The following is a 72,089-nucleotide window of genomic DNA, read 5'->3' as shown; positions in this document are numbered from 1 at the left end:
CTTCTCTTTCCTTAGTAGCTAGGATTTTCATTGCAAAAAGAAAGTAAACAACTGTTTATCATCTTAGATTGCATATTTAGGATTTGTATATCTACATCACGCGGTGAACCTTAAAGGAAAAATTCGTAAGAAAGATCAACTGTAAAATAAATTCAATGAACATAAAAACGATTTGGAACCTAACGCACAACATTTAGAAGTCTAGGCTAGAGACGTATTCCGGCGTCATAAAGCCCGGTAACTATCACTTTCATCATAGGTTGGGTGATTCCTCCTCTTTGAGATGACAAGTGCCAGTATGGACTTGTGCTCCCACATACCGTCGAGTATATATTGGGAGACCACAATAGGCTATATACTTTATCCTTAGGAAGCCATGTTTGCCGCCCTATCAATCGCAATGCACTGAACACAACATTCGGGAAGATTGACTGCCGTACCATAAAACATATTCTACAATTTTGCGATTGGTTTGGTAATCCCCCTGTCTAGATTTCTAGAGTAGTCACTTTTCATTCCTTTTCAGACTCCTTAAAAGACAAGGTCCATCTGAGCACTTGTCACTTCAGGCTCATTAAAAATTGAAGGCGACTACAGTCATCTTTAGCTTTTTATCGACTCTTAAAAATTGAAAAAGCAAGTTGTGTCAAAGCGTCGTAAAATTAATTTAATTCGGAATAACATTTTCCCTCCTTATTTTGAATTGATCAAGTAATCCACAATTGTGGAAGAAAGTCAATCAAAACCTCGTCGTTCGCGGAGACTAACGAGTCAACTATCTTTGACTCCAGAAACTAAGCCATTCTGGGCCAAATGAACTCATTTAACTGGGTCAAAGTCTCCTGGTTTGCTTGAAACTTGTGTTTCAACATCCTCGGAGACTCCAGTTACTCCAACTATTTCTGGTATCCCTGCCTCTATAGAAGAAGTTTTGTAGCGACAAGAGGACATTAGAATTGATCCTAGTGTAACGGTAAACACTCCTATTCCTGAACCAGCTCCATCTAGGACTGATTTGGAAGGTGTCACCCCTAAAACATCTGTCGCTGCAGAGTCTATACCTTCTTCGGCACCAGAAATATTTTACGGAATTGACGGTCTACCTCTTCCACCTGGATTGATTGCTATAGAAGAGATTGTGGAGGATCTTCCATCTGGTACTCCATTGCATTTTGGAACTGGGATCCACCTATATCCTTCTACTTCAGAAGTTAGTCTCCCTTCATCGCAAGTTCTTGTAGAATCGCTAGGAAATCTTTTGGATAGACTCGATATGTCTGAACAATTGTCAACATCTAGGACTATGTCATCTGACACAGCAGCAACAAAACCTCCTGCTGCTACTCCAACAATGTTTGCTGGTGTACCATCTATCCCAACTAGTTCTCAACTACTAGATGGAGTCCACCCAGGGACTATTTCGACAGTATGGTCTGTTCCTATTTGTTCATCCAGAACTTTATCTTGAATCTCTTATGTTGAGTCTCAGCAAATTGATCCTTCGCAATAGTATCAATTTGGGCAGTCTAGTCTCCAAAGATCAATTTTTCCTTTGAACACTGGATTACAACCATATGGGGGGCAGTATGCCTTTTCATTGTTCTCTCTGGGAGAACAACCATATGAGAGTTCACAACAGAATTTGGGTCAGGCTGGAATCACATCCAGTGGTTGGGTACCAATATTGCCTCAACAACCAAGGGTTGTATATTCTATACAACCGAATCAACCTGTGTCGAATATTCCCACTACACTGGCTATTGTGATGGTGTCGCAAGTACAAGCGCTACTTGTTGTATGTCAACCTCCAGTCTCTCAGGTCGTAATACAACAACCTCTTGTCTCCACGACCCAATCACAACCGTCGATTAGTGGATCCTTAACTGAAGCGACCCAGGCTCAAACGGGTACTATAACCCCTCATCTTGGTCAAACATCTAGTATTGGGCAACAACAAATGGTTTCATAGCCATGGCTGGTGCAATATCAACAACCACAATTCCAGCAAGCTTACCAAGGACCTGAGCAATAAAGCTTTGCAGGTAATGGGCAGTGGTATATTCAAAATGGTCACCATCTAACCTATCATAATGGTTATGCCCATCAACCTTATCAAATTTATCAGCATCAAATACATTATGCTAATACGCAAAGACCCACTGCTCAAGCGATCCTGTCCTATCCTGGGTATGCTTCGCCAAACCTGAATCAACAGTTGCCTTTCATTACAACTTTAGAATTACTAGATTTGAATCAGCTAACAAATGATCCAATTGCTTACACCCCTTGGGGACCAACGATTCCTCATAAAATTCCGTCAGATATCCCTAAATTCAATGGAATTCCGGGTGAAGATCCGTCAAATCATGTGATGACCTTTCATCTGTGGTGTTCGTCCAACACTCTAAATGATGATTCGATTAGGCTTCACCTTTTCCAGTGAATGTTAACTAGTTCAGCAACAAAATGGTAAATCAAATTGCCTAGAGCTTCTTTCGATAAATTCAGCGCCCTTGCCACAACCTTTTTAACCCATTTTCAGCTACCCATAAGGTACAAAACAGGAACAGAGCTTCTTACCAATTTCAAACAGACGACAACCACTCACATATCTGATCATATTCATCAGTGGCGACGTCGTCGTAGAATGGTAAAAACATATGTTCCTGATTAGCTGCTAGCTGAATAGTTTATTAAGTCATTGTTACCTTCTCTTACAGAAGATGTGGCTAAAGGGGGGGTTGTCACTGAAGAGCAAGTTATTGCTAGTGTGTAGTATCTAGACCTGATCTATACTCAGTTTGGAATGCTCTATGACAAAATCCCTAATGCTCCTAGACCAAAGTTTTCCATTCCTCCTCCTGCTAAATCAAACAAATATTCTCATGCTGGCGATGGCATGATAGGTATGACCATCATGAAATCCGCAAAGGCTACATCTAAGAAAGCCCATAAGGTTTCTGGTCAAAATTCAAATGAATAACTTCTTGCCTCAGAGGTTAATGTCGTGTTGACTGACAAGGGCAAAGAACCAAAGCAACTAGGGGGCAAGAAGAAAGGGAAAAGCAAAAAGAAGAAAAAAGAGGATTCGTCTCCTGAACAATCTTCCGCAAACCCTTCTGGGCAAAGGAAACCTCCTTCGAGGTGTCATATATGCGATGAGGATCATTGGATGAGAGATTGTCCGCATAAAGCCGAGATTAAGAAATTCTTCAAGAACTCAAAAACCTCAGCGGTATTGACTAATCCATTTTCAAACCCAAAAACCAATCTGGTTGCTAGCGACACTGCTTCCCCATCCTAAGTGCTTATGTTGTCCATTTTGAAACAACAAAATGATGCTTTGATATCGGCAAGGAATAAAGATTACGGGAATCCACAACTGTCAAACAACAAGGCTACTGATCAACCTAGTAGTTCGACAACAACTTCGACTGAAATTGTGTCACCCATCATTCTTGAGCTAACAATAAAGCCGCCAAAGGGAGTAGTACAAAAATCGACATTTAATCCTCATGCCAGAGTAGCACAGAATTATAATATAGTAGAGGACCTAGCCCAATCGCCGTCCGCTATGTCGACACTTGAAGTACTGCAAAATTTCCCCTCCCAAAAGCAGGCTCTATTATCAGCGATAGGTGGGATTGACCCAACAGATTCCAATCTTGTGGCCTTTAACCATAAAGGATATGAACCTCAGTTACCAGCTTAACTCGCTTTCCTCATTCAAGTGAAGGCCCTCAACAAAACTGTTCGTCGAATAATTATTGATGAGGGGGAATCTACATGTATTTTGTCAATGAGTTGCTAGAAAAATTTAGCCTCACCACCCTTGTCAAGATCGTCAACGACGTTAAAAGCATTTGATGGATGTACATACACTCCATACGGGATTTTAAGTAACTTGCAAGTTGAACTGGGGGGCAAAGCAGTAGAAATTGATTTTGAAGTTATCGATGGAAACCTTGATTACAACATCCTACTGGGCAGGCCCTGGATTTATGCTATGGCAGCTGTTGTGTCAACATATTTTAGAAAGATTGCATTTCCTTTTCAAGGAGGAATTACAATCATCAACCAACAAACCTTTCTCCCCAACAGTTCACAAGTTATGGGAAGCATCCCGATGATCCACGGAAGCTCTCAATCGCTTCAAAATATCGGAGTAGGCCTGCTAAAAGACCCTATATTGATGGGTACTTTTGCCCTACCGCCTCCAAACAATCTAGCGGAAGTGGCCACAGTGGGAACCTGCAATATGGTATCCTCTATTCAGAGGATTCCTGAACATGACGTTAACATGGATCATCACCAGGTATTGCCTCCAAGCCCCATTGAAATATTGTAGCAATCAATGTTCTTGGCCTGGGTGGCAAACCCAAATCAACGCTCATCGAGCACTTGGGTAGATAGGTCTAAGGAATATGGCACCTCCTCAGATCCTTGGTCACATGTACATTCTATAGACGAAGGAATTGTTCAGTCGATGATGATAGGAGAGGCACCATGGGAAGATTACCACCATCGTTCCCATCTTCCGAATTACAACGAAGATTGTTCCAGCGACTTTAATCATCCCTCAGTTTTTGATTTTCTATCAAATACTGTAAATACGGTGGATTCCAAGTGAAATCTGTCCAATATTGAAGAAACTATCACCATAAATATCTCGATCAAACCAGATGTTGTAGAGAATATTCATGTTGGAAAATCTTGTTCTTCTTTAGAAATGGAAGTATATTACGCTCTCTTTTGTGAGTTCAGAGATGTCTTTGCATGGTCAAATGAAGAAATGTCAGGCATTGACTCGAGCATAGTTGAACACGAAATTAAGATGTATCAAGATGTCAAACTGGTACACAACGGCTTCGGCAGGTGCACCCAAAGAAAGTCACTACCATCAAGGCAGAAGTTGAAAAACTTCTCCATGCTGGTTTCATTTACCCGGTTCCTCTAACTGATTGGGTATCGAGCATTGTTCCTGTGATGAAAAAGAAAGGAACAATTAGAGTGTGCATCGATTACAGGGACGTAAATCAAGCTTGTCCAAAGGACAACTACCCTACACCCTTCATCGACCAGATAATTGATGAATGCACCTGATGTGAAATCTTTTCGTTTATGGATGGATTTTTCGGGTATAATCAAATAAATATCCACCCACAGGACTAGTCAAAGACTGCATTTATTTGTCCGTGGGGCACATTCGGGTATTGAAAACTACCTTTTGGTTTAAAGAACACAGGGGCGACTTTTCAAAGGGCTATGAATTACACCTTCCATGACATCAAGAACATCGTTCAACCATATCTCGACGATCTTCTGGCTCATTCGTGAAAGCAGACTGATCATCCGCAGCACTTGAGAGCTATATTTCTATGTTGTCGACACTACAAAATACGACTCAATCTCCACAAATGTGTGTTTTGTGTCAGTTCTGGTCGTTTATTTGGCTTTGTGGTTTCAAAGGACGGGATTCGTCTCAACCCATGTAAGGTTCAGACGATCATCGATATGCCTCCACCTTCAAAGTTGCTTCAGATTCAGAAACTCCAAGGGAAAGAAAACTTTCTGAGGAGGTTCATTCCAAATTACACTAAACTTGCTAAAGGTTATACACGTCTGTTGAAAAAAGAAGTACCCTTCAACTGGGATCAAGTTGCACAAGCTTCCTTTGATTCTCTAAAGGAATCCTTAATAAAAGCATCATTAATGTATGCTCTTGATTATCAAAAATACTTTAACCTATATCTGGCCGTGGCAAATACGACCATCGCAATGGTTTTAGTCCAAGAAGACAATGGAATTGAACATCCTGTCTATTATTTAAGTTGAAACTTAAATGATACAGAAAACAAGTACTCCTATGTTGAGAAGCTGGCTCTTGTAGCTATTCAAGCAGTACAGAGATTTTGACGCTATATCCTCTTTCGTAAAGCTAACATTTTGTCAGATTGCAACCCCATGACTTACATCTTGTTGTGACAGTTTCTTGGGGGAAAATATTCGAAATGGATAGCAATTTTGCAAGAGTTTGATCTGGAATTCGTAAAATCCAAATCAAAGAAATCTCTAATTTTTGCGGAGTTACTATGTGACTTCCCATCGTCGTCCAACGATTCAACATCCAAAGCAACAATCGTGGATGAATCTTTGTTTTTGATATCTTCAAGCGATTCGTGGTATCAAGATATAATCATCTATCTCCAAACCCAAACATATAGGCCTAATACCTCTCGCTTAGAACAACAATGTACTCAATACCAAGAAAAAGACTACATGATCGTCGGTGATACACTTTACCGTCGTGGTATCGATACAGTTTTGCGAAGGTGCCTCACCCATGAGGAGGCCGAAAAAGTCCTGAACGATTGTCATTCAAGCGCATGTGGGGGGCATCAATTTGGTTATGCCACGGCACAAAATATCTTACGAGCAGACTACTTCTGGCCAACAATGTTCAAATATTGCATAACCGTAGTCAAAAGTTGCCATGCTTGTCAAATCTTCGATCACAAAACCAGAATACCACCCACACCCTTGCATCCAGTACTTATTGTTGGGCCATTCACAAAATGGGGCATAGATTTCATGACATGTAACCCCACCTCGCCCAGGGGGCATGGGTATATCATAGTCGCAGTTGATTATTTTACAAAATGGGCCGAGGCAATGCCTACATTAAACAACAACGTCAAAATGGCTGCTCTTTTCTTTTTCAATCATGTAGTCTCCAAATTCGGTGTTCTACAAGCTATAGTCACAGATCATGGATCGAATTTCCATAATCACATGATGGTTGAATTGGCTGCCAAATTAGGACTATCCCACGACAGCTCTACTCCGTATTATCCACAAGCTAACAGGCAAGTTGAAGCAATCAACAAAGTCCTGAAGCGCATGTTGCAAAGGATGATTGGAGTCCATAAACGGAGTTGGCACCTAATCCTATACTTGGCCCTATGGGCATACCAGACATTAGTAAGAAATGCAACCGGATTTACACCCTTTCATTTGGTGTATGGCCTGGAAGCAGTATTACCAGTTCAATGCGAAATTTCATCTCTCAAGCTCGCAATCAACCTTCTCCCTGGAACTTCAGAGGAAGAGGCTCGTTTCTTGGAATTAATCCAACTGGATGAAACCTGTTGTGACACCGCCTTGGCTAACGAAGCGCATAAGAAAAAAGTCAAGGCGCAATTTGACAAGAATGTCAAACCCCGTGTCTTCTCAAAAGGTGACTTGGTCTTTCTTTACGATCAGGAATCTGATAAATTGGGAGTAGGTAAGTTCCAGTCTTTGTGGATGGGTCCCTATATTGTTAAACTTGTATTATCAAAACAAGCCTACGAGCTAGTAGATTACGATGGGATTCCACTGTCGCAACCCTGAAATGGGTTGTACCTTAAGCGTTACTATGCTTGACTAAGCGTAGTAACCTCTTGTTAAAATTGGCAACCAGGGAAAAACTTCATGTGTGTCATCTTATTCATGGCTAATAATATTTTTATTAGATTCCTCTCGTCGAGAGGTGTAGGATTGATATAAATATCATCCAATTCCGATAAGTATTCATGGAGATATGAATTTATTTTGATTATGGAATTATTATCAAGCCGACCTACAACTCATGTAGGCTCAGAAGCCCAACAGTCGCATCTATTCACCCACCAACGTTGTGTATAAATATAAGAGGACTTTTCCTCATTTTGACTCACTCATCTCATCACATCTCTCTCTCTCTACTGCGCAGATATGAGTCTCTTCTCTACTGCGCTGAAATGGGTCTCTCTCTCTCACACACATGTGAAGCCGGAAGCTGTTGAATTTGAAGCTGCAACTGCAGAAGTAAAGATTGACTTGCGTGGCCTAGAATATCTCCTCTTTGGAACTGCGTTGTAGGTTCATCTGAACCTCGTTTGAAAGCCAAAACTTTTGGTGGTGGAATGAATTCAATCCGACTGTCGGTTTGTGAGATATGGTTTGCCCTAGTTTGATAATGAAGCCGCTAATGCTGATGCTACTGATCTAGGGTTTGCTACTGCTGATATGAATCAGATTTATTGTACTATTTCTCTCTGCTGAATTATTCAAGATAAAAGAAGATTTGATCAAAGGGTTTCCCCACACATTGTGGGGTTTGTCCCTGGCTAGCGCCCACATCTTGTGTCTCTTGTCTTGGCTTGTTTTCTGTCGATCGTTTAATGTTCCATCTGCACTTTACTTTATGTACATGTGATTGCTAATCGGTGGAATATAATAAGAAAAAGAAGTAAACTGTTATAAGCATAGAACATACCATAACTTAACATGGTATCAGAGCTGAGGTGAAGACAAAACCCGAGCAAGAGCAAGAGCAATCATTGAAGAGAAGATTGGCAAGGCTATCCTAAAAGAACTATGGGTCCTCAACACTCTTTCCTGCCGAAGACAAGCTCCGTGAGAAAGCTGACTATCATGGATGAAAGATGTCTATCGATCTAACCCTTGAAGATCAAGGAGTGCTGGACCATGTAAGAGGCAATATTGTTGAGCCTTCATCAAATGCATCTGCTGCTGCCTGGAACAAATGGAAAAATGGAGAAGTAAAAACAAAGAAGATCATCCGGGACTCTATCGACAAGCGCTTGGTGGCCTACATCTTTGATCTAGACACCTCCAAGGAAATCTACGACAGACTGGTGAGTTTATTTAAAGTTAATTATGCAAATCAAGTTTTGTTTCTTAGAAATAAGCTGAGGGAAATCAAGAAGGGTAAAGATGAAAGTATGCAAGCATACTTCTTAAGAATCACCGAGATCAAGAACGATATCCTATCTATTGGGGAAACTCTTACTGACAGAGAAATGGCACTCACAACTCTCGGAGGATTACCATCTGAATGGTATGTGTTCAGGACTACTCTTTTGAACAATAATGTAATTCCTAGTTTCGAGGAATTAATGGCTAGATGCATTCAAGAAGAAACAAGAGAAGAAGTGCAAGAAATGCCCATGCCTAAAGGTCCTCCTGCTGCCTTTTATTCTCATGCAAAGAAAAGAAATAATTCCGAGATTAAATCAAAAGGAAAGGCTGGACCTAAGGCTAGAAGAAAATGACGATGTTACATTTGCGATAAAGCAAGTCACTATGTATGAGATCATGAGCATCATGATGAATGAGATCATGGACATAAAGGGCAACATGAGATCATGGACATATAGGATAGCATGATGATGATGCACACTAGTTTGAGTAGCATTATGATGGATAAAATCATGGACATGGGTAGCATGATGATAATCATGATTAGAGAAGCATGGTACAGTATGCAGTGGTGCAACTCGAAATCCCTATGATGGAAATCAAAGGAATGACAAATTCAACAGCAAAGGTAAGAGGAGAGCTGGGAATCAAGGAAGAGGACAAGCATTCAAGAAGGCTAGAAATTCTAGGATGTATTAAATGCACCTAACCTCAAAAGGAACCTAGTGTCCATCTCGGGAACGGAAGACAAAGGCTACAAGGTAACCTTCAGCGATGACAAGGTATGTATATGGAAAAATAATGTTAAAGATGCCTTTACTCTTGGGTTTAGTGTTGATTCATTATATCAGGTCGATGGAAGTCTGCTAGGTGTCATGTCTTATGACACATCTCTTCAGTCTGAACTTTGGCATTAGAGGTTTTCCCCCTTTCATTATAAAGCTATACTCGGTGTAAGACAATTGTGATAGGGACGCCCGAATTCTGAATAGAGAATGAAGGTGTATGTCCAGGATGTGCTGAAGGAAAGCTCAAAAGGGGACCATTCCCCTCAAGCCAAAGCAAGACCTCTGATATATTACAATTGGTTCACTCAGGCATACCTGAGGTTGGCATTAAGAGGGAGACTACTACACCACATACTCCTGAGCAGAATGGTGTGGTGGTAAGGAAGAACTACACGATGATGTAAGCTGTCTGGGCCATGCTACATGATCAAAGACTTCTGATGTTTCTATGGGCTGAAACTAAAATCACCGTCGTATATGTACAAAATTGATGCCCTCATCAAGCATTGGGTTCCAAGACTCCTAAAGAAAAGTTCATCGCAAGGTGAACAATCTTTTGACTTTGAGGAGCTCTCAAGAAGCCAACACCAGGGAACCGAAAGAAAAGGATGTTGAATCAATGCCTGATGTAGAAGAACCCATGGATTTGATAGATTCTCATCCACATGAGCCTTCCTCTTCTAGGAAGAGGCCTTCATGGCTTAGGGGGATACTTGATGATGCTAAAGGACATGCTGCACCCTGAGGTACCTTCCGTCAAAGTAAGAAACTTAATATGTATCAAGGATACCTGACCATCATGAGCACGATCATACAAAATGAGCCTTCATCATTCTCAGATGCCGTCAAGAATCAAGTATGGAAGGATGCTATGACCGTAGAATATGAGTCTATTATGGAGAATGATGTCTGGGAAGTAGTTCCCAGACCTTGGACAAGACAATTGTTACTTCAAAATGGCTTTACAAGATAAAGCATGCAGGAGATGGAAGCACAGAAAAGTATAAGGCTCGTTTTGTTGCTCGAGGTTTCTCCCAAAAGGAAGGTATAGACTATGATGAGATATTTGCACCTGTTGCCAGATATACAACCATCTGCTCGATCATAGCCCTTGCCGCTTCACAAGGATGGAACCTACATCAGATGGATGTCAAGACTGCGTTCTTGCATGGCTCGATCAAAGAATAGGTCTACGTGGAGCATCCCAAAGGATTTGAGATTTATGATTGAAAATCTCATGTATGCACGTTGAAGAAAGCTCTCTATGGGCTGAAGCAAGCACCCCGAGCATGGTATGAGAGGATCGATAGCTACTTGATGAAGCTGGGATTCACTAGGAGTGAAGCCGATCCTAACCTTTACTTTAAGGTTGAAGATGACAAGCCTCTCATACTGGGATTGTATGTGGATGACCTCTTTCTAATAGGTGCAGACCCTCTCATTCACAAATGTAAGAGGGAGCTGGCCTCTGAATTTGAAATGAAAGACCTAGGACTGATGCACAACTTCCTAGGACTTGAAGTATGGCAGAAGCCAAGGGAAATTTTCCTATCTCAAGGGAAATATGTGGTAAAGATATTGGAAAGATTTGGTATGATGGACTGCAAGCCTGTGACTACCTCGAGGATCTTAACTTTTAGAAGTTATATGGTAGTGATGTCGGACCAGATTTGGGAAATGCCTTTGAGTTTCATAAACTCATTCGCATTGATGTTCTTGGTGAACCTCCGTTCGAACATATTTTTTGCAGTTAGCATTGTGAGCTCATATTTGGTTGAGCCTCACTGGATTGATGCCAGGAATCTTCTGAGATGTCTTCAGGACACAATCTCTCATGGATTAAGATACACTGTTGGAGATGTGAGACTACTTGCATATACTTATGTTGATTGGGCAGGCAGTGTGGTGGACCGTAAGAGCACTTCTGGGTGTTGTTTCACCTTGGAATCTGCTTCGATATCCTAGATGAGCAGGAAGCAGAAGTCGGTGGCTTTGAGCACCGCCGAAGTAGGATATATTGTTGCTAGCATAACCTCATGTGAGGTAGTCTGGTTGCGAAAGCTCTTCAGTGAGCTGTTTGGATTTACATTGGATACCGCTGTGATTCTCTATAACAACCAGAGGTGGGATTCGATTATTGAGGAATCCGGTATTCGTCGATTGCTCCAGCAGATAGACATCATCTTGGATATGGTAAGTTGATGAGCAAGGAGGCTCCATCGCATTAAGATGATGTACAAGTTGATACACCTTGTCAAAGCCCCGAGGAAAGATCTAATATGTGATTTTCCCAAACAACTTGGAGGCGGTAAGAAACCCTTGTACAAGGGTCCTGTATGTTGCATACATTGAGCTCTGGGAGCTCTGACGGCTTGCGGTTATTACTGGAGCAACATACGACCACAGGGTGACTCTCCCTCCCTTGGTGGTGCACACTGGAACAAGATGATTCGCTCTCTTGTGGGACAGGATGATTCGCTCTCCTGTGTAGCAGGATGATTAGTTCTCCTGTGAGGCCTGGATTGATGTGTTCTCCATGGCGATTGTAGCAGGATTGATGTGTTATCCTGTGAGGCCTGGATTGATGTGTTCTCCATGGTGGCCTGGATTGATGTTTTCTCCATGGCAATTGTAGCAGGATTGATGTGTTCTCCTAAGAGGATAGGACTGATTAGTTCTCCTGTCGAGGCATCCTACCCATGTAGTCTGGGACTCATGGGAAGTACCTCTCATCTGATCAATGAGCAGGGAAATGAAGTTAGGGATCATAGTAGTACCGATGGACGCATCGTTGTAACTACCGTACTCCCTATGCTAGGATGACCTCCATTGATCTGGGATCAATGATACTGGTCTGGGACCAGTGGTAGGAGTTGTACCATACTATGACGCTAACTTCGGGTCGGTTGAGACTGGTCTGGGATCAGTGGTGCATACTCTGAGACTGACTTTGAGTCAGTGGAGGATGATATTGGTCTGGGACCATTGGAGTTGTACTCACTATGACGCTGACTTTGGATTGGTTGAGACTGGTCTGGGACTAGTGGTACATACTCTGAGACTGACTTTGAGTCAGTATGATACATCCTCGATCATTTCTTCTTCTTCATAATTCAGACAAAAGCAGAGTAGAACATAACAATGCAAGAGCAGAGCAGAACAGAACAAAACAGTACAGATCAGTGCAGGGCAGAACAAGACAAAGCAGTACAGGAAAAATAGAGCAGAGCAGGGCAAGGGTCAAGTTGTACAAGGCAGTGCATTTGATGGATGAATAGTAATGACCGATAGACAGATAGCGGATGAAGTTCTCCATGGTTGAGAGGGAGTGTTAAAATTGGCAACCAGCGAAAAAATTCATGTGGGTCATCTTATTCATGGCTAATAATATTTTTATTAGATTCCTCTCGTCGAGAGGTGTAGGATTGATATAAATATCATCCAATTCCGATAAGTATTCATGGAGATATGAATTTATTTTGATTATGGAATTATTATCAAGCCAACCTACAACTCATGTAGGCTCAGAAGCCCAATAGTCGCATCTATTCACCCACCAACGTTGTGTATAAATATAAGAGGACTTTTCCTCATTAAACTCACTCATCTCATCACATCTCTCTCTCTCTACTGCGCAGATATGAGTCTCTTCTCTACTGCGCTGAAATGGGTCTCTCTCTCTCTCTCACATGTGAAGCCAGAAGCTGTTGAATTTGACGCTGCAACTGCAGAAGTAAAGATTGACTTGCGTGGCCTAGAAGATCTCCTCTTTGGAACTGCGCTGTAGGTTCATCTGAACCTCCTTTGAAATCCGAAACTTTTGGTGGTGGAATGAAGTCAATCCGACTGTCGGTTTGTGAGATATGGTCTGCCCTAGTTTGATAATGAAGCCGCTAATGCTGATGCTACTAATCTAGGGTTTTCTACTGCTGATATGAATCAGATTTATTGTACTATTTCTCTCTGCTGAATTATTGAAGATAAAAGAAGATTTGATCAAAGGTTTTCCCCACACATTGTGGGGTTTGTCCCTGGCTAGCTGCCACATCTTGTGTCTCTTATCTTGGCTTGTTTTCTATCGATCGTTTAATGTTCTATCTGCACTTTACTTTATGTACATGTGATTTCTAATCGGTGGAATATAATAAGAAAAAGAAGTAAACTGTTATAAGCATGGAACATACCATAACTTAACACCTTTTCATATGCTTTTGTTACATTTTTGTTTTCGTTAAGAGTGATCATTTTGGTTAGGTAATCCACTTTTGCATTTGTTGCAGATGTCGAACCTATTGGAATCATTTGTCGGATACCCCAACGGAGCGAGTCGTAGTACGCAGAACCTATCTTCTGCAGCCTAGGCCATCTTTGATCCAAGCGGCGAGTTAGTGACTTTCAGAGGGGTATGTATCGGTCGGTCGACAAACAACATCACTGAATACAATGCATTAATAGAGCTCCTCTATGATGCCATCACACATGGAATACGCTGACTTGTCATTAGGCTAGACTCACAACTCGTCATTCTACAGCTTACCGGCATCTATTCTGTTCGGAATCCAGCAATCTATCGTATGTTCCTAAGGGTCAAGATTTTGGAAAGGCAGTTCGATTCTATTCAATATCAACACATTTCCAGAAAATTAAACACATTAACTGATTCATTAGAAAAATATGTGTTGGATAGACATTTGCAACATTTATAAAAGAAAAAGCATTTCATCAATATTCGCATCAGGATCATATAACTTAAACCAAAATGAAGCTCCGAAAATAAAAAATATATATAACTGTTTATAGTTTATACATAGTGCTCTGTGTCCAGGACAAAATCGATCCCAAAAACTCAAAAATGCAAGGGGGCACCCTAGACTAATGGTGCTGGTGATAACAGGTCACTACCTGTGCAATCATACGTAAGAACCTAGTCCATCGGCGTGGCACACCAGTAGTATGACACTGTAATCTCAGAGGCAACTCGTCGGTCCTCACATCCTGAATACCAAGCGTGAGACCCTCAATCTGATCCTGCAATACTGCAAGGATCTTGGCTACATCCATATCGCAAAGGACAACCCTCCCTACAACCTCTCCCGCAGGAATGGGAGTTGCTACTCTCGGACGCACTACTGGTCGCACTGGTCCAATATTTGCACGCACATGAATTTTGATTAGTCTTGATAATATAAAAGGAAAAAGCACAAGAACATTATAAAAGCAATAAACATAGATATGGTCAGAGATTTTTACCTATGACGCCCCACTACTCACTAGCCGGTAGCACCAAATCTGGGTCACCCCGGAAATCCATCCTGGCATATGGATACTCGGCATAAACCATCTGCTGATGGTTGAACCACTCGAAGAAGGCCTCAAATAATGAAACCTATGATTGACCAGCATGTCTGGCGATAAGGTCTGTAATATCCCTCCCCTTAATAATAAATAATAAATAATAAAAATAATAAATAATACAAATAAATATAATATAAATAATAAATAATAAATCACTTAATAATAAATAATAAAAATAATAAATCATAAATAATAAATGATATTTAAAAATATACAAGAAAATAAATAAAAATAATAAAAATAAAAATAGTAATAACTATACTAAAACTCTAAATCAGAATAAATAGAAATAAAATAAGAAAACTATCAAAAAGAAGGAAATAAAACAAGAAAGCTAAAAATCAAAAGAAAAGTAAAGAAATAAAACAAGAAGGCTAAAAATCAAAAAAAAGTTGCATGCAGACACATGGAGTGTGTGCATGTGGTTCCCTTCCAATGTTTTGTTCTATTTAATAGATGGTGAGGAAGATGAGAGGTATTCCAGCATTCCATCTTTCCGAGATTCTGTCTTTCATTCTCTTGGGAGAATGGTATACTAAGACCTAGGAGTCACTGGCAGTAGAACATTGATTGAGGGCTTGGGGGTGGCCAGTTGTAGCAAGACGTTGCACAATTGAGCCTACGGTTGGGTGGACACGGTTTTAATTTCTGTCTGACACTCTATATTTCCGAGGAATTCCTGCCGCGTGGACTACGCTGGCAGTAACGAAGAAAGTGTCCGGAGCGAAATCTTTTGACTTCTTTGCGATTTCACATGTAACATATTCACTGACCGTGTCGACGCAAATGGGAAATTATAGCTTTGCGTCATTTATATCCAGGTTTGCTTTCATTGCCAGAAAAATTGCCAACAAAATAAATGACGAATTAGACATTATTGCTCGTTTTCAATCATTGAAATGATTCTCTAGATTTATTTCAGATTCATAAGATTTATATGACATATCAGAAATGGTGGCAAATACGTGCATTATAGATTTGTGCTTATCATATGTATCATTCTATTGATATGTTACCCGATGCAATTGAGTACAACTACAGAAAAATGTGCATTCAAAATATAATTCTTTTGGTTTATCTGCCATGATTTTAAAATTTCATGGAAATGAGTCTGGTGTGGATCGCGCATCCTTTTTGTTGTGGTTGTTGGATTAGCAGTGTATACTCGTTGTTGTATTTTGAAATCAAACCGAGTGTAAGGATTTAGAATCTCGTAGGTTGAGGTTTTGAGGTTAATGTCGGTCTTGCAAATTAGCCATTTTCCATTCCATTTATCTCTTGCTAGTTCATGTAATATGTCAAAACGCTTGACCAAGGAATGATCAAACCATCAATTCGAGGAAAGTGTTGAATTGTGCTTCACTAAATTACTGTACATTTAGGCGTGGAAAATGTTCATTTGAAGGGTTTTCTCTGCTCAAATTAGTTTGATGGCATAAGCTTGTTAAGGGTAGATAGAAGCTCGTTGAAATGAGAAATCACTTGAGCATACGGTGTGGGCCTAGAAAATGACTCCCTCCATGCATAATTCTTTCCATTTAACTTCTGTGATTCTGACAATGTGTATTGGTCACTCAACATCTTTAAGGTATGAATTTTAAATTAAGTTTAGGGATGTATATCATTTAACTGTCTGACCTCTGTTCTGCCTCACGTCTGTAGAACCTCCGTAATGCCACGGCATTGTCACAATCCTCATACCGACTTTTTAATTCTCATTCATTTATCTATTCATATTTCAAAATCTCTCAATAAAACAATAATTTATTTCAATGCCTAACCGAGGCTAATTCACAGCATCAGCCGGACTAAACCAGGCAAAGACCAAATTGTTTTTCACAACCCGGCATATATATATTAAGCATGACTTGTTTTGTACTGTGAAAACACAGTCAGCTATCAACCCTGGTTCAAAGCTTACTGATGCTCTAACTAAAAGAACGCTTGTCACCACGAACAGTTACAACAATAAATAGACATGCCTTCTTGACAACAAAATACTCACAAAAGAAATGCAACCAGCAGCAATACTTTTGGAAGCTGGATAAAAAAAGCAATTGGCGTTGCTCTGGTTTGCATTATTTCAAACCGTTAGAAAGGCATTCTTTCGCTTTTCAAAGTAGGTACCATAATGTCCAACAACAATGTATTCTACATAAGCTATGATCTTCTTGACATTCTCAAGTATTATCTGTTCTTGCTTGTATGCCATATTTTCTCAAGCTGTGTACTCAAGAAATGAGTTTTTTGGGCCATTTATTGGCTATAAAATGCTCTTTGGATTCTTCAAGGGGTGTCAAAAATACTTTCCTTGCAAACCCTTCATTGTACTTCCTACTTGCACGTGAATGTGCCCTCCTGTGGGGTGCCCTCTCTTCTGTCTCTGTTTGGTTTTGTATTGGAGTAAAATTTGTATTTTTCAACTTGTATTGAGTGAGTGTAATTTGTTTTATATGGACTGCTTCATAAGAGATTCTTTACTATGCCCTTTTCTGGACTCAATTTGTTTTATATAGATTGCTTCATGGAAGATTCTTTACTAAGCCATTTTCTGGACTCAATTTGTTTCATATGTATTGCTTCATCAGAGATTCTTTACTACTCCCTTTTCCGGACTCCCTTGTAAGCAATCAAATAAATATGCATAGATTTTTAGTATATGATGTGTATATCAAAACACATTGATATATTCAAAAACTGCACAAAGTTATCCTTCCATATGCACATGCTTGTGACGCTTATAATTTGACCTCTATCAGCTGTGGTTAAATTTGACCTCTGTTAGTTGAGGTTGTGTTTAATTTCAATCGGTTACGGTTAAGTAATTTCTATTTATTGATTTCAAATTCAATTTACTGAACCTAATTAACTCCAGTTAGCCAAAGTTAAATTTCATCCAAACCATTATTGTGGTGTTCAAGTTAAAAATCAAGGACTATATTGTGGCAACGAAGATAAGATTCATCTGATACTGGCAGCTTCATGGGGCTTTCTTGACAGGTAATTTGGTCAAGATAATGTATATCTGATTAAAATCTATAGTTTCTTGTTGCTTTTCTTGAAGTTGCAGGTGACCGTTTTACAAATTTTACAGGTTTCTATTCAGGATATGGTTCTCATCTATTCTATCCACAACTAAAGTCCGAGTAAACTGTCCTTAAATAAGCCAAAGAAGCTATAATGGATGCGATTAGGCAATTACATATTTCTTCGGTTATGCTGCTATAAAACACTTAACATAAGTCTATCACTAAAGGCAGTAGTATTTAATTTATGCTATAATAATGCTTTAATTTATGAACTTCGGTGAAACCTGCCTTATTATGCTACAACTACAATCTGTACCCTGCTATGTACTCATGCATAAAATTCCCACTATAGAAAAACTTGGTTGGTTGTTAGAAAAGATAAAATCTGCGGGAGTGTCAACCGATCAATTAAAAAAAAAAAACTGCTTCAAGTGTTTTGTACTTGTAAAACACTTTCATCATTTGCATTTGAAAGAAAAATGAGAAGTCTGGTCGATGGCACATCAAGGTTTATTCTGCTCTAAAACTGGATTTTAGCTTGAAGCGGGTTTCTTCCAATGTGTTTGTGATTTAATGTGCACTCTTGTTTTTCTTTCCTGTTTTTTCTTGGGAAAAAAGTTAATATTATGCAACCCTTGTTTCGAAGGTTTCTTACTTGGTTGGAAATCAGAAAATTTGCATTAGATTGGAATTATTGAAGGAGGACATGACACTGCAGTTTTCAATTAATATAACACTACTGTAGAGTCACATCTATATTCTGAGAGTTTTCTCTTTTCTGATATTAAGTTTGGCGTTTGGTGTTTTTTCGTTCGCTCATTAAGCTTTGATTTAACCCTTGGTGTATATTATACAATTGCATAAACTATCTCATATTTAGAAATTGAATACTTTGACCCCAAATACCAGACTCCACATAACAGACCAACAAAACCCCTTCTACTGACACACAAGTTTATAGTATATGCGTATTCATTTGATTCTGCATGTTTTTGTATCAACTTATGTTAGACGAGGAATGCCATGGAAAAATTACAAACATGTTTCTTGTGGAAATGGTGAAATGGTGCCAGGCAGGCATCCTTATTTCCATTTCCTTGTACATCTTAGTCGGAACTCCCTGATTTACCTATGTTTGCTAATTATTCCTTTACAAGCTTTTTGCTGATATTGTCTTCTCCATGGAAAAGGCATCCACAATCAAGGCTTACGTGTGGATACATTTAATTTTTTTTATACACGGATGTTGCACTTGGGAGTGCATATCCATTTGTTCCATGTTATATTCGGTGACTTTGCCTGTAGGTAGAGCTCCTCCCTACTCATTGAGACTGTTGCCTCTGCTGTGGCGCATTGTTGCTCACGAGTTTGTGTAGTCTGCTAATTCTATGTTTGCACTGAGCGCACATATCTGCCTCCTCTCTGCCTTCTCGTTCAACGATATACAATGGTTTTTTTTTTAATCTCTAAAAGTTCGGTGCATTCCCGGTCAAACACATATTGTGTAGGATGAATTGTACTGTACCATTCATTTTCTTATGGTGCCAAAATCTTTGTCGCTAGTCGTCCTGCAGAAAGAATATTTTTTTTTTTTTTTGGGGTTTGAACTTGGGAATTTAAGGAAATTAATGATAAGACTTTATTTAAAGCTCTATTTGTAAACCCTCTTCAGGCGCATACGGCGTACGTGCCATGGGTTAATATGATTGTTCATTCAGATTCATATTAACATGATTGTTCATTCAGATTTTGTTTCTGAAGACACACTGCATGGGGGAAGTATGATGAGTGTACTTCGGCCCGAACAGTTACCTGGGTCTTTCACCGAATCCTTCCTTTGCTGCTTGTTTCTTGATAGCTGCAAGAACAAATTGTAACGAGTATAATTTGTTGTAGGAACAATTACCTACTTTGGATGAGGAAATAGTACAATTGAGTGTGTAAATGGTACTATCTCTCAACAAATGTTTCAAACCACAATGTGAGGTTGATCAGTTGATCTTATAGTATGTGCAGATTTCTCGACATTATTGTCGAAATGAACAATGGAATTTGCAGGAACACGCATAGCCATGGATGCAAACTTACAAACTTCTGCCTTATGCAAGCAATTTTATGGCTAAATGTATTGTAATTTAAGGGTTTCGAAATGGTGTTGCCTTCGCAGGTGCACTTGCAGGCAGACCATATAATTAATAAAATGATTTTTTGTTGTGTTGGGGAGGAATAACCTTCCCAGTCATCCGATCTGGTTCTAGATCGGGTGGCAGTGTCTCCTCTTTATGGTGTGGAATATTTATTTAGTCGTTTGATTTCTTAAATTTCCTTAGAGTAATCATTTAATAACCATAAGAATCTCAAGATACACTCAATAAATTTGTTTAAATGATTTATTTGTTGAAAGCAGTCCATTTAATTCTTCTAACATAAGTTATGATTGCTTAAACAGATACTTAAATATTTCACTCCACAACACAAAATTTCAGTGATCTTTATCGTTAAAAATCATGAATTTGTAGAATTAATATTGGTGTAGATTCTTGAGTATATTGGTTCTTATTTTTATGCTTCTTCCGGTGATGAACCTTGATATTGAGTTATAGTAGTGTTTTATTTCTAGTACAAGATCTCTATATCAACCTTATTTTCTTTTTACAAATCATAAAGCGAAATTCTAAATGAGCCACATAATTAAGATATAGTTTTATTATGATTCAATGGTTCATTGGAAAAGAATATAATCTTATTGACGATATATAAATTCTCTAAAAGATCACACTATTGATATGGTATACTGGCATAACTACTCACCACTGGTTCATTTTACAACACAATTTACATAGCACTTGAAGTAATTGGATAATTGAAGTTGAAATTGTCACCAATTAAAGTGCTCTAAAATAGTGAGATCTGTTCCAATTCACAATGGATAAACTCTGATATCTTATTACCTTTAGCTGATCATTGTTCACTTGCATCTGCTCATTATTTTATGGTTCAATCTGATCTAAAAACACAGCAATAACATTCTGTGAATGTTGATCATATTATTCACTAATTATTTGTTGGATTACTGACCTTTAGCAATAGCAGATGCTTGGCATTTCTCTGGTCCATTATTGCAAGAACACAACACTCTCAATATGATCTTCTAATAAATTTAATTTTGCACTGCCATTGCCATTCAGATTACATGTATTTGCTCATTTACTACCATATTCTCAATGGCAAATCGTACAGACTTGGATTTCAGTTTAGATGTTGAGTATAATGTTACATGAGGTTTCGTGATTCAAGTTTAATTACATATAGTGGATTGGAAAGGAGAAACTTGCTAAGGATAGTTCATGTGATTATGACCAACTTGGATCGCAGAGAAGAAGTATCACAGCAGGTGTAAGAAATCAATAAGAAGAAACAACCGATTTTAGAACACAATGGAAGAGTTGGTATAATCATGACTTGGTACCCTAACAGTATCACTATAAGGTCTATCTAAGGATGATGCACATAAAGAAGAAAATATTGGCAATCAACTAATGAACTTGAAAAATCAGGGTAATAATGAAGGTTATTTTAAGGAACCTGTAAGGTATGATAAATAGAATGATTGGAGAAGATAAGTTGTGTGCATAACAACATCTATAACAATGGGAGAGCTACATTGTAAAGTTTTTCACAGGTGACTAACTATATGAATGAATTATGGATAACAAGACGTATCATAAGGAGATTTTATTATGTTGATGTCTTAAAACAGGAAAAGATAAGTGGATTACACTTGGTAACTGTCTTAATGAATTTATTTATCAGGTCTTACCCAAGTTGGAAATAGTAACAACATTTCCCAGGTATATCAGTGCTATAGGAGAAGAGGAAAAACCACAATGATTGGAGGTGAGAAATTCAAGTCAATTTAATAAAATAGAAGGAAGTGAAGAAACTTCCATTTTTGAAGCCAATAGACATGGAATAGTAGGAAATCAAAATAGGGAGAAAAAGAAAAATATACTATGAATATCGGATAGGAGAAAATGAAGGAATGTTCTATCAAGAAGAAAGTTCTTTTAAAGGTATTAATGAGTAGCGCTAGAAACACCATTGGTAATGATCATAATGATGATCTACATATTTTAAAAATGTGAAGGTGTGAAGTTGCATGATGACCAAATGATAATAAACGAGGAAGATATAGGAAGGAATGTTGCTAGAAATTTTAGACGAATACCTTGAGAAGGATTGTGTACATAGTGACAAAAGAAGTGAAAGTCAAGTAATAGAGATTGTAGTTGACTCATTGTTTCATGAGTAAGACTTTCCATAACGTTAAAAGAGGTCGTTTCCACATTTAAGTTTCTCATGGACAATGATGGTAGTAGTGTTTCCAACTGTTTCAAAATCTAAAATAATGATACTATTTAATAAGAAAGAGTCTTTTGACCAACTTGATGAAACTGAATTTATGAGAAAGCAATCAAGTGGTATTGAGATACGAACTTTATGAACTCGACGAGATCAGAAAATATTTCTGGGGATGAAGTGTTGATTGTTAAGTAAGTCAACATGGATTAACAAATCCTTGCAAGTAAATTAAGCATGATATAAAATTAAATCATGATGAAAAAACGTTTATATGCAATTGCATATAGCGGTATTGGAATCACTAAGCCAAAGGGTAAATGGATGTAAAATCAAGGGATTTTAATTCTAAGATAGATGATTTAAATAATGATGGTGTCACTAGTAATATCTTAAATGAATTTCACTAGAATTTCCTTAGGGAAGAGATTAAGACTCAAGATGATGAGGCTCATGTGAAATTTAACGAGGTACTTAGATGATTACACCTATGGTGTAAATGGTCAACTTCCTAGTTGAAATAAGTGGAAATGATTATAAAACTAATTGGTATCTTGATGAAAACATAACACTAATAACACTGATGAGATAACATAGAGCCTAGATGGATGTTGAATAATCTTAGTTCATAGTTGAATGTTTGTAAAGAAGTTGATTTTTCTGATGAATCATGATAAGAACTCTTATAGAGAATTATTCTATATTTGATAAGTATTGAGATGTTCTCATATAGACGATGTTTCATAGAATAATGATGTAAATGTGGTTCTTATAGTGATGATGTATCCTTATGATGATGATGATATGCATTACGTAGCATAGGAATTATGATGCTATAATATGAGGTTATTGACATGTGGTTCAGTTATTATGTGAAGTCATGATATGTCTTGATGCAAATATGTTGATGTTTTGATTTATGATGGAATTCATGTGATAGTTGCGTACAATGTATGACATGCATGAGCATGCAGTTCGTTATCATTTATAATGTCGCGATTAAAAAGATGAATGTTCTCATGATGACATGCAAAACTTGGCATGTGGATTATTTTCTATGATACTATGATGCATTGGTCGCATGTTGAGATGTGATGATTCAGAGGACTCCACAAATGGGCCGAGAGGGCCGGTTTATTTGATGATCTTGTGTGAGCCCATACGCACAAGGGAGAATAAGTAACACCATATGGGCTGGGGACAAAACTAAATCAACACTACGTATGCCAGTGGTTCCTTTGTCTTGTGTATAGCTCTTGATGGATAGTTCTAGAAGAGCTATGGGACCATCTTGAGGAGGCCAAGTGCCTGATCTTCTAGGCTTGGTGCCTGTTATTGGATTGGGATGCCGAAGTATGGAAGGGATGTAAAGGACTTCGATGCCTAAGGCTGTGCGCCTTAGTAGCTGTGGAGGGAGTGGGCCAGCCTTGCCAGATGCCCGGGGTCATTGAGTACCGGACCGGATGCCTACCTTGGGGCAGATGAGGTCTGAGTTAGGCGCAAGCCTTGGGGCCAGCCTTGGACTAGGATACAGACCGGGTCAGGCTTAGCCTGGTGCCGAAAGTGGGAAAAAGGACAAAGATTCCTTGAGATTTCCCAGGGTGTTGGGAACTTTCGATGCCTGCTGGTTATACTAGTTCAGCAGAGGGTGTTGGCAACATGAAGTTAATAAATAATAAATAATAAATAATAAAAATAATAAGTAATAAATAATTCAACTTAACTTCGGGACGAAGTTCCTTAAAGTGGGAGAGTATGTAATATCCCTCCCCTTAATAATAAATAATAAATAATAAAAATAAAAATAATAATAAATAATAAATAATAAAAATAATAAATAATACAAATAAATATAATATAAATAATAAATAATAAATCACTTAATAATAAATAATAAAAATAATAAATCATAAATAATAAATGATATTTAAAAATATACAAGAAAATAAATAAAAATAATAAAAATAAAAATAGTAATAACTATACTAAAACTCTAAATCAGAATAAATAGAAATAAAACAAGAAAACTATCAAAAAGAAGGAAATAAAACAAGAAAGCTAAAAATCAAAAGAAAAGTAAAGAAATAAAACAAGAAGGCTAAAAATAAAAAAAAAGTTGCATGCAGACACATGGAGTGTGTGCATGTGGTTCCCCTTCCAATGTTTTGTTCTATTTAATAGATGGTGAGGAAGATGAGAGGTATTCCAGCATTCCATCTTTCCGAGATTCTGTCTTTCATTCTCTTGGGAGAATGGTATACTAAGACCTAGGAGTCACTGGCAGTAGAACGTTGATTGAGGGCTCGGGGGTGGCCAGTTGTAGCAAGACGTTGCACAATTGAGCCTACGGTTGGGTGGAGAGTCATCCCCAAAACCTTGTTGCGGTAAGCCTACTTCGACCACAGGTAAACAAGTGAGCACTATTCATTTAATTAACATTTAGTTAATTAAAATCATGGTTATTAGGTTAGGTAAGTGGCACTCTCATTTAAATTAATGTTACATTAGATATTTTCAATTTGGGTTGTTACAAGGTCAACCCATCTCTGCATCTGTGGCTTAGTCGGTGGTGGTAGGCCGAGTGAAATGTATTGTGGCTGCATCAATGGGATCTTCTCCAAGGCGAAAGCAATCAGAATAGAACCATAACCAAAGTTTTTGGATCTTCCATTTTTCACATTGGTAAGTTGTTCTTTTATCACTGGAAGTACTGCATCACACTAGTTGAATACCTTTGGTTCAAGGCATTCCAAGGCATATTGCATATAGGACATGTTGGCCAAGTGAAGGACCGTGCTACCAGCCAATCTAGCAAAGGTGAATAAGATAGTCCTCAAGGACCGGTCAGTGACATCTCGGATACTGATCTTACGATCCCTTCTTAGCTGAGATCCATCTCTACAGTATCAACGAATATAATCCCTCATGGGTTTACCCCTACAGGCGGAACCTGATAGTGAGAGAGGGGCACCACGCCTCGATAAACCGGTCAAAAAGTAGATGTTCTCAATAGTCAAAGGGATGGATTTGCCTCTAATCTGGAACACTTCGTTGGTAGGATCCCATGCATTGGGAAATATTGAAACAAGTTGATTTGTTGCCTCATGCTAGATATGCAGAAGAACTTGAGCAAGCCACAGTTTCGCAATGCAGTTATCGTACCCGAATCATGTAAGGCAACCATGTCCTCTTCTTCATGCTCATGTTCACGCCATGTAACGACCATTTTGCTCCGCTGAATCTTTGAAAAGAAAACAAGAGAAGAATTAGGATCTTGATTTGGCAAAAAATAGGCAAAATTTCCATGAAAAATCAGTGCAAAAACTTTCCTCCTTGCGCCCATCACACCCTAGATGTGTACTGGGTGGGATGAATACTGACTTGCCAATGGCCATCCTAGTATGCATCACACTTTTCGATGTATACTAGGTGCGATGGGGGCAGAACAAAATGTTTAAACCCTTGAGGCTCAGAAAAGCAGGAAAACATGCTCAGAATTCAGAAATGAAAGAATGCAATTGAAGAGCTCAGGTTTAGCTCCTATCTGGTCCAGACAGTGCCGAAAATCGTCCACAGAATCTCCTGGAATCAATTGATGAAAATCAAGGGGGAAAGCACCTCCAAAGATCCAACAATCCCAAATTCAAATGAAATGGTAAAATGAGGGGTAAAAACCACTTTTAAGTTACTTTTCATGTAATTCGAGTAAAGTATTAGTTTTTTAACTCATTTTTCAAGCATGTATTCTCATTTCTAATCAGGTTGATGGAGCAATTAGTATGACTGTCAAGGGAACATAGTGTTAACGGTGAATCGTACATCTCTGACAACTATCATGAGTAGTTTTACGCGAAGTTCAAGTTCGTTAAAAAATAATCCTAGCAATGAGCATACATTCCACCAGAGTTTAAGCTTATTAAAAAATGAACCCACCTTCGGTAAATAACCATTGCGATCACATAATTATCAGCTTTCAAACCTTGGTGGTGTTCTTACTATCACCTCCACTCTTTTTTAGCCAATCATATGCCTCCATTTGCTTGTTTACCCCTTTTGAGGAACAACTGCGACGAGTGATCCTATTCACCACATTCTTTACACTGCCATGATTGAAAAGTTCCAAACCTTACCGGAACCAGCTGCTATCCAAAAACATCACTCGTTCATAAAAAAACGAGTCTCCTTTAAGCTCTTTTCATCTGACTCGTAAAATATGAAAAGATTGCCAAGCGATTGGCCTCTCCAACTTGTTAAAGCGATCGGAAGTGCCATCCCTCCTCTAGATTTTAATCTTTTTGGACCCGAGGGATTATTACACAAAAAGATCGAGCGCTTGTCTTGTTCGGCTTGTTAAAACTATCGAAAAGTCATCCCTTTCGTATTATTTTATACTTTTTCGGACTTAAGGGATTATACTATGAAAAAGGATTACTGGAGTTTCCTTTTCGTCTCTTTACAGACTCTCTAAAATTGAAAAGGACCGAGTTATCCTTGTCATTAAACTCATTAAAGAAACTAGCAGCAAACTTGTCCATGCAGACAAGAGCGAGTTTCACTGTCACTAGGCTCGTTAAAACATAGCGATGGGTTTGCCCGAAGGGAAAATTTAAGAACAAGCATATGTTATCCTCCTCAAGCTTGACAAAAATAAAGAGGTACTGGTCAACAATGACTGGGGAAAAATTGGGAAGAAAACTTGAAGAAACTTTATTAGTAGCAGGTTGCTCTTGAACATGACACTTTCACTCCATCACCATGATTGAGTCGGGTTGGGTTATTCTGTTCACCGGTCATATCACCATTGGTCCACCATACCATCCACCTTGGGGTTAACGCTACCAATCCATTTCAGTGTCGCCAGTATGTTCAAGAGAAGTCACTCAAAGAATTCACCAACCCAGCTTATGTCTCATTCGTTGTAATACCTTCATGCTTCATTCTTTCATGACCACCACCCTGAACCTTGTATCATCAAATCGTTTTCACCTACACAAAATCATTTGTTCGTTTCATGTCGTAGATGTGGGATTCATTAAGGCCCTCCTATGATGGGTCACTTCTTGTCAACATCAACCCATTATCCAAGAAGTCGACTTAGGAGCAACTCTTTCAGTAATTTGAAGCTTGCATGCCTCAATGGCAAGTTTCTCACTTCTGGCGAAAAGTTTACGCCAATGGCCTTCGATTGAAATATTTTGCGTGATGTTCGAAATTGAATCATGTATTCACACAACATGAATTGTACTGCAGTACCTTGAGGGTCATCATCATTATCGGTGATTCCTCTCGTGCCTGTTAACAGCTCACATCATTGGCTGGTAATCAGGCGATGTCTTTCCATGTTCAACATCTGAACATCTTTTCACATGGGTCAACTTGTACTTAGGGAGAAGATTGAACGAGTTTGAAGACCACAGATCTAGTTTCATCCATCTGGGCTATGATATATTCAGGAAAATAAAGACATCAAATGTACATCACAGTTGCACAGATAATCATCCAAACTAAAGGATGATGGCTCTACCAGAATCATCAGTCTGCCACACAGATGATTGTCTGTCTTATGTACATGAATATGAATTTATAAAGCTGAGCATGGGAATGCTTGCCTCAGCTAGATCATGAAAATATTATGAAGATAATGTATTATATTGTATCTTATTACAGGTCATCTTCCAGTTCGAAAAACCTCGGATCCTCATGATAAAGCATTTCACCCGACATCAGAAGATTTATGACCTCATGCTTTAGGGGGCAACTGTTATAGACATATTTGGGCACTGCAACCCCAATCACATATGTCCATAAACCAAGGGCTTCTAAGTCCCTAAAAGTGTTGTTTCATACCCTAAAGGAGCAAGGTCAACTGATTACATCATCTCCCAGAAGTTCTCCCTGAAAAACTACTCAGAACTGGTCAAAACAGGACCATACAGACTGCCCAGTGCTAAGGGTGCAATGCATCTCACCTGCCACATTCAAAAAGTGCAATGCATACTGAAAATCCCTTCTGTAGGATGTGATGAGTGACACCAGACAAATGGCAGAAGCAGTTGGCTAGGTGGAAACCCAGAGAATCTTCTAGAAACTGCCCATTTGACACTTGCCTCTCTGAATTCACCCAGGGATGAGTAAGAGATCATGAAATCTCCAAGTGGAACCAAGAACTATCAGAGAGATGACACTAATCAAAATCCCAGAAGCTGACTCACCCACCTGCAAACATCTATATATGGATCCCTCATCCTAGAGATCCAGAGGCTGGAATTTTGTATTTTGTAAGGAAGTGTTGTTGGTTTCTCTATGCAACATTGTATTGTTGGGTGATCTAAGCTTTTCATGAGGTGAAGAGGGCTTTCATGTTGGGAGGATGGCACTGGGTCAGACCAATGGGTTGTAATCCTCTCTTCTACTACTTCTATCAATAAAACTATTTGAGTTTTCCTCCATATTCTTGTATATCTCTGAATCATGTATTGATATATGCATTTGTATGGTTAATATACATCTGATCCTATACTATTTATGGTTATAGATCTCTATTCTTTGATGCTATTATGTTGCTTTGACTCTACAGGTGTTCTTTGAAGTAGGACAAGTAAGGAAGGAGTGTAGAATCAATGTCAAAGGAGGGAGGAAACAAGCAAGGAGCCAAGTGAAAGACTGAGGTTGGTACTCTCTGCTTCTCTCTCATCTATCTCTCATAAAGGAAAACATAAGTAATTTTAATCTATTTGTTTCTAAGATAGCTACCCATCTTAGTGGGACTAGTATCTTTGAATAGAAAATAGTTTTCTCGATAACAATGTGCTCAGGGGGAGCATGGACGGATTGGTACATCTTGGCATGTACAAAGGGGGAGTTCAATCAGAGAACTCAACATGTGCTCAGGGGGAGCATGAACGGCTTGGTACATGTCAGCATGTAGAGATTTTGGCATGTACTCAGGGGGAGTATGGATAGCATAATGAACATCAAAGGCAGAGAATATCTTGGTTCGCCCTTTGCCCTTGATGTCAAAGGGGGAGAGTGACTTGGTGTGGTTGTTGCCATCAAGTCCAAAGGGGGAGATTGTTGGCATTATGATACATATATGATACAAGTGTTGTCCTTGATGGAAACTCACATAGATGACAGATCATAGTGTAGTAGGTCAGTAGCAAATAATTGATGATCAGACTACAAGGAATGAAGGAAGAGAAGTATATACGCAGGTTCACTATATACCAAGTCGCGTACATACACAGGTTCACTATATACCAAGTCGTGTACACACGCAGGTTCACTATGTACCAAGTCGCGTATATACGCAGGTTTGCTATATACCAAGTAGTATATACGCACAGGTTCACTATATACAAAGGTGCATTTACCGTACACACGCACTTTCACATAAGGAAAGGCATGTACATGTCGGAAAACTAAGTTTTGGGTCCGTGGTATTTGGTCCATGGTATTTTGGTAATTGGTCCATGGTATTTGATCCAAGGAATTGACCCCAGGTATTGGGTCCAAGGTATTGGTCCTACATGGTTTTGTACCATGCTATTGAGAGAGGCCTAAACCTATATAAGGAGAAGAAGATCATTAGGCCAAAGTGCAAGTGTGCAAGTGATGAATATCTGATGAAGTGGGAGATCTGGCTTGCTGGTTATGGGTTTGTGATGCTTTGCTTGACTTGAATCAAGGAAGCACCTATGTGGTAGATGAAGGTTGATGGACCAGGATCATGAAGACTAGAATGCATTATCATTATATGGTATGATCGTGAATAGTTCAGATTTGAATACTGACACATGTCTTATCCTTTATATCTTATGTTCTGGGTATATCTAAAGTTGAAAGATGCAGTGAAGGTATGAGTAATTATTTTCAGATCTGTACGCAGGTTCCCTTCGTTGAAAGCGCGTATACACGCAGGTTCGACACATCTAAGTAGTGTATACCTTGTGAACTATGATGTTTGAAATCACAATTGGTTTTGGTTGTTGATGCAGAGTTCTGGGTGTTGCTTTATGTTATGGTGATTGCATTCTGGAAACAATGTTCAGATTGATTGATTGAGATTTGCTTCAGTGTTGATGGATGAGATCTATAATGGATCATGATCATAATGAATCATCTTTATGTGATCTGATGGACTAGATTTGGTTGCTAACATACATATTATCCTTGTATATGTAATGATCTGGGTATGTATGAAGTCAAGAAGTGTAGCGAAGTTATAAGAAAGTAATTGATGACATATACACTGGTTTGCTTTGGTGAATTTGTGTATAGATGCTGGTTCAGCTCTTCCACGTAGCGTATACACTCTGGTGCATGATTTTGATGATACAGTTGGATCTGGACATTGTTGCAAAGTTCTGTGTTCTGCACTGTGTTCTGGTGACTGAATTTTTTTGACAGGGATCAGTGATTTAGTATTGGGTGATTCAAAGATTGATGATGCAAGTGGTGATTGTTTTTGTGCTTCAATGATATTAACGGGTCCAATATGAAAATTGGATGAAACGTGGCCTTTAGATTATGATGTTTTGTTCCGTAAGTATCCAGTCCGAAAATTTATGAAATGTGGTACCTGGAGGAAGAAAGAGAAGGTTGTAGCCTTCTGTAGGTCAGCACCTACGTACTAGTACATCAGCTAGTACAAGAGCTAAGGGGGTTGTAGCTCCCTTCCAGGAGAAGTTGGAGAATGAGAGAAGGTTGTAGCCTTCTGCAGGTAGAAGCCTGTGTATTGGTAAAAGACTACACCAGTACAGAAACATTGTAAAAAGAAGTTTCTAATTGAAAGAAGATAGATACGAATTGTAGCAGGTGGTTTTCACCCACATTAGGTTTCCACCTTACATCTCGTGTTCTTGTGTGTGACTGTCTGCTCTGTTTTTTGTTCCTGGTTACTATTTATATGGTTCTGACACACAGATTAATTATCAACATCTGAAGAATAAATTAAATTATAAGTCTGTAGGTTATATGTGAGTTTCCTTAACTACAGTTGCGTATATACGCAATTTTCACTAACTGAGGTAGCATATACAAATATTATTATGAAATGAAAAGTAATTGACTTGATAATACTGATTCACCCCCCCCTCTCAGTATTATTTCCAACAATTGGGATCAGAGCAGGCCCTTTGATAGAAGCTTGATCGCTTGAAGGAGATCCGTAGATCAATGGGAAGGAAGCTAAAGGAGAAAGTGCCTCAAAAGAAGAAGACATTTCAAAAGAACTATGATAGTGGGAGAATTGATTGGGGAATATGTGGAAGAAACACTTCAGATTCATAATCACTTCAGAATGAGGATGAACAATCAAAAGAACTATCAGGTATGGATTTTTTATCCTCTGGTGATACAGTTCTCCATCCATTTGAAGATGATGAAAGTGATAGAAAAACAACTAAATTTGCTCTTATGGGTGAGAAAGAAAGATATCAAATAGAGGCAGAATTTAAAAAGCTTACAGACAAAATTAGAGATCAACAAGATCTATTGCACAAAAGGGAATGTGTCTCCAAAGAAGAAGTTACCAATCTAAAAGCTCAATTAGAAGAAGGAAACAAGGTAAGGAAGCTATTCAAGGAAAAGGAAAATCAATGTCAAAAGTTGCAGGATGAAGTAACATCATTAAGAAATGAAGTAAATGAAAGGAGCACATCAATCAAGAAACTCAGAGAAAGATCCAGTTACTATGAAAGTCTTGACGCTACGATCCTCTCGCTAAAAGAAGATCTTGAAGAATCAAATAAGCAAAATGAAGAACTACTCCAAGCTCTTGAAAAACAAGAAAATGAAGTTGTTGAATTAAGACATCAGTTGGAAGAAGGAAGAAAAGTTGAAGAAAACATGAAGAAGCAGTATCGTGAAAAGGAAGAGAAACATCAAGTTGAGGTAAATATTATAAAAGATAACTTAGAAGAAAAGGATAAGCTCTTACGATTTCAAGATAGTACTAAGAACTTGGATGATATTCTTAGTAGTCAAAAGTCTCCTGCTATCAAAACTGGTCTTGGTTTTCAGGAATCTGTTGAAGGTGAATCTGGTTCACAAAATAAGACAGGGAACTCTAATGGACTCAACAAGGAGATGAGAGGCCAATCCCATCAACAACCAAGGAAAGAAATTCTTCAACGAAAATATTTTACTCCTTTGATGAATAATGTTGAATGTTATGTATGTCATAATCTTGGACATGTTGCAGCCAGATGTGGAAGTAGAATGGTTCAAGACCATCACACAGAAAGATCATCACGTTCTAGGTACTTTAAGGGATATTGTTTTGCTTGCAATATGTTTGGTCACAAAGTTGTTTATTTCTACAGAAGGAATATGAAACATGTAAGATGTAATGCATGTAACAAGCTTGGACATATAGAAAAGGAATGTAGGAACAAAGAACGAGCGCCATACCAAAAGGAGAAAACATCATCACACTTGAAGATATGGAAGAAGAAGGAAGTACAGTTAGAAAGATGTGGCATAGCACAATATACAGACATAAGAGACTTAGAGGGAGTTGAAAGTGTAAAACTTCAGTGTCCTAAATCTCATACACAAGTTTCATAAAGGGAAGTCGCGTATATATGTGAGTTAGTTACTGCACGGTCAGATATATGTTAGTTTGAGGAAAAGCAGTGGGACAGGCTTAGGAAAAAGGGTCTAATATGATTCAGTCCATTATTTTCTCTGTTTGATAATGGTTACAATCTGTTGATGTTGTGTGGAAATGCCTTGGTACTCATAACATGTTTTTGATCCTAACTTGATGATGATGATGCCTTGATACTTCTTGATGATATATGCATGATCAGATCTGACAGTGAACAGATGGCACAGGTTCAGGGGGAGCATATGATTTGAATAATGCATTATTGGCATTATGGTTAGAAGTCCTTGGTGATGATGCTTATATGGCTAAAAGATACATCTTGCTATGATATGGTTATGAGTTGCCCATGACAAAATCTCATATGACTCTTGGGGCTACATAGTTGGTGTTCAGATCAGACTTGTGGATGACTCTCTGATGATGCATATATGTTGCTTACATGATGATCTTAAAAGGATAAGGAGAAGTACAAAGCTTGAATACTCAACTTCATGATAAGTCACTCATATGCTGTTGTCGTCATATGCATAAAGATCATATAATACAGTTATGATGTAGGATTTCTATAGTTCTTGGCTCTCACATGGATGAGGATTGTTGCTACAAAGAATTCTTGACAAAGGATCTTGAGCTCAAGATACATAGTGCTATATACAGTATACTGGATACATGGATGATTACTCAAAGTTGCATTGTTGGAGACATGATGATGATGAGTTCTTACCTATATGATCATAGGTTGATACTCACATATGTTGATTGATGCTTACCAAATGAGGGATGTTCCCGAGTGATGACAGATGAGGTGATGACTCCATTGCCCAATGGATGAAGGCACTGGTCTTCTCTCCCAAAGATCTGTTGTTCTTGGCACCTCCAAGGAGCTACCATCCCCATTGGAGCCAATGTTAGTTTCAGTCTTTCCAGCCTTCCTCCAATGATCAAATATGCTCTTACAAAGTGGTCTTAGAGTGTCAAGGTCAAATTTTGTCATTTCAAAGAGTCTTCAAGCAAAATTTGGTCACTAGGCATTAGGTCTAGGGTTTGTTTTCACTCTTTTCAAAGTTGTCCAAATGGCAGTCCATGTCATCATTCAGCTGAGTGTATCATCATTCAGAGGGTTTTCATCATCATGTCAAGTTCCATTGGGTCATTTTACACCTTGTTCATGCTTCAGTTGCGCCTAGGCAAGGTTCATTTCCCTCTCCTAGGGTTTTGAAGGCAATTTCTCTTGAATGGTCAAATCATTAGCAAAACTTGCATCCTGATGTTCATACACCTTCCCCTATCCTTAATGTACCTTATTAAACACTTCCCATCACTGAGATCCCCCAAATTCTTCATTTTCACACAAACCCTAGTTTCTTGCTACAACCTCGCAATTTTCTAGGTTGGGCCTGTGTTTTGCCCTTTTGGACCCCTCCCCTCACTCGATCTTTGAGATTCCACTTTCCCGTGCTTCTAACATCCCTCCCTACTTCTAAAAATTTCCCCAAGAATTTAGAAGCCCCTTATCCCCTTCATTTCGCCTCATTTCGACAAAATCCATTGTTTCACACATCGGGATAGGTTTCACTAAAATGATGTTTTTGAGCAATAAACGATGAATTTTGGAAACATGAGAGAGGTTTTTGTCAAAAATCGGTCAAGGAAGACAAACCTCCTTCACTTTTTACACAGGTATAATGGTTTTGGAGAAATGTCAAAAATACAATCGCCGTGGGAGAATTGATGCACTCCGGAAGGGACCTTGGGAAAATCAATTTTTCTCCTAGCTTGATTGGCCAAATAACTTTCTTGATGAGTCAAAGGATAACTAGACAAAACTAGCTTTCCAATGAGATATCATGAGCTCAATTTCGAGTTGATGAAGGCATTCAAACGTTGACTGCAACAGCACTCTGCCTTGAGGCAGCCTCATTTGGCACATTTTGACCAGTCTTGGGAGATTTGATTTTTGACAAGGCAAATGAACTCCAAATTGAAAAATTCAGATTGAGTTGGAAATAAGACTCAAAGAAATTTCCAATGAGCTATCCTGCGCCCAATTTGGACACCGGGAACTGCCTCAAAATCAGCCTGAAATGTGCGCTGTGCATTGAGGATTTTGGCCAATTTTTCACCTTCCAGCTCAGAATTTCGGCCAGTTATGACCAGTTTCACCTCTTGATGTAATTTTTGGTTTTCCTTGATTTAAGTTGATGTATATGATGTAATTTTTGCACTATATTACCTATTCTAGATTATTCATTCACAAAATAGCAAAAATTTAATGAATGAATCAGTTTCCTAGCATATAGGGGTTAGTTGTTTGACTACCTAATTTTCAGTTCCTTGTTTAGAATTGGTTGAAACAGCTCCTAGAAGGAGGAGCTCGACCCCTAGAGGTTAGGGAATGAGGTTAGCTTGATCTATATATGTAAATTTTCATTCAGTAGCAAGGGTTGGACTCTTGGGGAAGAGGCTTTGAGACTTTATTGTACATTTTACTTCAGCATTTTGGCAAAGGAAAGACCAGGGTTTTGCAGCACTGTTTGGAAGTCTTGTGGCTTTATGTCTTGATGGAGTGCTTCTTTCAGTACTTGTAAGTTTTTTATGTGTATCATTTTCCTTCTCTCATCTTCTACAATTGAACAAATGAAGTGTTAAGGTAGAATTCATAATCTGTAATGCTCTGCCTTTAAGTTTGTTTGATATCCTATGTTTTCATCTGTTTAAGGAGAACTCTTGAGGTTTTCTTGCTCTCCTTAGCTCCTCACCTGTCTAATCTATTCACCTCATTGCTTTTAAAGCATCAAAACAATTGCCTACCCTGCTCCAATCAGACCTCTGTAGAAACTGTGTCTCATCCCCGCACCCAAAATTGCCTTTCCCTTTGATTCAACAAAAACCCCAAAAAATCATCTTTAAACCTCTGCACTTAATACCTAGCCTAAAATTAGTTACAATTTCAGTCATCTCGAGCCTCATTGATTATATTTTTCTGAGATTGACCCGGAGAGAGCCCTCTCCTGTCCTTGTAGGGCTAGCTACAAGGCTGAGCGTGGTTTGATGTTGCCTTGAGTTTTGCCTTCCTCAGCCTGAGGCAAATTCGAGCATTAACATAGGCCATTGCCACCTCCTACTGAAAGAACAAGGTGTCCTTTGTTTCAAATTCTGATCTGCTTTCATCATATGCTTCGGTAAAAGAATGCTCATGGGCTTCAAAAAACCCTTAACAGGTAGATGAGCATATCTCCTCTTGTAAAAACATTTCAACACATGCAACATATGAAGAATCTGAAAGGTAATCTTGTATGCTATGATCTTCTGTGGTGTGAATGTGCTGTAGGTCATTCTTAAACAAAAAACAATCTTCGAGATTATCAAACATGACAGCCTTATCATCTTTGTGAAAGAAAAAATTATCTTTTTGCTGGTCTACAAAACTGATTATAAGACAGTCATCTTTTTCAAAAGAGGAAGAAGTTTCACCAACACTTTCCTGACTATGTGTGCACTGCAAATCTGCTGTAGCTTGGGCTGTAACAAGACCTCTCAAAAGTAGATCTATCTCATCTTCAGACAAAGGAGACAATGCTTTTTGTTTTCTTCTGCTTAAACAGTAATTATCTTCATATGACAGGGCATTCAAACTATCATTTATTACTGAGTTATTGAAAGGAGATTTATCACTTACTTGTACAAAGATCTCATTCTGTTTTTTATGAACATCTGAATCCAAAACTCTGTCTATGATCTCAACAGCAGAGCTCTCTTTGATGGGCTTCAGCACAAGATATGGTTGGTCATTACAATTTGAATCTAGTTCTGAAGTAGCTGTCCTAACATTATTACATTCTGCAATCTGTATGTTGTCTTCTTCTGTGGGCAGATCTGAAACAAGCTCTTCTCTTTCATCAATTCCAGCCATATGGCCATCTTCAACCAGCTGATCTTGATTCTGCTACAAAATTTCCTGATCATCTTGATGGGTATCCACTAGGTTGTCTTCATGTTGCTGAAATGGATTCTCATACAGAGCCTCCATGATCTCATCATCCATAAAATTATCATCTTCATAATATTTCTCAAGGCTTTCAATAAAAGTAGAAGCATGTTTGCAACAGTCATGAACTAATTTTAATGATGGGTAAGATACTTGATATCTTTCAATGAACAAGGCATGAAAATCCTTTAAACAGTAAATACAGGCCAGCGGCAAATTTTCATACCAAGATTGGGCTTCACCTTCCAGAGTGGCCAGGAATATTTTCATCAAGCAATCTTCAGGAAAATCCACCTTCAACTTACGAATATGCATATGAAATCTAACTAGATGTAAAGCAGCATCCTTCTTACCATCATCGTTAAATGTAGGCAGATTCCTTGACCAATCTACCTTGGGAATCTTATTCGGAAAACTTGGAATGTGATCTCGGCTCATTGGAGCATATCTTCTTGTGATTCAGTCCATCTTGAAAATCTCACAGCCATTGATCTCCCTGCAGTGAAGTCACCATGAAGCATTGATTTCTGAATTTTTCAGTGAATGAAGTCGCCAGGTGAATGATTTCAGCCTTGCCAGTGTCTGATTGTTGTCCACCATCAACAATCAGATCTGAACTTGATACATGTACTGGGGCAATTAACAAGTTAAATGTCACGTTTACAAGCTAGACCGGAGATTGATTGAAGCATCGTTTATCTACTTCCGCTAATGCAAAGCAAAAGCGTTTCGAAGGCTACCTGGCATAACTTCAGGCTCCGTTTGTAGCTTATAAAACAATTGACATCAGCAAGTAAACCATTTTTTCATCCCCAGTATGGTCGCCACTATGTTAACGCTCGAATTTGCCTCAGGCTGAGGAAGGCAAAACTCAAGGCAACATCAAACCACGCTTAGCCTCGTAGTTAGCCCTACGAGGACAGAAGCGGGCTCTCTCCGGGTCAATCTCAGAAAAATATAATCAATGAGGCTCAAGATGACTAAAATTGTAACTAATTTTAGGCTAGGTATTAAGTGCAGAGGTTTAAAGATGATTTTTTGGGGTTTTTGTTGAATCAAAGGGAAAGGCAATTTTGGGTGCGGGGATGAGACACAGTTTCTGCAGAGGTCTGATTGGAGCAGGGTAGGCAATTGTTTTGATGCTTTAAAAGCAATGAGGTGAATAGATTAGACAGGTGAGGAGATAAGGAGAGCAAGAAAACCTCAAGAGTTCTCCTTAAATAGATGAAAACATAGGATATCAAACAAACTTAAAGGCAGAGCATTACAGATTATGAATTCTATCTTAACACTTCATTTGTTCAATTGTAGAAGATGAGAGAAGGAAAATGATACACATAAAAAACTTAAAAGTACTGAAAGAAGCACACCATCAAGACATAAAGCCACAAGAATTCCAAACAGTGCTGCAAAACCCTGGTCTTTCCTTTGCCAAAATGCTGAAGTAAAATGTACAATAAAGTCTCAAAGCCTCTTCCCCAAGAGTCCAAACCTTGCTACTGAATGAAAATTTACATATATAGATCAAGATAACCTCATTCCCTAAACTCTAGGGGTCGAAATCCTCCTTCTAGGAGCTGTTTCAACCAATTCTAAACAAGGAACTGAAAATTAGGTAGTCAAACAACTAACCCCTATATGCTAGGAAACCGATTCATTCATTAAATTTTTGCTATTTTGTGAATGAATCATCTAGAATAGGTAATATAGTGCCAAAATTAAATCATATACATCAACTTACATCAAGGAAAACCAAAAATTACATCAAGAGGTGAAACTGGTCATAACTGGCTGAAATTCTGAGCTGGAAGGTGAAAAATTGGCCAAAATCCTCAATGCGCAGCGCCCTGATCTCTATGTGCAGCACACTTTTCAGGCTGATTTTTAGGCACTTCCTAGTGTCCAAATTGGGCTCAGGATAGCTCATTGGAAAGGTATTTAGTCTACTTTCCAACCCAATTTGAATTTTTCAATTTGGAGTTCATTTGCCTTGTCAAAAATCAAATCTCCAAAGACTGGTCAAAATGTGCCAAATGAGGCTGCCTCAAGGCAGAGTGCTGTTTCAGTCAACGTTGGAATGCCTTCTGCAACTCCAAATTGAGCTCATGATAGCTCATTGGAAAGATATTTTTCTCTAGTTATCCTTTGAATCATCAAGAAAGTTATTTGGCCAACCAAGCTAGGAGAAAAATTGATTTTCCCAAGGTCACTTCAGAGGTGCATCAATTCTCCCGAGGCGATTGTATTTTTGACATGTCTCCAAAACCATTACACCTGTGTAAAAAGTGAAGGAGGTGTTTCTTCCATGGCCTATTTTGGACAAAAACCGCTCTCAGTTTTTCCAAATTCATCTTTTATTGCTCAGAAACATCATTTGAGTGAAACCTATCCCGATGTGTGGAACAAGGGATTTTGTCGAAATGAAGCGAAATGAAGGGGATAAGGGGCTTCTAAATTCTTGGGGAAATTTTTGGAAGTAGGGAGGGATGTTAGGAAGCATGGGAAAGTGGAATCTCAAAGATCAAGTGAGGGGAAGGGGTCCAAAAGGGAAAAACACAGGCCCAACCTAGAAAATTGCCAGGTTGTAGCAAGAAATTAGGATTTGTGCGAAAATGAAGAATTTGGGGGATCTCAGTGATGGGAAGTGTTTAATAGGGTACATTAAGGATAGGGAAAGGTGTATGAACATCCGGACGCAAGTTTTGCTAATGATTTGACCATTCAAGAGAAATTTCCTTCAAAACCCTAGGAGAGGGAAATGAACCTTGCCTAGGAGCAACTGAAGCATGAACAAGGTGTAAAATGACCCAATGGAACTTGACATGATGATGAAAACCCTTTGAATGATGATACACTCAGCTGAATGATGACATGGACTGCCATTTGGACAACTTTGAAAAGAGTGAAAACAAACCTTAGACCTAATGCCTAGTGACCAAATTTTGCTTGAAGACTCTTTGAAATGACAAAATTTAACCTTGACACTCTAAGACCACTTTGTAAGAGCATATTTGATCATTGAAGGAAGGCTGGAAAGACTGACACTAACACATGGATGATTACTCAATGTTGCATTGTTGGAGACATGATGATGATGAGTTCTTACCTATATGATGATAGGTTGATACTCACATATGTTGATTGATGCTTATCAGATGAGGGATGTTCCTGAGTGATGATACATGTATGGTATAAAAGATCATGCAGATCTTGATGATGATGAGATGACTATGGTGTTTTTCACATATGATATAATGTGAATGATTTTGTATGACATATGCAGAATTCATTCATGGAAGGCTATGATAATGTTCGAAAGAATGAGTTGATATCTATATGCAAACATACCTTCTTACAGGTTGATGATATCTACACTAATGGACATATATAGGTTGCTGGTCTAGATGTTGTTGACAGATGCCTATGGAGTAGATCATACATTGTGTATGATAGTTGCTGATGACTATCATGGTCTTGTTTAGATATTTGGTCTCTGTTATAAATGTCATGTATATCATTCAATGTAAAGGTCATATCAAGACCCATGATGTAATAGTTTGTCTCTGTCTATTGTAGTCATGTGATGAATCCCTTTCAGTCATATGATGTAATTTGTTACCCTACTATGCATGGGATGGATGATGTAATGATTTCTATTTTCAATCATGTATAAACATTTGGTATATCCCCACTTGGTTGGATGGATGATAAAAATGGTGTATCGCCACTTGGTTGGGATATTGATGTATGTATGAGTCATTGGTGATAGGAAGGTCATACTCACTTAGTTGAGTTGTAGAGTCATGTCATTCTATTGAAAAAATATTCTTGCAGACTCAGCATGTGCTCAAGGGGAGCATGGACGGATTGGTACATCTTGGCATGTACAAAGGGGGAGTTTGATCAGAGAACTCAACATGTGCTCAGGGGGAGCATGAACGGCTTGGTACATCTCAACATGTAGAGATTTCAGCATGTACTCAGGGGGAGTATGGACAACATAATGAACATCAAAGGGAGAGAATATCTTGGTTCGCCCTTTGCCCTTGATGTCAAAGGGGGAGAGTGACTTGGTGTGGTTGTTGCCATCAAGTCCAAAGGGGGAGATTGTTGGCATTATGATACAGATATGATACAAGTGTTGTCCTTGATGGAAACTCACACAGATGACAGATCATAGTGCAGTAGGTCAGTAGCAAAGAATTGATGATCAGACTACAAAGAATGAAGGAAGAGAAGTATATACGCAGGTTCACTATATACCAAGTCGCGTACATACACAGGTTCACTATATACCAAGTCGTGTACACACGCAGGTTCACTATATACCAAGTCGCGTACATACGCAGGTTTGCTATATACCAAGTAGTGTATACACGCAGGTTCACTATATACAAAGGTGCGTTTACTATACACACGCACTTTCACGCAAGGAAAGGTGTGTACATGTTGGAAAACTAAGTTTTGGGTCCGTGGTAGTTGGTCCATGGTATTTTGGTAATTGGTCCATGGTATTTGATACAAGGAATTGACCTTAGGTATTGGGTCCAAGGTATTGGTCCTACATGGTTTTGGACCATGGTATTGAGAGAGGCCTAAACCTATATAAGGAGAAGAAGATCATTAGGCTAAAGTGCAAGTGTGCAAGTGATGAATATCTGATGAAGTGTGGGATCTAGCTTGTTGGTTATCGGTTTCTGATGCTTTGCTTGACCTGAATCAAGGAAGCACCTATACGGTAGATGAAGGTTGATGGACCGGGATCATGAAGACTATAATGCATTGTCATTATGTGGTATGATTGTGAATAGTTCAGATTTGAATACTGACGCATGTCTTATCCTTTATATCTTATGTTCTGGGTATATCTAAAGTTGAAAACTGAAGTGAAGGTATAAGTAATTATTTTCAGATCTGTACGCGGGTTCCCTTCGGTGAAAGCGCATATACATGCAAGTTCGACACATATAGGCAGTGTATACCTTGTGAACTATGATTTTTGAAATCACAATTGGTTCTGGTTGTTGATGCAGAATTCTGGGTGTTCCTTTATGTTATGGTACCTGGAGGAAGAAAGAGAAGGTTGTAGCCTTCTGCAGGTAGAAGCCTATGTATTGGTATAAGACTACACCAGTATAGAAACATTGTAAAAAGAAGTTTCTAATTGAAAGACGCTAGAGACGAACTACAACAGGTGGTTTTCACCCACATTGGGTTTCCACCTTACATCTTGTGTTCTTCTGTGTGACTGTCTGCTCTATTTTTCTGTTCCTGGTTATTGCTTATATGGTTCTGACACACAGATTAATGATCAATATCTGAAGAATAAATTAAATTATAAGTATGCAGGTTATACGCGAGTTTCCTTAACTACAGTTGCATATATACGTAGTTTTCACTAACTGAAGTAGCGTATACAAATCTGATTATGAAATGAAAAGTAATTGACTTGATAATATTGGTTCACGCCCTCTCTTAGTATTATTTCCAACACTATTTACCATGAGAGATCAATGTATACCTTTCTCGTAAGTAATCTATCCCAACCTCTAAAAGGGGTAAACTTATACTTGGTAGATGACGCTTCACAACCTTTAACGAGTTCAAAGCGACAAGAGCTTGACGATCTTTCCATGTTTTGAGAGTCAGAAAAGAGCTTAAAGGTGACTCCAAAAGGGACTTTTTCATTCTTTTACCGAGTCCAAAAAAGTATAAAATATAGCTCGTAAGTTCATCACCAGAGTCCGCGGAAACCTTTCGCTGCACAAAAACGAGTGTAAGATTTGTTTTTGATATAAAAATACATGAAATATTCAAAAATAGATAAAAACCATAATTTTACCAAAAAGGCTTATAAAAAAGTCATTAGGTAAAAATCAAATTACATCTCACTGTTTTACTTCAGAGTGAAAAATTTACCCTTGCACATTCAAAATTCCAACGGTCGATTGGAGGAAGATCAACACCTTGTTAGCAAATTCATCTGGTCTATGTAGGCGCTACTCTATTTCCTGCATATTTAGATAGATTATGATCTATTTTGGGCGGTGTTAGCCACTTCTTAGGAAGGTTTTAAGGCAAACTGTTACACTAAAAAATGTCACCATGACCATTTACAGTTAGGATGACTCTATCAACAGTCATGCTACCCTCTTAGGCAAGTCTTATGCCTCTGCTTTCCATGTCAAACTCCAAAAAAGAGAGAAAGTCTTTCTAAATGTATTTATCTCTGGGGACGCAGGTTCTCTCAACCTTACCTGCAGGGACGCACCCAATGTTCACAAAAGCTGCGTCTTTGGACGCTCTGTATGTAAAGGTGCAGGTGCGTCCCCCTGAAAAGGTTAAAATGCGCAAGTTTCATCTTTAAAAAGTCACTTGTGGTCATTTCTAGAGCATTCTAGAAGGTTGTTCGACGTGTATTGAGCGCCTCCAGATGGTTCATGCACTCCTACCAAAGAGGAACTTATCCCATCAATAGGGGAGCTATCCCATCCAAAGAGGGGATTATCCCATTGATGGTGGACCTGATTAACTTCCTCTTGAGCACTATAAGTACAGGCATTGGGCTAGAAGGAGGAGAGGTTGAAAGCTATACATTTCTAAGGGTAAATGCTGCAGGAATTAGGACTCCCATTTAGAAGCTTGTGAGGAGAGATTGCCATCTTTACTTGTTCTATTTGGAAGTGGGTGAGCTTTGTCAAAGTAAAGGAGAACTCTTGATGGACCCTGGGAGGGACTTGCACAACACCAAGGCTCAGGTTGTATTTGTTCCTTTTGTTACCTATTAATGCAAATGAGTCCATTCTTCTCAATAACTTGTTATTTATGAGTTGTTTCATGTACTCCTTGGTCTATGTGTTAAATATGTTTTATTCTATGAGATTATCAAGTGCTATTTAATCGTTTGATTGTTAGTGTATGCAGGTTTCAAAGTGAAGGAGGAGCTCATCCGGATCAGCGGAGCTGGACTGCTACAACAACGTTGGATTACAGGTAGGATCTAAACACTTGATTTCCCGTATAGTAAATGCATGTTTAGAGAAGGATTGCTCTTGTTTGTTTTGTTTGTCACTAGAGAGTCTTAGGCTCCTAGGGAGGTTGGTTGTGTCCGCACAATCGACTCTTTCCGCCTGACACAAACATATGCGCGATGGTTGTCACGAGTCGCCAGCTCAGGACCGCGACGACCCAAAATAATCCACAGGGAGAAAACGGGGTATTCGCGACTGTACACAGAAAGTCACGAAGATCCTGATTTTTCTGAATGGTGGATTTTGGCTCGGGGCACCTGTTAGAAAAACAGGTACGCCGAGCGTTGATATTTGGTATTTCTCAAAACTTAAGCAATTTCAGTGGATTTTAAGCATAAATGGAGCACTTATGATCGCTTATGTGTGCATGCAGGATAAAACCATGACGATTGAGTGGAAGGAATGGGAGTGCAATGGTGATGATGAATTAGCCATGGGGGATCAAAATTGCCTGGACGTGCTCCGAAATTGCGGGCTTCTGAAATTTTTCATGGTGCCCTGTCTGAGGGCACAATCGAACCTACTCCAATATCTGTTTGAAGCATGGGATCCGAATGAGGGTAAGCTCAACATCCGAGGGAAAGATTTGGAGATGGAGGCAAGAGACATTTATTTCCTAATAGGGTTGTCACGAAGGGGGGAAAGGACCCATATCACTGGGACTCGTATCACTGGAGAAACCATGGATATGCTCATGGGAAGATTGTGTCTAGAGGCAGAGAAATCAGATAAGGGCGGAAAAATCAAGATCGCTACAGTTAGAGACATATCTCTTCAAGTTCTCCTCTCTACCATCACTAGAGTAACTAGCTCACAGGCCCCACATGAGGCCACCAAAACCTAACTCTGACTGGCAGCTGACTGTATGGATCCCACCGTCTTCAACTGGGTTGAGGCTGTAGCAGATAACTTAAAACGACAATTAACAAAGTGTCGGCCATGGGATGTCAAACAGTTTGGGTATGAGTCTATTCTCATATCATTCATCCTTGAGTTTCTTCCTCTCTTCCAGAGACAGGAAGCAGTCATGGCATGGATGACTCCGCGGGAGCCACGAATGACTCGGTGGATGATGTTCATGCCCCGAGGAGGCAGGGGTCAACATATGTCATGGAGACCTGAGTTTTTCCAATGGTTGGATCGCCAACTTGTTGTTGTCGAGGACTAGCCATATGATGGGATAGACTTCAGGGGTGATCCAGATTTAGCACTCCCCCTAGGGACACTGGGACAATAAAGGTAACAAATTTTGATTTTTTGAGTTTTTAAAGATTTTGTAATTTTTATCATTTTTCACATATATGTTCTGATCATTATGTTTCAATTTTGCAGATTTCGGGTTGGAAAGGTCTACTGGTTTGTCTTCAATTGCTTGGAGAGTTGAGCAGGAGTTCGAGATTCCTCCCCCCAGTGGAGATATAGAGGACGAGATTGCTCGTGACCTGGAGGGGTTAAAGGAGGGCATCCATGACTACGCGAGATTCCAGGATGTCCCTTGACGGTACCAATGACACATAATAGGGGTGTTGGGCAGGATTCACCAACTACTCAGACATGTTGTCCGAGTAGTCGTGTGCTATAGAGAGCACCACGAAGATTAGACTCCTAGGTTTAATTTCTAAAATTTTGAAAGACATGTTGTCTTGCGATGTAGCCCAAATATATATTTTTTGAGCACTGCGATGTGCAACACTTGATATACATATATATACCTATGTTTTTATATACTGACTTGGTATGTCTTTAATGTTTATTTTTTACAAATGTCGCAAATTTCTATCTAATACATGATTTTCCAATGCATCAGATAATGTATTTAGTCTTCTAGGAATATGTCGATATGTAATATAATGAAAATTCCTTTCCAGTAAATGAACACGTAAATTCAACTTTAAAATTTGAGGGTTTCTGATGGAATAACGCCTGTTGAGTTGAAGAACAACAAGCTATGAATCTAGATTCATGATCAATTCCCGAATATTGAGGGCAACAGCCTCAGTCAGTAATTCAATGACTGCACTATATTCGGTGACATTGTTCATAGTACACCCTAGACAAATAGACTGAAGATCTACCAACTCACCATGAGGATCATAGATAACCCATGCCATGGAGGAAAGATTTCGAGTACTGTGACAGGCACCATCAGTGAAGTCGACATAAGGTGTGACAGACATTTGCATAAGAAGCAAAAAGGACACAATAAGTGGCAAATGCTTACACACCAAGCCAAACATGTACAAAATGAAAAACACACTTATGTACATAGAATTGCACGAAAGACTCATGCATAGTATTTCTTGAGATAAAGCCCATTTCGGGGCTTATCTATAAGGTTTCCTTCATAATCAATTATATCATAGGCCCCTTTCTGCAAAACACGTTTGACAATATAGGGCCCATGCCACATGGGTTCAAATTTGCCTGCCCCTAGCTTGTCATTAGCTTGATCATATAGTAGGACTAAATCCCCCTCCGTGAAAGAATGTGGGTTGACTATTTGATCGAAGTGAGTTTTCACTCTCTTCTTCTATGCTTCAATGACTAAAGAAGCAAGTCGACTAGTCTCGTCAAGCCATTCTAGATAAAGAAGGCATTCTTCCACTGGAGTAGTATTTAGTAGCAATTCGATAGCTAATTTGAGAGAATGGATTTCGCATTCAATTGGAAGGGTAGCTTCCAGACCATAAACAAGTTGAAATGGTGTGAACCTAGTCGCATCCTTAACCGAGGTACGGTAGGCCCATAGAGTGGAAAACAACATCAAAATGCAAGTTGGATTTGTGCATTCAAATGGTACGCTGAAGCATAGTAACCAACACTTTGTTTACTACCTCGACTTGGCCATTGGCTTGAGGGTAATATGGCGTTGAACTATCATGACGCAAGCCTAACTGGGTTGTCAACTCAGTCATCATATAACCATGGAAATGGGAACCATGATCAGTGACTATAGCCTGAGGGACTCCAAACCGGGTAATTACATGACTGAACAGAAATTGCGCAGCTGTCTTACCATCGTTAGACAATGTAGGCATTGCTTCATCCCATTTCATAAAATAATCAATGACAACGATCATATAGCCATTCTCCCTAGCCAAGCGAGGGTTACAGGTCATAAAATCAATGCCCCATTTAGTAAAAGGGCTGATGGTAATGACAAGATGCAAAAGGGAAGGTAGCGCATGCATCTTCCACTAGTAAATTTGACATGCATGACAGGAGCGAACAACAAGAATGAAATCCTTGAAGATGGATGGCCAAAAGTAACCAACACGAAGAATCTTTTGAGTAGTAGCATAACCGGACATATGACCACCACAGGCACTAGAGTGGCAGTCATTTAAAACTTTTTCAGCTTCCTCGAAAGTCAGACAATGACAGAGAACTGAACCAATGCCAAGACAATATAAAGTGTCTCCAAATATACGAGAGGGTTGAGAATGGTGGCCAATGCATCACCGAGAATCCTTAGACAAATCAGGGCAGAATGAAGACTACACAGTGATTTGTCAGTGAATCTGCATTCCTTGATCCCAGATACTGCCAGTCCATGTTACTAACATCTATTCTGTGTCATGTTGCCATGATGTGTCGAAACCTTCCTTGTAATCTCAAGAATAATGTCTCAGTTCATTATCCCTAAAGCAGACCCCTTTTTACCTAAGTTTCTGGGTTTTCGCGGGTCAAAAGTTATCCCTCCCACAAAGATGGTAAAGTTAACACTAGCCCTAGTGAAGTCTTCGCTTTGTCCCTATGTTGCACCCACGACGAGCCAAATTTGGCAAGTTTTTTAACAACTCGTCAAAGCATTGAGATGAAATTGATTCATGCGCGGTCCTAGGGCTGGTTGTTGGGCCAGTTGAGCTTACCTCTCTCCTCTGGGATAGTTGTTCCATGTTAAGTTATGGTATGTTCTATGCTTATAAAAGTTTACTTCTTTTTCTTATTATATACCACAGATTAGAAATTACATGTACATAAAGTAAAGTGCAGATAGAACATTAAACGATCGACAGAAAACAAGCCAAGACAAGAGACACAAGATGTGGCGGCTAGCAAGGGACAAACCCCACAATGTGTGGGGAAACCCTTTGATCAAATTTTCTTTTATCTTAAATAATTCAGCAGAGAGAAATAGTACAATAAATCTGATTCATACCAACAGTAGAAAACCCTAGATCAGCAACAGCAGCATTAATGACTTCATTATCAAACTAGGGCAGATGATATCTCACAAACCGACTGTCAGATTGACTTCATTCCACCACCAAAAGTTTTAGCTTCCAGAGGAGGTTTAGATGAACCTACAGCACAGTTCAGATGAGGAGATATTCTAGGCCATGCAGGTCAATCTTTACTTCTGCAGTTGCAGCTTCAGTTTCAGCAGTTTCCGGCTTCAAACTAGGGCAGTCGATATCTTGCAAACTGTTCGTCAGATTGACTTCATTCCACCACCAAAAGTTGCGGCTTTCAGAGGAGGTTCAAATGAACCTATAGCGCAGTTCCAAAGATGAGATATTCTAGGCCACGCAAGTCAATCTTTACTTCTGCAGTTGCAGCTTAAAATTCAACAGTTTCTAGCTTCAAAGTACGGCAGTCGATATCTTGCAAACCGTTCGTCGGATTGAATTCATTCCACCACAAAAATTTGCGGCTTTCAGAGGAGGTTCAGATGAACCTACAGCGTAGTTCCAAAGAGGAGATCTTCTAGGCCACGCAAGTCAATCTTTACTTCTGCAGTTGCAGCTTCAAATTCAACAGCTTCCCGCTTCACATGTGTGAGAGAGAGACCCATTTCAGCGCAATAGAGAAGAGACTCATTTCTGCACAGTAGAGAGAGAGAGAGATGTGATGAGATGAGTGAGTCCAAATGAGGAAAAGTACTCTTATATTTATACACAACCTTGGTGGGTGAATAGATGCGACTGTTGGGCTTCTGAGCCTACATGAGTTGTAGGTCGGCTTGATAATAATTCCATAATCAAAATAAATTCGTATCTCCACGAATACTTATCGGAATTGGATGATCTTTATATCAATCCTACACCTCTCGATGAGAGGAATCTAATAAAAATATTATCAGCCATGAATAAGATGACCCACATGAAGTTTTTCCCTGGTTTCCAATTTTAACACCCTCTCAACTAGGGAGAACTTCATCTACAATTTGTCTATCGGTCATTACTATTCATCAATCAAATGCACTGCCCTGTATAGCCTGACCCTTGCCCTGCTTTGCTCTATTCTACCTATTCTGCTTTGTCTTCTTCTGCCCTGTACTGATCGGTACTGTTTTTCTATGTTCTGCTCTACTTTTGCATTGTTCTATTATGCTCTGCTTTTGTCTGAATTATGAAGAAGAAGAAATGATCGAGGATGTATCATACTGACTCAAAGTTAGTCTCAGAGTATGTACCACTGGTCTCAGACCAGTCTCAACCAACCTGAAGTCAGTGTCATAGTGAGTACAACTCCACTTGTCCTAGACCACTATCATCCTCCACTGACTCAAAGTCAGTCTCAGAGTGCATACCACTGGTCCCAGACCAGTCTCAGTCGACCCGAAGTCAGCTTCATAGTAAGTACCACTCCTACCACTAGTCCCAGACCAGTATCGCAGTCTCAGAGAGTGTACCACGGGTCCTAGACCCATCTCAGCTGACCCGAAGTTAGCGTCATAGTATGTACCACTTTCACTGGTCCCAGACCAGTACTGCACTGACACGAAGTCAGTCTCAGAGTATGTACCACTGGTCCCAGACTAGTCTCAACCGACCTGAAGTCAACGTCATAGTATGGTACAACTCCTACCACTAGTCCCAGACCAGTATCGCAGTCTCAAAGAGTGTACCACTAGTCCCAGACCAGTCTCAACTGACCCGAAGTCAGTTTCATAGTATGTACCACTCTCGCTGGTCCCAGACCAGTACTGCATTGACACGAAGTCAGTCTCAGAGTATGTACCACTGGTCCCAGACTAGTCTCAACCAACCTGAAGTCAGCGTCATAGTATGGTACAACTCCTACCACTGGTCCCAAACTAGTATCATTGATCCTAAATCAATGGAGGTCATCCTAGCATAGGGAGTACGGTAGATACAACGATGCGTCCATTGGTACTACTATGGTCCCTAACTTCATTTCCCTACTCATTGATTAGATGAGAGGTACTTCCCATGAGTCCCAGACTGCATGGGTAGGATGCCTCGACAAGAGAACTAATCAATCCTATCCTCACAGGAGAACACATCAATCCTGCTACAATCGCCATGGAGAGCACATCAATCCAGGCCTCACAGGAGAAATAATCATCCTGCTACACAGGAGAGCGAATCATCCTGTTCCACAAGAGAGCGAATCATATTGTCCCACAAGAGATCGAATCATCTTGTTCCAATGCGCACCACCAGGGGAGGGTGAGTCAGCCTATGGTCGCATGTTTCTCCAGTAATAACCGCAAGCCCTCAGAGCTCCTAGAGCTCAATGTATGCAACATGCAGGACCCTTGTACAAGGGTTTCTTGCTGACTCCAAGTCGTTTGGGAAAATCGCAGATTAGATCTTTCCTCGGGGCTTTGACAAGGTGTATCAACCTGTACATCATCTTAATGCGATGGAGCCTCCTTGCTCATCAACTTACCATATCCCAAATGATGTCTATCTGCTGGAACAATCGACGAATATGGGATTCCTCAATAATCGAATCCCACCTCTGGTAGTTATAGAGAATCACAGTGGTATCCAATGTAATTCCAAATAGCTCACTGAAGAGCTTTCGCAACGAGACTGCCTCACACGAGGTCATGCTAGCAACAATATATCCTGCTTCGGCAGTGCTCATAGCCACCGACTTCTGCTTCCTGCTCATCCAGGATATCGAAGCAGATCCCAAGGTGAAACAACACCCGGAAGTGCTCTTACGGTCCACCACACTACCTGCCCAATCAACATCAGTATATCCAAGTAGTCTCACATCTTCCGCAGTGTATCTTAACCCATTGTACCACGAAGATATCTCAGAAGATTCTTGGAATCAATTTAGTGAGGCTCAACCAAATATGAGCTCACAATGCTAACTGCAAAACATATGTTCAGATGGAGGTTCACCAAGAACATCAATGCGAATGAGTTTATGAAACTCAGAGGCATTTCCCAAGTCTAGTTCGACATCACTACCATATAACTTCTAAAATTTAAGATCCTTGAGGTAGTCACGGGCTTGCAGTCCATCATACCGAATCTTTCCAATATCTTTACCACATATTTTCCTTGAGATAGGAAAATTTCCCTTGGCTTCTGCCACACTTCAAGTCCTTGGTCCTTCATTTCAAATTCAGAAGCCAACTCCCTCTTACATTTGTGAATGAGAGGGTTTTCACCTATTAGAAAGAGGTAATCCACATACAACACTAGTATGAGAGGCTTGTCATCTTCAACCTTAAAGTAAAGGTTAGGATCGACTTCACTCCTAGTGAATCCCAGCTTCATCAAGTAGCTATCGATCCTCTCATACCATGCTCAGGGTGCTTGCTTTAGCCCATAGAGAGCATTCTTCAACCTGCATACATGATATTTTCAATCAAATCCTTCAGGTTTCTCCACATACACCTCTTCTTTGATCGAGCCGTGTAAGAACGCAGTCTTGACATCCATCTGATGTAGGTTCCATCCTTGTGAAGCGACAAGGGCTATGATCAAGCAGATGGTCGTATATCTAGCAACAGGTGGAAATATCACATCATAGTCTATACCTTCCTTCTGGGAGAAACCAAGATCCTTATACTTTTTCGTACTTCCATCTGTTGCATGCTTTATCTTGTAAAGCCATTCGGAAATAACAACTGTCTTGTCTCGAGGTCTGGGAACTACTTCCCAAACATCATTCTCCATAATAGACTTATATTCTATGGTCCTAGCACCCTTCCATAGTTAATTCTTGATGACATCTGAGAATGATGAAGGCTCATTTTGTATGATCGTGCTCATGATGGTCAGGTATCCCTAATACCTGTTAAGTTTCTTACTTGGACGGAAGGTTCCTCAGGGTGCAGTATGTCCTTTAGCATCATCAAGTATCCCCCTAAGCCATGAAGGCCTCTTCCTAGAAGAGGAAGGCTCATGTGGATGATAATCAACCAGATCCATGGGTTCTTCTACATTAGGCATTGATTCATCATCCTTTTCTTTCGGTTCCCTGGTGTCGGCTTCTTGAGAGCTCCTCAAAGTTGGAAGATTGTTCACCTTACAGTGAACTTTTCTTCAGGATTCTTGGAACCCAATGCTTGATGAGGGCATCGATTTTGTACATATACGGCGGTGATTGTAGTTTCAGCCCATAGAAACTTCGGAAGTCTTTGATCATGTAGCATGGCCCGGACAACTTTCATCATCGTGTATTTCTTCCTTCCCACCATACCATTCTGCTCAGGAGTATGTGGTGTAGTAGTCTCCCTCTTAATGCCAACCTCAAGTATGCCTGAGTGAACCAATTGTAATATATCAGAGGTCTTGCTTTGGCTTGAGGGGAATGGTCCCCTTTTGAGCTTTCCTTCGGCACATCCTGGACATACACCTTTTTTCTCTACTCAGAATTCGGGCATCCCCGTCACCATTTGTCTTACACCGAGTATAACTTTATAATGAAGGGGGGCAAACCTCTAATGCCAAAGCTCGGATTGAAGAGATGTGTCATAAGACATGACACCTAGCAGACTTCCGTTGACTTGATATAATGAATAAACACTAAACCCAAGAGTAAAGGCATCTTTAACATTATTTTTCCATATACGTACCTTGCCATCGCTGAAGGTTGCCTTGTAGCCTTTGTCTTCCATTGCCGAGATGGAAACTAGGTTCTTTTTAAGGTCAGGTGCATCTAATACATCCTGGAATTTCTAGCCTTCTTGAATGCTTGTCCTCTTCCTTGTTCCTGGCTCTCCTCTTACCTTTGCTATTGAATTTGTCATTCCTTTGATTGCCATCAGAGGGATTTCTAGTTGTACCACTGCATATTGTACCATGCTGCTCTAATCATGATTATCATCATGCTGCCCATGTCCATGATTTTATCCATCATAATGCTGCTCAAACTAGTGTGCATCATCATCATGCTATCCTATATGTCCATGATCTCATCTCGTCCTTTATGTCCATGATCTCATTCATCATGATGCTCATGATCTCATACATAGTGACTTGCTTTATCGCAAATGTAACATCGTCATTTTCTTCTAGCCTTAGGTCCAGCCTTTCCTTTTGATTTAGTCCCGGACTTATTTCTTTTCTTAGCATGAGAAGAAAAGGCAACAAGAGGACCTTTAGGCATGGGCATTTCTTGCACTTCTTCCCTTGTTTCTTCTTGAATGCATCTAGCCATTAATTCCTTGAAACCATGAATTACATTATAGTTCAGAAGAGTAGTCCTTAACACGTACCATTCAGATGGTAATATAGTCTATCGTAGATTTCCTTTGAGGTGTCCAGTCTAGAGATGTAGACCACCAATTTCTTGTCGATAGAGTCCCAGATGATCTTTTATTGTTTGGACTTCTCCATCTTTCCATTTGTTCTAGGCAGCAGCGGATGCATTTGATGGAGGCTCAACAATATTGCCTTTCACATGATCCAACACTCCTTGATTCTCAAGGGTTAGATCGATAGACTTCTTCCATCTGTGATAGTCAGCTTTCTCACAGAGCTTGTCTTCGGTAGGAAAGAGTGTTGAGGACCCCATAGTTCTTTTAAGATAGCCTTGCCAATCTTCTCTTCGATGATTTCTCTTGCTCCTCCTCGGGCTTTGTCCTCACCTCAGCTCTGATACCATGTTAAGTTATGGTATGTTCTATGCTTATAAAAGTTTACTTCTTTTTCTTATTATATACCACAGATTACCAATCACATGTACATAAAGTAAAGTGCAGATAGAACATTAAACGATCGACAGAAAACAAGCCAAGACAAGAGACACAAGATGTGGCGGTTAGCAAGGGACAAACCCCACAATGTGTGGGGAAACCCTTTGATCAAACGTTCTTTTATCTTCAATAATTCAGCAGAGAGAAATAGTACAGTAAATCTGATTCATACCAACAGTAGCAAACCCTAGATTAGCAGCATCAGCATTAACGGCTTCATTACCAAACTAGGGCAGATGATATCTCACAAACCGACCATCAGATTGACTTCGTTCCACCACCAAAAGTTTTAGCTTCCAGAGGAGGTTTAGATGAACATACAGCATAGTTCAGATGAGGAGATCTTCTAGGCCACGCAGGTCAATCTTTAATTCTGCAGTTGCAGCTTCAGTTTTAGCAGTTTCCGGCTTCAAACTAGGGCAGTCGATATCTTGCAAACTGTTCGTCGGATTGACTTCATTCCACCACCAAAAGTTGTGGCTTTTAGAGGAGGTTCAGATGAACCTACAATGAAGTTCCAAAGCGGAGATATTCTAGGCCACGCAAGTCAATCTTTACTTCTGCAGTTGCAGCTTCAAATTCAGCAGTTTCTAGGTTCAAACTAGGGCAGTTGATATCTTGCAAACTGTTCGTCGGATTGAATTCATTCCACCACAAAGATTTGCAACTTTCAGAGGAGGTTCAGATGAACCTACAGTGCAGTTCCAAAGAGGATATATTCTAGGCCATGCAAGTTGATATTTACTTCTGCAGTTGCAGCTTCAAATTCAACAGCTTCCGGCTTCACATGTGTGAGAGAGAGACCCATTTCAGCGCAGTAGAGAAGAGACTCATTTCTGCGCAGTAGAGAGAGAGAGAGATGTGATGAGATGAGTGAGTCCAAGTGAGGAAAAGTCCTCTTATATTTATACACAACGTTGGTGGGTGAATAGATGCGACTGTTGGGCTTCTGAGCCTACATGAGTTGTAGGTCGGCTTGATAATAATTCCATAATCAAAATAAATTCATATCTCCATGAATACTTATCGGAATCGGATGATCTTTATATCAATCCTACACCTCTCGATGAGAGGAATCTAATAAAAATATTATCAGCCATGAATAAGATGACCCACATGAATTTTTTCCTTGGTTGCCAATTTTAACATTCCACCTTTTGTGCAACCTCTCTAAGAAATATTCTCTTCCTCCCATCTCTTATGGAACCTCTCCCTCTTATAAATGTCTCCTCCATGAATGAGTTTAGCTAGCGTGGATGTAACTAGGTGATAGCTAGATGTAATTTGGTAGCTTCTGGCTTCTAAGAGAGGAGTAGAGGTAGAGAGTGTCATTAGAGTGTGGAAGTAGCCTCACATGTATTTTGGTTTGATAGATGTTTGAGTAGAGTTGGTTTGTGAACTTTCTAGCATCAATCTTTTGAACAAAAGAGAGAGTCATTTGTTCCCTTGTGATATGGTTCACAAGTAAATGCTTATGGAGACATGCCAATGGGACCCTTCGAGGATAATTATGACGTCAAGGCTTGGTTGTAAGTTTTACTTTGATTTATATTAATACAAATCAATAGCTTGTTTCCTATATCGTATGTTGAATTGTATGATGATAGCTTGAGGTTCCTTGACTCTTCAAGTAGATTGTTTGGTCATTTTCTACTATTTCTGTGGTGTTTCTCTACATGATTTTTCAGGTATAAGTGACTAGAAGAACAAGAACTGGAGCAATGCGAAGAGGACTTAATTGAACGATGGGCTGAAGGTAGGCCTTCATAACACCAACTTTCTAAGGAAATTTTCTTTGGTATTTTCTTTGCAGTGACTAGACCCACTCTCGGGCTAGAGGGGTCGCCTATATCTACAGAGGGAACTTGCATCTATCACAAGGCCTACCAGTTTGTCTCCAATTGCTCAGAGAGTTGAGCGGGAGTTTGAGATTCCTCCCCCTAGTGGAATCACCAACTTGTGACATAGGCAAGTTCCCTCTATGGACAGAGACAACCCCTCTAGCCCTAGACTGGGTCTAGTCACTGCAAAGACAATACCAAAGCAATTTTCCTTAGAAAGTTGGTGTTTTGAAGGCCTACCTTCAGTCCGTTGTTCGATGAAGTCCTCTTTGTGTTGCTCCAGTTCTCATTCTTCTAGTCACTTATACCTGAAAACAACATGTAGAGAAACACCACAAATGAAATAGAAAACGACCAAACAATCTACTTGAAGAGTCAAGGAACCTCAAGCTATCGGCATACAATTCAACATACGATATAGGAAACAAGCTATTGATTTGTATTAATATAAATCAAAGTAAAACTTACAAACGAGCCTTGACATCATAAGTCTCCTTGAAGGGTCTCGTCGGCATGTCTCCATAAGCATTTACTTGTGAACCATCTCCCAAGGGAACAAATGAATCTCTCTTTTGTTCAAAATATTGATGCTAGAAAGTTCTCAAATCAACTCTACTCAAACATCTCTCAAACCAAAATACATGTGAGGCCACTTCTACACTCCAATGACACTCTATACCTCTACTCCTCTCTTAGAAGCCTGAAGCTACCAAAATACATCTAGCTATCACCCAGTTACATCTAAGCTAACTGATCTCATTCATGGAGGAGACATTTATAGGAGGGAGAGGTTCCATAAGAGATGGGAGGAAGAGCTTAATTCTTACGAAGGTTGCACAAAAGGTGGAACAACTATCCCAGAGGAGAGAGGAGAGCTCAACTGACCCAACAACCAGCCCTAGGACTGCCCATGAAGCAATTTCATCTCGAAGCTTCGAAGAGTTGTTAAAAAAACTTGCCAAATCTGGCTTGTTGTGGGTGCAACATAGGGACAGAGCGAAGACTTCTCTAGGGCTAGTGTTAACTTGACCATCTTCTCGGGACGGATAACTTCTGACTCACAACGACCCAAAAACTTAGGTAAAAAGGGGTTTGCTTCAAGGATAATGAACTAAGACATTCTTCCTGAGATTAAAAGGAAGGTTTTGACACATCATTGGCAACATGATACATAATAGATGTCAGTAACATGGATTGGTAGTATACAGGGTCAGGGAATGCAGAGTTGGTGACAAATTACTATGTAACAATATGGCCAAATAAAGTGTCTTTTAACCTGAATGCAATGATATTTAAACTAATCTTATAGGTAATATTGCATAGGAATATCGACCAAAAATTTGTGAAAGTAGTCGGGTGGGAAGACTTCACGATGAGAGAAACAAAAGTGGAGTTAATCGCCCCAGAAACCCAACCAAAACTGCGTGATTCCTCCACTATATTCAAAATATCATTGCCCATAATGTCAAAAAATGTAAGAAAAGCTCTATCATCCTCCCATCCAGTTCAGGACGATTGTCCTTTGAGAAATACCTAAGAAACATGGATACCTCTTCCAATGAAGAAACCCTCCCCACCACGACATTTGATTCCGCCATGAAGATAATAGGGAAAGCCGCAATACCCTAGAGTTGTTAATAGATATCCACCTCTATGCGAGCCAAGAACATGCTCTCAAAATATTTGGCAGCCTCCCTTTGAATGTCTTCAGTACTATAAACTCTGCCACTAGAAGTGGTCTCCATTTCCCATATGGTATTCATATTCCTCCTTTGGTTGGCATAGTGCTAGAAAAATGGGTATTTCGATCGCCCTCTTTGATCCAAATTTCCCATCTTTTCAAATGCCATGTGGCCTACTGAATCTTTAATATATGTCTTTTATTTAATTCCAACTCCTTTAGGTAAGATTGTTGCAAAGGGGATGGAGCCACAGGGGGTCAATGTGGTGACAAAGAATTTCCATCTCAAACTCAATCTCCTCCAAGTCCACCCGCATCTTTAATTTTTTTTTATGCTCCCTCGATCGAACCACTCGTTTTAACTTATCCATAATTTGGCCCATCATGAATCCTTCTTCAGAATATTTAAAAGACGTTTAGGAATCTCGATCCATTTTGTTAAAGTCCTCCTCGTGGAGCCAGGACCTATTGAATTTGAAAGTGAGACCCTTTGAGGCCTTCTCCCCCCTCCATGTAGAATAATTAGAGTATGGCTCGAAATTTTTGCATGTGAAACCCACAATCTAACATTCCCTGAAATTTCCAAAATATTCTCATGAATCAAAAACCTATCTAAACTTTTCCCAATATAGCATAATAAGATCTTCCATTGCTCCATGTAGGACTAGGGGGAATGGTCTAACATCCACTAAATGGTTATCCACAAAAAGATCTCGTAAGTGATTTCCCAGAGGGTAAAAATGACATCGTGTTCCCCAACATTCTTCTCTCGAAATTGTAGCATTTAAATCCCCAACTAAAATCATCAAGCCAATATTCAAAACTCCAATTCACCCATCTTATTCCAAAAATCCCATCTGTCTCGGAAAGGAGAGTATACATTGAGGAAATGCAGATGATAGAATAAAACCTTAACAAAACCTCACAACAAAATGCCTACAAAAAATTTGTAATCTTTTAAATTAAACCACCGAGGGTCCCATAATTCCTCCAAACCACCAGATAAACTTCATTAATCATCAACCACAAAATACTAGTTCCAACATATGGACAAAAAGTAAGGTTTGGTTTTGTCCACCGAAGCCATGGATTCCTAAATAAAGATGATTATAGGTCTAACAAATACAATTGAATTTCTAAGGGATAGTCTCTTTGAGGCATCCCCGAGCCCCCCAAGATTTAAGGAGAGAATATTCATGAGGACTTCCCAAAAGCAGACTCATTGGCTCTAAGGGCCCAAGAATCAATAGAGGAAATGATGGGAACATCCTGCAGATCACCTTCCACAACAAAGGACAATGACTTTGCCACCAATTTCCCCAGGAAGTGTTGACTACCCCTACCACCCCACTGATAGACCGTGATATTCATAGTTGACCTAGGGTTGATGGAAGGGACCAGGGAAGGATCATCAGCCATATGTATGGTAAAGGGGGCAAGGTCCTTGACAAGATTATGCATCAAGAATTAAATATCGCTCCCAATGGATCTTTGGGGGGAAGAGTCATTCTGGGGGACATTGGAGTTGATAAATATGATGTTTGAGTATTTAATTTTTAAAATTCAAATGTTTTAAGGCTTTTCTACTTGATATATTTTAAATAATAGGAAATCATAATCTTATTCAAAATTATATTGTTCAATTTTCATAAAAAAGGTTGATTATTTAGATTATATAGATGGTGATTTAAACTACATTAAATTATTATTATTTAATTTAATTTATTAATTATATTTAATGTTAAGTCCATCTTTATTTAATTTGAAATTTTAAGCACATTTTAAAGTTTTGTGTAAACTATATGTTAATTGCACATAATCTTTGATGGGGGTGTTATGGTAGATGGGACAGGGTGTAACAACCCTAGTGAAAATTGCATGTAATAAAAATAAATAAAGGCAAAATAATAACCATGGATGATGGGACACTTATTTGAAGCTGAATGGTGGGCAAAATCCTAGTGATGGGGATCACTTGTGATTGTTTATGGCTAAGGAAATTGGCAAAGGAAATGACATTTTTGACACATTTATTTATGAAAATAATGGAAATTAGGAGAAAAAGGAGGTGAAAGGTCACATGTTGCATGTGAGGAGGAAATTGAAGGAAAATAACAGAAAATGAAGAAAATAGAGGCCTCATTCATAAAAAGGCTTCTTAGGATCAGTTGGTAACCTTTTTTCAGTTAAGTTTTGGAGCTGTCTCATTATTCTCTCTGTCTCTCATACTCTTGGAGACTTAGAGTTTTCTTGGAGCACTCTTGGCAGGTGTAGCATACTTAGATTCTTGGAGCAAGAAGGTAAAGGAAGAGAAGGAAAGCGCAAGAAGGCACCGGGATCAGCAACTACATCAGATTTGCTTGCAGGTACCAAGTTGCATGTATGATTTCTTCACTACTTTTGAAATGCATGACATATGCATGTGGTTTGTTGATTGTAATCTATCATTGGCATGGAGGATTGCCTAGATTGACAATGGATTGCCTAGCTTGTCATTTCCTGGATAGCCATGGTGATTGTAGGTTTACTTTCATTGTTTGTTTTTTGGTTGGTTCTCATGTTTCCTTAGTTGGGGTAGAGTTACTAGTTCCTGGAGCATTGGTTGAAAAAACACTCTGGAGCCTTGTAACATCTTGAGTTGAGTTACTAGTCCCGTAGCCTTGGTTGGAAAAACACTCTTGAGCCCTTGGTGCATTGAGATACTAGTCCTGGAGCCTTGGTTGGACAAATGCTCTAGATCCCAATGATAGTTGTGGGTTGAGTTACTATTCTTGGAGCCTTGGTTGGAACAGATGCTCTAGAGCCCTGGATGGTTGGGATAAAGACAGATCTGATGATGGTTTTGTGATGTTTGATCATGAGGTGGAATCAATATTTGATGGGTTGAGGTGGGTGGCCTCTGGAATCTCTGGATGAGTTTTGATTGCTATGTTCTAAGAGATCCCACATTCATGCTTGGAATATGGCATGGGGGTGAATGGATGAAGAGAGATTTGGCTAAGCTATTCTATGGTCGGGTGGAATGTGGAAGTCCCATCACGGCTTTGGATTTTTCATCATTAATGAAAGGTTATTTATCCTTGTATTTCTATGAGAATTTTGATGGATTATATGTGGTCTACATGGATGTACTTTCATGAGTATTTATGTTGCTATTATATTGGTCATGTATGTGTTTTATGACAACTACATCTAGATTTCACCATGTTTTTACTTGTAATTGAATGATCAATGTATCTATGACCTAATGGATGGAATGGAAGTTGATGTGTTGAGGCATCAATGGTTCTTAGAGATTCTCAGCTAAATGTGAGACCTCTATGCTCATAATTGTTATTTACACCTATAGTTTACATATTCGTGACATGTTTGACGAAATGTCTGTCATGGCTAGTAGGGGTGTTTGTCAATTTAATTGTCTTAAATTGATTACATAAATTATCGACCGAAGTTGGTAAACTTGTGAAGTGCAAGTGCACAATATATGCTAGAAACCTTTTTATTAAGTTGGATTTATTAATTGATTGAGTTATTGGAAATGTGTTTTGAAGTTTTGTATTCCTACTTTAAAAATGAAATTAACATTGCTATCTAGTGAAAATAAAATGATTGTGAATCTAAAGCAATATTCCTTTCTTGAAAATGAAACTATAAAGAACTCACACTTGCAGAATGAAAACTAGATTAACTCACACTTGTTGAATGAAAACTATATTAACTCACACTTGCTTCAAAATTGAAAGTTCAAGAAAGTAACTACAATCAAACCATACTTCTTTTTGAAATTAAACTAAGATTTTTTTTAATAAAAATTCTCTGAACATAACACTGAGAGGAATATATATACCTAAATCTATAGAGAGAAACATATTATGTTATGAAGTTGAAATGCTTTTTGATGAAATTCCAAATAAATCATAAGGAAACCACTGGTATTTTAATGAGTCAAATCAACGGCATAAACTATAAAAGAGATATGTAATGCTATCATAAGAAGATCAAAACTACAAATGGTTAGGATTAATATTCAATGATCCAAAAAAAACTAATGGAGAACTTCACTACTAATTTTCCAATTTAGAAGAAATATCATTGCTGCTATCTAGTATAAAATCAAACTAAGAATTTTGAATTGAACATGTACAAAAATACTACAACAATTAATAACAAAATGGTAAATCTATGAGTTAAAAACCCTCACTATTTGCAGGGTCCCTCCACAAACAGGTAGTCACAAGCTCCAATGAACAATTAACTGTGCATCAAGTCTTCAAAGGTGCTTCCATTAAATAAAAACATAGAGTTTTAAAACAATTACAGTCACCAAAAATTCATTCATGTCCTCCCATGTTTTTTCCTACCTTACGATATTTATAAAAGCCATTTAATAACTGTTTGAGGCTTTCATGCCTACTTTTGGCTAACATAGTTCTAATTTAACTATAAAATTGAGAAATAGATAATGATTCGCTCATGATTTTCTATTCAGCAAAGAAAATCATGAGGCATTTTCATCTCAGACTCTTGCTCGCTTGCTCCAACTACGTGTTGACCATTTCCTTTGACCACGTGATTCAGGCTTTCTTCTAACGATTTTGTGTAGATGAATAGGAGGAGATCGTTGAGGGGATGAACCTCTTTCTACCCATATCTCTCTTTCCTTGAATGGCGCCTCAGACCCTTTTCAACAATGGAGTTGACTGCAGGAACATATGTTAGCTGCAGAATTGCACGAATCTGGTAGCCAATGAAAATTTAATTTAATAATAAGGAAAGTTTAGGAAATATGAAAAATAGGATAATTACTACCTTACCTATGTAAAAGACCTGCAATTTGATGCCTATCAAGTTAAAATAAATGGTCAAGGAGAAGGAAAATGAGTGAAGAAGAGTGTCAAGATGAAGCATTCATGCGACTCTACATTCCCCCACACAGAGGTCATTGCATGTCCTCATGCAAAAATGCAAAAATGTGCCTCTGTCAGCCAGTACATCTCATCTGAAACTCGAGCTAGCACATCCAAATTTGTCATTTTCACCCTTTTCCTTGCTACTGCCATCCTTGGCTTCTTCATCAGAATTTTGTATTTCAAATTTATCACTTTTCTTTTAAGGACCTTATTCTTTTGTTTCAACTTCTTATTTTTATTATACCACAAACTCAAATGTAAGAGAATATTGTCGTTTTGGGTCCTTTGGATTTCATTCTACATCTTCAAGGCTTCATGTTCCCTTTGTATGTGTCTATTTAGCATCTCTAGTTCAAATATTTCTTGTTTTAATTTTTTTATGACTGGAGGTTCTTGTGGGCTACTAGACTAATCTTATTTTTCATGCACTGTTGAACCAGATGTCTTTTCTGCAGCTTTCTTTTCCAAAGAGTCAATATAATTGTATATCTCTTGTTGTACTGTATATATATCCTGTGTTTTTCGACCTAGGATTTGAATGGGTGAAATGACAATAGGTGAGGGAGTCCTCTGTTTCTCTATTTCCTCTGAATCATATTCCATGTCTTTTAGAGATGGTTCCTTCAATGCTAGATTAAGCCTGGCACTTCTTCTCACAATTGATGGAGGAGGGTTTTTTATTTGAATTCTTTTCTTTCATGTTTTGACCTCTTCTATCTTCTTGGATGTGTTTTCTTCTTCTTTGCTGACTTTCTTTCTTCTAACAGTTTGCTTTTTTATGCTTCCTAAAATTTCTGCAATAGGAATTTCATCCTCTGATTGTTCCTGGGACTGTTGTTGAGGTAACTTTTGAATAGGGCTTTCAGATACTCTTTTTCTCCCTCTTTTTCCTTTACTATTACTGGCTTGTTCCTCTTCTTCTTCCTTAAAATGGTTTCTAAGTAAGAAGTTTTCCCAGTCATCTCCTAAACCCTTAAGGTGGAATTCAATAAGCATTTTGATGAGGCCATGATGATACATAGTCGTTTCTATAAATTGAATATTTTTCTGTACATTTCCTGACATTTTTCTTAAGCTATTCAACAAAAAGTATGGGATATTGATCTCATTCCCTTTTAGAAAATGCATCATTAGGTGAATGTGATAAAAGAACATGAAACCAAACCTTCCTTCGCAAGAGATAATTTTTTGAATAACCATTAATAGATTTCTCCATTTAGTTTTAAGTGTAGCACTTGGGATTCCTTTCATGAAAATGGATACATCCATACCTAGATTCTTTAAGAAAATTCTCCACTCTTCACTTTCTATGCCTCTGTTTTTAAACTGTCGTTCTCCTCCTCTGGATAGACCCATAGCTTCAGCAATAAGGAACTCTGTCACTACGAATTTGATATCTCCAATCTCAACTTCTACTCCATCAAAAGCTCCAGCGAAGGATTTGGTCACCTCTTTGTTGAAACCATTAAAATTCTCCATGAAATGTGGCCACTGCACTTTCTACAACATCTCTTTCACTTGCAGGTAACCTTCCATGAAATTTCTTTCATTCGGCTCAGACCTCACAATGATCCCCATAATTAGAAAGTTTTGCCTTTGACTTTCTTCTTGATAGAAAATGGATTAGGGTTTTAAAATAAAGGGTTTCAACAAGGGTATAAATGGAAATGAGGACGAGAGAGGAATGAATGAAATGACCATTCTGGAGGATTTAATGAATGTGAGTTGGTGATTTTGGTGATCTCTTCAATGAATTCGAATTTGAGTTGGGAGTGTTGTGAAATGATTGGAGACAATGGCGGTGTTATGGTGATATGACCAAAATATCTTTCAACCTTAGGCAATGATGGTTTTTAACTGGTGGTACAATCATCATAAAATTCATATACTAAATGTTTTTTATCCTTATTACTAAATTAAATGTTTGCATACCTTTGAATACCTTTACATTGATATTTTTGACCTTTGTTTTCTCCTTTCTTCATTGTCTTCAGGTGCTTTCAAGAATGAATTTGATCACTGCTTCAATTTCCCAATTGGTGGTTCCTGTTAAACATTAGCTGTAGAATTCTGTAAAAGTTGCAGATTTCTTACTATTCTGTAACTATTTTATTTTTTAAAAGAAAAGAGTGGGATATAAAGAAAAGGGGTTTAGAACAGGTATGAGGAAAAATTGAGGTGTCAAAAATTGATTTTCACCTTAGATTTTATGCATAAACATGCCAAACATTGTTGGTTTTCAAGTTTATACATTTATTCTTATTTTTTTAATTTTTAATTTTTTTAATTTTTATTTTTAAAGAAAGAAAAAGACTTTTGGAGATCAAGTTGGGGAAGAAGAAAAATCCTTCTTCACCAACTTTAAATCAATCTTATCTTGCAAATATTTGATAAATTCTTCCTTGTTCAATGGCTTATGATAAGTTCTCAGTCGATGACCATTCACAAGAAAAGTGGTCCTTTCTTCATCAATAGTTTTGATCCTAACTACGCCATTATCAAAGACTGTTTCAATCTCATAAGGCCCAAGCCATTGAGTTTGAAATTTCCCTTAGAAATGTTTGAATTTTGAATCAAATAATAATTCCCAACCTCTTGGCTAGAAATTTCTCTCTTTGATATATTTGTTATGCCATATGGATCTTTGTTGTTGAACTAGATTGGCTCTTTGGATTGCATCTTGTCTTATCTCATCAAGTTCATTTAGTTTCTCCATTCTTTGTTTTTGTTCCTCTGAAAGATCAGACCTAATTTAACTGTTGTCTTGAAAGTTTTGACTTGAAACTCAATAGGAAACATGACTTGCTTCCCATAAACAATCTCATAGGGAGTATGCCCTATAGTATTTCTCCATGTGGTATGGTATGCCCATAAAGCTTCTGGAAGCTTTTCTGCCCAATCTCTTCTATGTAGGTGCATATGTTTGGTGAGAATTGCCTCGATGACTTTATTGGTGGACTCCACATGTCCATTTGCTTGAGGACGATATGGAGTAAACTTCCGATGTTTGATTTTGTACTCCTCCATTATCTTCTGTACCAACTTGGATGTGAATTGAGTACCTTGATCTGTTATAATTTCTCTTGGGACCCTAAAATGAGTAAAGATATCCTAGAAAAGAAATGAAAATACAACATTTTCAGTAGAAAAAGGAAGTGCTTTAGCTTCTACCCATTTTGTAAGATAATTAGTGCAAACACATGTACCTTTTCTGTCTCGAAGGTGGATTTATTGGACCAACAAAATCTAGAGCCCTTTTTTCAAAAGGCTTAATAAGTACCTGAGGTTGTAGAGGCATCTCATAAGAAGGAACATGTTTCCCCATCCTTTGACAACTATCACATCTCTTAACATACTCCCTGGCATCCTTAAAAAGGGAAGGCCAATAGTATCCTAAGAGAAGGACTTTGTAAGAAGTTATTTTGTTAGCAAAGTGTCCTCCACATGGCTCATCATGACAAGATTTCAATATCTCTGGTACTTCATCTTCTCTAACACACCTTCAAATGATCAGATCTGGCCCTGTTTTATACAATTCTTCATTTATCCATGAATAAGATGCACTAATTTGAATTACCTTCCTTTTTTCTCAAGGAGACAAGTATGATGGTAATTTTCTTGTAGCCAAATAGTTAGCAATATCTGCAAACCATGGAGATTTAGTAGATACTGCAAAAAGATATTCATCTGGAAAATTATCTTCTACAAGCATGTCATTGTTATCATTTTGAATCCTTGATAAAAAGTCAGCAACTGTATTTTGTTTTCCAGGTCGATCCAAAATAGTAATGTTAAACTCTTGCAACAACAACAATCATCTAGTGATTCTGCCATTAGTGATTGGCTTATTCATTAAGTATCTAATTACAGAACGACTAGTATGTACAAAAGTTTCATAGCCAGTAATATAATGTCTGAATTTATTGATGGCATGAACAACAACTAAAAACTCCTTCTCCGTGACAGTATAATTTAACTCCACAGGAGTCAAATTCTTACTGTTGTAATAAATAGCATATGGAGTTAAGTATTTTTTTCCTAGTACAACTCCTAAAGTTGTGTCTGAAGCATCAATTGAAATGTGAAAAGGTAATTTCCAATTTTGTCCTCTAAGAATGGGTGCTTCAAAGATTTTCTCTTTTAATGACTCAAAGGCCTTTTGGCAATCATAATTCCAATTGAATTCACAGTCTTTTGTGAGAAATTTAAAAAGTGGAAATGCAATTTTTGTAAAGTTTTATATGAATCTTCTATAATAACCAGTAAAACCAAGAAAACTTCTAACATCTTGTTGACAGGTTGGAATTGATAATTTAGAAATAACTTCTACTTTAGATGTGTCCACTCTAATTCCATTTCTTGAAATATGGTGTCCTAAAAAATTCCCTCAGTAAACATCATAAAACATTTTTCATGGCTTAATGAGAGATTTGCCTCTTTACATCTAATGAGAACTTTTTCCAAATTTCTAAGAGCTTCTTCAAAAGAATTTCCATAAACTATAAATTTGTCTATATACACTTCCACACAATCATGAATTAGATCGGAAAAAATTGCCTAATACTACTGTTTGGAATGTTGCTGATGCATCACATAATTCAAAAGGAAGTACTCGATAAGCATAAGTTCCTCATGGGCAGTTAAATGTAGTTTTATCTTGGTCTTCTGGAGCTACTTGTATTTGATTATACCCACTAAAACCATCTAAGAATGAAAAATATTTCTTTCCTGCTAATGTATCTAAAACTTGATCTATTAAAGGGAGTGGAAAGTGATATTTTAAAGTGGCTTTATTCAATTCCCTATAGTCAATACACACTCTCCATTTTCCATTCTTTTAGGAACAATTACTAAGGGTGAAACCCACTGACTGTCTGATATTGGATAGATGAAATTGACATTCAACAATTTTTGTAGTTCTTCCTTAACAATTTCCCTTAGATTTGGATTCATTCTTCTTTGAGGTTGCCAAATTGGTTTGGAATTTTATTCAATGTATATATGATGTATACAAGTATTAGGATCATTTCCCTTCATGTCAGTATATTCACATGCATAAGAATAGGAATGTTCTTGTATCATCTTTATTAATTCTTTCTTTTTAAATTCTTCGAAATTATTGTTGATATTAAAAGTTTTTCCTTGAAAAATTTCAATTGTAGAATTGCCAAAATTTCCATAGAATGCAAGGATGGTTGACAAGATGATAAATATTCAATATTGTATTGTTCTTGAAAACTCTGACTAGATTCAAAATATGATGAAGATTCATTACTTTCCATTAAATTCAAAATTCGATCTTCCTCATCTATTTGTAAAGTAGAAAATATTGGTCTTATATCAATGTCATCATCTATCCATTCTTCATTTTCAACCTCTACTGTTGTTTTTGCTAGTGGATACAGTGTGAATTTTTTTGTTGTGCTCCCATCAGAAATGAACATATCACTAGATCTACAACTTATAAAAGCATCGACTGTAGCTAGCCATGGTCTTCCGAGAATCAATGGATGTCCTCTAGGTGCTAAAATCATAAAATCAATAGGGTATTTCCAAGAATCTAAGGATACATATATATCTTCTAATACACCATCAGGTTTTATTACAAATCTGTCTGCCAATTTTAACATTGTAGGTGTATATTGAAGATTATAAAGTTTTAATTGATTCATAGTTTGTTTACTCATGATATTTATGGCTACTCCTAGATCAATCAATGTATTTGGGATCTCTACACCATTGATGTGTGTTTTCACAATGGGAATTCCCAGGTCAAGATATTTATGAATTGTTGTCTTACCCATCATGATATTTGAAATTTTTCCAACTAGTTAGATTCTTTTGATTTGTTTTCTTTTTCTTCCTAGTCTTTTTATGATCAAGTCCCTAATTTTCTTTGTGGAAATTGGTATTTCCTTAATGGCTTGAAGCAAAGGAATCTTTATGCAAACATTCTCTAGTTCATCTAACATGTCGTAATCAAGCAATAAAATCTATTTTTCTACCCCTTCATCAATTTTTAATCTCTCAGGGAAAGGTAGTTTTGAAATAGATACTAAAGGTTGTTCCATAGTAGGAGTTGAGTTATTTGAATGTGTTCGAGTATCTTGTTTTTGAGTTTTTTCTTTTTAATTAAGAGACTTTTCTTCTTCAGAGATCTCTTCTTTTTCATTTTTTTGAATAACAATTGATGGGGACTTCTTTTCTAATATTCTACCAGATCTAAGTTGAAAATTGTTTAGATCTAGTGGAGTTATCATATAAGTTTGAAAATTTTGTCCTTCCATATTGTAAACAGGTTGTGAATTTTTATTATTGATTGGATTTGGGAGTGGTTGGGCAGGTAATTGGTTTGGTCTTTGAGGAAATGGTAATGAAAGTTATGGATTCAAATTGTGAGGTTGAGTTTGTTGAACAAGATGAGGATAATATTGTGGAGGAAAAGTAGGATATGATTGTTGAAATTGTTGAAATTGAGGATATTTTCCATAAGGATTTTTCCATCCTTGTGGCCAAGGTTGTGGCCAAGATTGCCAAGGCATTGGGGTAGTCCAATTAATTTGTGAAGATTGTGCAAATGGTTGAGTGTTAAAACCTTGAGTTGTATTTGGCTATGGATTCTACCAAGGTCTTTTAGCAATAAAATAGAGAGGATCTACCTGATTTGGTACTCCTTCTTGATATACATCTTTAAGACATGGTATTGAGGGACATTTATTTTGTATCATGATTTCCCACAAAAGTAACACAAGTTTCTACACTCTTTAAATCAAGAGGACATTCTCTCATGGCATGTTTGCACTTAGGGAAAAAAATGGACAATGCATCATTTTCAACTTTTTGCTTGTTTTTTATTTTAAGGGTGTCAATTTGTTCACTAAGACTCCCTAAAATATCTGTTTTAAAATTATCAAGAAAATTTCCTAATTCTTCTCCGCTTACTGTCTCAACTGCAGATTTATTAATCCTGGATAAAAGAGGATCTCTTGGATTTTTCCCAGTTCTTGCTTTGCCTCTTGAAATGTGTATGCACAACTCACAAATTTCTCCTAGTGACAACTGAGAAATGTCTCCCTTACCCATTATATTGAGAATATCAATCCACCCATCTCTAATGGATTTCAATAAGATATCTTTCAAAGTTTCCTCATTTAGTTTATTCATTTTTTCCCTTTTAACATTATAAGAAAATATTTCAACGAAGTCTTTAAAATTTTCATCTTCTTTCTATACCACTTTAAAGACTTCATCCTTAATATTATGGGGCATACAATAAACTTATATTTCTTTAAGAATGTATTTTTCATTTGTTCCCATGTTCTTATGGAGTTTATTCCTAAACTCATAAACCATTTTAATGCTGCATCTTTAAGGGTTGTAGGGAATAATTTCAAGAGCATCATGCAGATAATCATATGATCTACAAAAGACTTCAAATTCAAATAGAAATGTCTCATGATCTTCAGTCCTTAATCCATGAAAGTTTAGAAGGATAGAGGGTGAGATATTTTTCATTGTCACAGTTGTATCTTCATCGAGGATAGGAAATCCAAAGGGTCCTAGATTTATATCTCTTCCTCTTCCACCTCCTCTTCCACCTCCTCTTCCCCCTCCTCTTCCCCTCCAATACTAGGTTATTCACCATTCAAATTATGTACCTCTCCTTCCCCTTCTCCAACCATTGTAGATTCTTCAAAAGTAATATAGGGTTCTAATTTTGGCTCTAAAATTGGGTTTTCAAATTCCTCTAGTTCCCCTGGTTCCTCTATCAATGCTTTGAAATAGGCTTCTTCTTCCTCTTTTTCAATAGGAACTTCCAACTCTTGAGATAGAAGTTGTTCTCCAGTTGAAGATAGGAAAATTACTCCTGTTGTTGGGGATATGGGATCTTCTTCTTCTATTATGGCTTTTGTTGATGAAGTTGGTGAATCTCTAGGTTGGATTTCGGATCTTAATACCTCAAGGAGTTTATGTTTTCCTGCTATGGATGGAATTCAAGTTTGTGTGGGTGGTGTGGCACTATGAGGTCGTGGTGGGGTAAGTGATGTTGTTGGAATTAAGCTCTTTCCTCTACCTACAAATCTACCCCTAGAGTCTCTTTCCCTATTCATATCATGTTTTTTTTTTTTAATTCTTTATTTGTGTTTTTTTTTTATTCAGGAGAAATCAAGACTTCTATTTACACCTCCCCGGCAATGACGCCAAAATGTTCATCAATTTAATTTTCTTAAATTGATTACATAAATCATCGACTGGATTTGGTAAATTTGGGAAGTGAAAGCACACAATATATGCTAGAAGCCTTTTTATTAAGTTGGATTTATTAATTTATTGAGTTATTGGAAATGTGTTTTTAAGTTTTGTATTCCTACTTTAAAAATGAAATTAACATTGCTATCTAGTGAAAATAAAATGATTGTGAATCTAAAGAAATATTCCTTTCTTGAAAAATGAAACTATAAAGAAATCACACTTGCAAAATGGAAACTATATTAACTCACACTCGCTGAATGAAAATTATATTAACTCACACTTTCTTCAAAATTGAAAGTTAAAGAAAGTAACTACAATCAAACCACACTTATTTTTGAAATTGAACTAAGAATTTTTTGAATAAATATGCTCTGAACATAAAGTTGAGAGGAATCTATATACCTAAATCTATAGAGAGAAACATATTATGCTATGAAGTTGAAATGCTTTTTGATGAAATTCCAAAGAAATCACAAGGAAACCACTGGTATTTTAATGAGTCAAATCAACTGCATAAACTATAAAAGAGAGTTGTAATGCTATCATAAGAATATAAAAACTACAAATGGCTAGGATTAATATTCGATGATCCAAAAAAAACTAATGGATAACTTCACTACTGCTTTTCCAATTTAGAATAAATATCACTGCTGCTATCCAATCTAAAATCAAACTAAGAATTATGAAATGAACATGTATGAAAATACTGCAACAATTAATAATAGAAAGGTAAATCTATGAGTTAAAAATCCTCATTGTTTGCAAGGGCCCTCCACAAACAGGTGTGGAGTAGGAAGATCCTCTCTACAGATAGAGACGATCGCTCTAGCCCAAGAGAGTGGCTCTAGACACAAACAAGACAATCTAACATAAATTTCCTTAGATTAGAATTGAATAAGAGAGCCTACCTCTTATAACGCTAATCCACTTGATGGTGATACTGCTTCCTTGCTCTAGGTTCCTTTTGTTCTTTTCATTCAAATACCTAAAACAAAGATGTAAGAAACAACAACAATCGTGATAACGTAAAATCAAATTCAATCTACTTAAAAGGTTAATGAGTTTTAAGCTATCAAAAGTAATATTACACACAATGTAGGAAATAAACCATTAGTTGTATTAAAATAAACTTCAAAGAGAAATACAATTGGATCCTTGACGTTGAAGGTTCCCTTTGGCATGTTCGGGTTCTAGCACCACTATAAGCATCTCATGATTCACCCTCAAAACAATGGAAGTTCAAGGCCTCTTTCCGTTTGCTCAAAACCAAACACTATAAGCTTATTCTCCCTTCACACAAAAAAGTAGAAGGCTAAGTTTCTCAAGATGGCTATCAAGATTTGCAGATAATTCTAGCCCTTTCATTAGCTAGCTGAGGTTGTGAAATGAGGAGTTTATATAGCTTTGATAGAGGGGAAATAGATCCTATTATTGTTGGAGAGGCCTTATCCCTTTGGGTTTGTTCCATTTCAATAGGGGAAAGGAGCCCAAACTATCTCTCTTGGTTGTATCTTTCCAAACCATTTACCAGACTTCTGTTCACAAAGCTTCTAGACCTGGAAGCTTCGACTCCATTTTTAA

Source organism: Pinus tabuliformis, chromosome J, assembly GCF_031772625.1.
Source record: "Pinus tabuliformis cultivar Carrire ecotype Pingquan chromosome J, CPIR1, whole genome shotgun sequence".
NCBI classification, from domain to species: domain Eukaryota; kingdom Viridiplantae; phylum Streptophyta; class Pinopsida; order Pinales; family Pinaceae; genus Pinus; species Pinus tabuliformis.
The sequence above is the reverse complement of the archived record's forward strand: the minus strand, read 5'-3'. Positions refer to the sequence as shown.